Source organism: Gymnoscopelus microlampas (assembly GCF_963454915.1).
Source record: "Gymnoscopelus microlampas genome assembly, chromosome: 20".
Classification (NCBI taxonomy): domain Eukaryota; kingdom Metazoa; phylum Chordata; class Actinopteri; order Myctophiformes; family Myctophidae; genus Gymnoscopelus; species Gymnoscopelus microlampas.
In genome coordinates this window covers 2,597,849-2,649,180 of record NC_139957.1, presented here as the reverse complement: position 1 = coordinate 2,649,180, position 51,332 = coordinate 2,597,849, and the positions used below count along the sequence as shown (strand labels likewise).

At 40.7% G+C, this 51,332-nt stretch overlaps 1 protein-coding gene across 1 annotated transcript; it reads left to right on the top strand.

The window, feature by feature from the left end:
- The first annotated feature begins 2,841 nt into the window (after positions 1 to 2,841).
- Positions 2,842 to 51,044, top strand: LOC311036415 (NACHT, LRR and PYD domains-containing protein 3-like). Its single transcript, XM_084045103.1, has 12 exons — positions 2,842 to 2,930; positions 8,091 to 8,399; positions 11,077 to 11,364; positions 13,173 to 13,262; positions 15,109 to 15,198; positions 17,434 to 17,469; positions 19,454 to 19,501; positions 23,374 to 25,147; positions 26,234 to 26,401; positions 29,648 to 29,794; positions 29,951 to 29,997; positions 47,549 to 51,044. Exons 1-12 carry the CDS (start codon positions 2,852 to 2,854, stop codon positions 48,103 to 48,105), a joined length of 3,633 nt encoding a protein of 1,210 aa, XP_083901229.1. The 5' UTR covers positions 2,842 to 2,851; the 3' UTR covers positions 48,106 to 51,044.
- Positions 51,045 to 51,332: the final 288 nt, after the last annotated feature.

Sequence of the window (51,332 nt, the reverse complement as noted above, 5' to 3'; positions counted from 1 at the left end):
ATTTGTTTATTATAGCCAACATGACCAGAACATTTTAACTGATGCTCTTATCATTTTATCATTTATACTGCAGAAGAAATATACAGGGTGCCTAAAACGGCAATTGTAGCCTACAATAAGACTGGAACTAGGTGCCCCGGTAGCTGCCGTTGTCGGCAAGCGCAATCCAGAGCCGCGGCAGCTGCTGGTCTCGCCAAGGCAGGTGCCGGAGTGCACCGGAGCTGCCGCCATTGTCGGAAAGCGCCGACACCTGCCGGTCTTACCGGCAGCTGCCAGTTTCGCCACGGCAGCTGCCGGAGTGCATCGGAGCTGCCGACACCTGCCGGTCTTACCGGAGCGCACCGGAGCTGCCGCTATTATGTCGGCAAGCGCCGGCCGGAGCCGCCGCGGAGCCGGCCCGTGCGGCGGTCCCGCGGATTAGGAGACACTGCTGCGCCAGAGGAAACACTGCCACGGCTGTTGTCGGCAGTTACTAGCGACGCCACGGCTGCTGCCGCTGCCGGAGAATGCACTCGCTCTCCCTCAATCTCAAGCAAACCTTTACATGCACATTCCCTAGAGGCCAATTAAACATCTCTGCCCCAAATTGGGCTGTTATAGCGCCACCAGGAGGCCGATTTTTGCAAAACACATTTTCTGATATTACTTTTGATTTTAGTTTTGAGGAATGCCTTTATTTAGAGGTTGAAAAATGCTGGATAAAATAATGCATGACAACATATGTCTTTTTCTTTTTTTTCTTTACTTAAACTAGTTTCATATAACAAAATGATTTTTGGCCTTTTTAGCCGCATGCGCTAGCAGCGCGGCTCTATAAACAGCACTAGTCTTAGTCCAACACCCGAGTGAAAAGTGTCGACACCTGAGTGAAAAGTGTCGACACCTAAGTGTCATTGGCTGTCCTGGCTGTCCATCACACTTCCCCCCTTTTAAGCCCCCCTTTTAAGCCAATGGGGAGACGGAAATGTAATGGACACGTTAGTCAACGAATTAGACGAGACGAAAATGTTAGGGCGGGACGAATGGAGAAGAGATCCAATCAGAATTACTCTTTTTGAGGGACTAGTTGGGAAGGGATCCAATCAGAACGAGCCTCATTGTTAAGTTAGGTTGAACCACCCGGAAGCAGACCATATTAGGGGCCAGCATGGACGAACACAAATCACAACAAGGCAACGCACGGAGTTACACAGCAGAGAGAGAGAGAGAAAGGGAGACGGCTTCAGCCAGGAGGGTTAGCCTAAATGCTAGCGTGCTTCATTAGACCTAGTTTGGCTATTAAGTTATTATTTGCCCATGTTCACACTGACTTCAATCTTAGCTATTGTTGGGAAGACCCGTGTGGTGTCACAAAATGTTGCCACCACTTATATAAAAAACATTAGAGCGTTAATTTGCGACGCTAAATGTTGCCAGGTTTGGCGAGAGAAACAAGCAATCCAAAAAACAAGTAATCAGGTCTATGAAAAGATTGGGGCCAAAAAAGCCTGCCACATGCGGCTTTATTATGACTTTGGTCATACTTGTTTTTTTTTTACTGACCCTGACATTTCTTTGTACAAAATCTCTTTTTCGCCAGCTCACTTCTTGTTGTTAGGCCTAGTACTGCAGCAGTAGGCTATAACATGCATATAGGCTATAACATGCATATAACATAAGATTTGAGTTACAATTGTTTGCTTTAAAAATACATATATATATTCAAAGATTTGCACAAATTGTCAAGATTTTTCAAATTTAGCAGATCTACAAGCTTGCAGTGAGGCACTCGGTGCCGCGCTATGAGCTTGTATATATGCTATCTTCTTGAATGAAGACCTGAGAGTCGACACGCTTTCGTCATTTGTGATTGCCTTGCTGATCAAAGCGCCAAAATGAATTGGGGTTTTTTTCAGTTTTTTTTTTTTTACATCCAAAGATGAGGTGCCTTGGTGATTCTTTCCTTGATTGTCAGATGAGAACAATGTGATTTAGGTTGAAATTCCTCCAAGTTAGCCTTTCATATATAATTAAACTCAATGTTAAGACAAAGATATAAATAGGCCTATGTAAATACAAACATGGCCCACTTCCCAAAAGGTCTCTACTCTTATATTCTTTAAGGTAGTTGAGATGTGTGCATGGGGATTAAATTGTGTTTCTTAAGAGACTTCAGCGCTTCATAATAAGCATTGATCATTTATTTGAATCAGGAGGGAGAGTGTGGAGGGAGATTTTGTAGGGTAAGTAGGCAGACACTTACGGATTTCTGTCAGGTTGTGTTCCCACATTATTGTTGACTGACACGAATCCCTCGAATGAATTGAATGACTGACAACAGGAAGTGATGCCCGTAATTTACACACCCCCTTTTCCTCAGTAAGCTCCCTAGGAAACTTGTGAATAGGTCTGACTACAATACCATGTTTAGTGCTGTCCCTCTCGTTGAACTAGGCCTAACCGCTGAACAAAAGACTTGCTAAACTTGGCTGTTGTTCTTTTCCTTTGCAGAATCCTACCTTTGCCCCGCTGGACCATGTTGCGTAGAGGGTGAGTAGAGTCATGTTTAGTCTGTTAACTCTTCATCCTATTCAAAATCTCATTACCGACTGCTTTAACTGTTCATCTTGACTGAAATAATGTTCTCCACACAGCCCAACAAGATGTGACATACATACAACTGGAAGGAATCCTTGAATTGCTTCCAGATACTAACTCTGTTACTGAACCCATCACTGGCATCCTGTGGAAACATGGCCCCAATAAGGTAGCAGAATGGGATAAGGGCTTTGGTCCTGATGTGGATTACTTCGGGACATATAGAAACCGTTCAGAACTGAATAAAGACACTGGAAAGTTGGTCATCCACAATATGAACATAGAAGACAGTGGAGAATATTCTATGGATGTAAACAATCGACTGCAGAAGACTTACACGGTTAAAGTGATCAGTAAGTATGACTTTTTGTGAGGGATCATTTATGTTTTACCCCCTTTTTCTCCTGAATGTAGTCGTCATTCCAATTAATTCCTCCCCACACACATTTTTGTGTTGTCACTGCTGTTGTATCCTACTAACTCACCTGCCAGGGAGGAGCTCCCACCGGGAGGACGTAGAACCTTCGTCATACTCCTCCCGCCCAACACTCCCTGCTGACAGGGGATGAGGCGTATAGGAGGGTAATCCCTCCTGGACGCTATTGGTGGAACGTCTAGGCTGAAGTCTTGTTGTGATGCCAATTCCCAATTCCCCCATGTAGCCCCTCCCTGACCAATGCTGATTGGTCTTGGGTATTATATGAGTCATCTAGCTTGGTGTCTCCCCCAATGACCCCATGTGACCTAGGCAAACATTCAGCAGAATAGAAGATCCATACTGTAAGTTAATAATGCACTCCTTGGGGACCCTGTCAACTAAGTATATTGGGTTGAAGTGGTTACCCACTAAAACCATATATATTTTGTTGACTATAGTCCCCAGGACCAGGTCTATACTAGGCCCCCTCCTGTTTTCGCTGTACACTAAAAATATTAAAATAGGCGCTCACAAGCAACGCGCCACAACACAAGGCATTGTTCCCCTGCCTTTGCATTTGAACTACTTTTTGTATTAGTTTGGTTAGTGTTGTTTCTCTTAACTACTGCTGCTAGCTTTCCTGTGTCCAGTTCCATGTTAGGCAGTGTTTAGATCCAGAGTCAAATTTAACAAGTTAAACTCCTACATTATTACATTGTAAATGACATCTAAAGACCTGAAGAACTAGGCACCACAGTGCAGTAATAAAGGGGTATTAAACTCAATTCTCCATTCTGCCCACCTGAAGGCTTTCCATGTTGGGGAGGGAGGAGCTGTTATATCAGTTATAACTTAATATGTTTTAAAAAGGCAATGTAATTATGAACTGATAATTGCATGTAAGGATGTGAGGCATGGTACATTATTATTTACTATTTACATTATTGTTCTAATAATCTCCATGGCGTCTAGCTGTATGCATACAGAATAGAACCAGATGATGTGCTGTGGTGACCCTGATGGGAATTCCTTTTTCTGTAAATTAATGTCCTACTTCTTCATACTACAGTGTCACACTAAAGTACCAAAAATAGCCGATCTACAAGCTCACAAAGCGCTGGGATGCAAAGCGGGATGAGCTTGTAGAGTGTGTCTGTGGGTTTTATAAATATTTAACCAACAAAAGCTTGTGACTAAACCATAATTACATTGGATGGATACAGGATAGGTGGGCACTAGGGACATCTGGGCACCTCGTTGTAAAATTGGCTATTTTGTCCAAAATGTTAAAAAATTCAATATTTGAAAAAATGGTCTTAAGTAATGTAAAGTATACATGATGTGAACATGCATGGTACATCATTATCAGACTTGATTTTATCCTTCAACTTCTTGAAGGATAAAATCAAGACTGGATATACAGGTTTTGTAGAAAATTGTAGCAATATTAGACCTTAACCACCTCTGAGCAGGAGGAGGGGTAAACCCTCCATTCAGTGAGTGTGGTTGCAGACTAAAGCAACCATGTGCTAAAGGTGTAATCACAGAGCTATCCGCTTGATGTATGAAGAGTGAAGAGTGCATTCAGATATTATAATACAACTAAATCCATCAGCATCTCCAGTGAAGTTGTAGTAGCCTACAGGTGTAAACGTGCGTTTACAAGAAAACATAAGAAGTGGGTTTCAGGTGAGCTGATTCTGAACACAGCCAATACACACAGTTGTCAACAGTTTCAGTAAAATTGTTAATTTGTTAACTCATTAACTCATTAATAACATTTCATGTGGTGAGAGACACTCAGCATGAGTCAGCAGGGTATACAGCACTGCAGGGAGTTGCACCCTGGATCCAGCAGACGCTAGAAGTACTAACTACCAGTGCTTGTTTGCTTTGTGACACCACCATGTCTTACTTGCATGTGAATACAGAAAATATTTTAAAAAGGGCTGAATAGCCGGTGTAAAAACACATTACAAGCCAATCTACAAGCTTGTAGATCGGCTATTTAAAAAGAAATATAAAGTGAAAGTTTTGGAATATTTGCATAAATAACTATATAATATTTGTCTCAAATATGAACACACAGTATCCCCTATCACAGTGGTTCCCAAAACGTTTAATTTCAAGGACTCCCAGTTTGATATGCATTAGACCACTATTATTATAATTTAAAAATGGCAGATCTACAAGCTCACAATATGTCACTTATTATTAGATTATATTTATATTAATATTAAAAATTAAAAAAATAGCACCTACGAGCTGTAGATCTATATAATTACACATTTATACATCTTAGGTCATGATTGAATATGACACATGTCATATTCTTTTTTTCTTTTTTTTTTTTACATTTGGGGTCCTTACAAATGCCTTGTTGACAATAATTAATTGATGAGTCTCCTATCATGCTCTGTCAAATATTAAATAAATAAATCAGAATATATAAGCTGGCAGCTTCCCAGATCAACAGAAAACATTAAGAACTGAATATCAAACGTGTGGAGAGAGATGAAGCAGGGACCCCCACTACATATTGTATAAAATTGTGTTGCAGATTATACCTTTTCATAGATAGCTTCATGGACTTGACAGCACTATAATCAGTGTTGGATTCATGTTAATGTGTATTTTCAGACAGTTAACCACTTAAACCATCAATACTTAGAAAACTTGTACTTGATCTGCTATTTTTCCCTCTACACCAAACCTCTTTGCCAAAAATAGCTAATCTACAAGCTCACAATGTGAGCTTGTAGATTAGCTATTTTTGGCTAATGTTCCCCACAGAAAAGGAATTCTAGGATTCAAGTGGTTAATGTAAAAACAAAGGTTCCTAACACACAAACATTGGCGGCCCCCCTGTAGTAACTCTGAGGACCCCCTGTTGAAGACCCCTGACCTAGTGTAATACATTACAGGGGAAGCTAAGTTGCCAATGAAGGAGATGACATAAAATTTTACAACAAATGTAGCCATACAAGTCTTAATATAAATATAAAATATAGTCTTTCACAGGATCTAATGAGCATATATAGTGATCAGTGAATATGTTATTCATGCCCACTCAGCCTGTAGTAAACCTCTATGATGATATAACGCGCTAGCACGGTCCTTCCTTGTATTGCTACATAATACACAAGTTAAAGCTAGGGTAATTTATATATTTTTTGGTTAAACCAAAAAGTATTTTGTTAAAAGGTTTAAATATACTAGACCATACCCGGTCGACGCATCCGTGGGGGGATATGCGCACATGATCTGGCAACCCGGGAGGCAGTTCATCCCATAGCTGGGCAGCCCCGTAACCATGGCGACATTGTTTGACACATAAACGCTAATAAGAACCTGAGATTTGATGAAATTGAAAAACGGGCTTCACAGTTAAGTTCAGATGGTAATGGTCAATGGCTGTGTGCAAAATCAGAGCAATTGGTCCAGCCAGTGAGGAGAACCGGGTAGCTTCACCTCCACTACAAACGCACAGAGGTTACTAGAATAGTAATATAGAATTATAGTAGGATATAAAACACTATATTCTGATAGTAATCATTGCCAAAGAGTGTTTTTTTCAGTAACAGATGTCTCCCTGTCTCTCCAGCTCTTTAATAAACAGAAAATAAATTTTCCGGTAGGTGTCAAAATCTCAGCCAATCAGGAGAAAGTACCCATTTTTAAGTTTCATTTGTATAGTGTTCCAGTTCCAATTTTGTCTGCTCATTTCTTAGTGTCATCACTTCCAATTTCACTTGTTTAATCTGTATCCTGATTGAGTTCTCTGTCCTGGTTGGATAAAATTGGAAATTAAACAGAACATTGAAACGAAAATGCATTTTCTGTTTAATAAAGACACTCTATAGCAATGAGTACTATCAGAATATAGAGCTATTTAACACTTATTTTAACCAAAGAAAATCACTTACCCTACCTTTAAATATATTTAGAATAATATGAAATATAAAATCGGGTCTTATAGGGTCTGATTGGAGCATAAGAGTGATCAGTGATTAAGTTAATCATGCCTCACTCAGCCTGTAAACCTCTAAGATGATGCTAATGCGCTAGCATCGTTAGCATGGTTCTTCCTTGACTGCTACATAATAAATAAGCTAAATATATTTAGAATAATATGAAATATAAAATCGGGTCTGATTGGAGCATAAGAGTGATCAGTGATCATGTTATTCATGCCTCACTCAGCCTGTAAACTCTATGCTGTAAACCCCTGTTAATATGATGTTTACCTGTAGCTCTGCTGCAGTGTGTGCTGTCCTCTAGCTGCATCGATCCCACTGGGTCAGGCAATGAGTGACAGAGATGTCAAAAATCCAGGCCAAATGCCATCAGAACAGCACCAAGAGACCATTGCGGGGGTCTGTAATGAATTAAACGGTATTAACTGTCCCTCTCCGTCCGAATGGAAAGAAAGATGGCTGCCGTTCACAAAAAGAGAGCAGGGAGGGAGGGGGTGGAGATAGTCTGTGTGTGTATCTGCTCCCCCAATCGGGAGTAACTTCCCCCCCCCCCCCCCCCCCCCCTCCTCGTGTGTGTAAATGCTCCCCAATCGGGAGTAAAGTCCCCACCCCCCTCCCCCGGGCCGATTTGGCGAGGCGAGTGTATCGGCCGGGCTCTCCAAGCAATCCCGGCCGATCCTCGCCGGGGGCGTGCCCGCCACGGGCCAATCGGCTGCACCCCCAGTGTATCGTGTTACCCTCCCGTAGCACTGTCTTCTGCGAGCACGGGCCGACTGTGTTCGCATAGACGCTCGACAAAGCCGGATGCACCACGGTGCATTCGAACCCACAACCGCTGTGGTGGTGGGCAGGGACTGCGCCACCCGAGCGCGGATAATGTCATGGTTACATGTCGTACTTCTATCATAATTAGGATTGGGATCCTTTTGGATTTTAACGATTCCGGTTCCTTATCGATTCCCTCTTAATGGTTTGATTCATTAACGATTCCCATTAACGATTTCTATTTTAAAAATGATCCCATCCCTAATCATAATCTAAATTAGTGATTCATATATGCAAGAGAGAGAGATGGAGTAAACTTGACTCTAACTGGACTGAAATCATTTTCTCCACAGAACAACAGTACATACCATTCGAAGGAAGCCTTCCATTATCAATTGACATACAACACCAACCCATCACTAAACACCAACCCATCAATGTCACCCTATGCAAGTATAAATCATCGAAAGTAGAGAAGGTGGCAGAGTGGAATTTAGGCTCATCTGTTGAAAATGTCTACGGGACATTTAAAGGCCGCACACAACTGCATAAAGCAACGGGAGTCATCGCCATCAGTGATATGACCACAGAAGACAGCGGACATTACTTCATGGTGTTCGATGGCAAATTGAAGAGTGAGACATTAAAGATTGACGTTATCAGTAAGTATGAATTGTGTCCAGTAAAGGCTGTTTTTCATTTTCGTATTTATTTTCATGTAGATCTGTCATTTTAGTCATCAGAAGAGAAAGGTTACATTTTAATTGTTATGGTTATTGTTACTGCAAGGATCTGATTAGGTTTAGTCCCTCCCTAACCCTAACCAAAGTTTCAGCAATGGAGCCTTCATCTGGGTTTATTACCATGGCTAAACTGTCAACATGTTTCGACTGTCAGTCTTCATCAGGGCATATATGCCCTTATTATTGTATATATAGAACATATATTTTTTTTTGGAAGAACATCTATAGGGTAGTCCTTGATGTGTTGCTCTGAGAATTGGTCCCTTGGTGTCCCTAGTATGTCCTATATAAAAGACATCATCAGAAGGGCAAGTAGTTACCCTTTATGCCTGCTGGCATGTAGGGCAACAAATAGGTACACAATACAAAAGCTATACACTATTGTACTGTGTACCATAATGATAATAATAATAATAATAATAATAATAATAATAATAATAATAATAATAACAACAAGGGTAATAATAATAATAAGGATAATAACAATAAAGGTAATAATAATAATAATGATAACAAAAATTAGACCTAGTTAATCCCAGCTTGGCCCAGCTGAGTGCTTTTCAAGTGAGTGCAGGTAGGGGAGCAGTTAGGGATGTGTCTTGCTCAGGGACAGCTCGACACATTGTCAGGGCCGGGAATCAACCTGGTACCTTCTCTTTCCCAGACGGGCTCTCTACCCATTCAGCTATGGCCAGCCCAACACCAATCGGAACCACTGGTGAACATGTCTTAAACACTGTTACCAGTTTACTCCATAAGAACATCTACGTACAGTACATCTTTTCAGGTCAGGTCAGGAGCCTATCTCCTGTTTACAATATGTAGCCTGAGGCAGCTTGATGTACAAGTACACCCAATGGACAGTGCTAGTATGTCACATTACCCCCAATCCAACCCTTGAAGCTGAGTGCTAAGCAGGGCTAGCCTGGCTCCAGACCATAGACCCCGCCCACTCCACTGAGTGGACTGCTTCTAGCTTCAGTCTGATAATCAGGCTAAAGCAGGGCAGCATTGGGTACCATTTTTATAGTCTTTGGTATGACTCGGCCCAGATATTGAACTCCGACCTCCCACTATCAGGGCGGACACTCTAACCACAAGGCCACTGAGCTGGTTGGTACTGGAGGTCAGAGAGTTGGACAAAGTTATACGGGCTGACCCGTAGACACTGCACCAGGAGAAGACAGTTGTTCAAACATTCTACTTGAGTATACTAAATGGTGTCACAGTTTTGATCAAAATCCCTCTGTAGTCTGTGATTTGTTGTCTTAAAGAAGCAGTAGACATTTTGGTTTGCAGCATATTGTGACAAAGAGAATACGTCACTAGTCCATGCACAGGGATGCTCGTGCCCCAACTACAGTATGTGCAGAATTGCCCATAACAATAATTCCTCTGCCTACACATACGTCATGTCCTAGTATGAGCGAATAGGGGAAGGGGATCAACGTCACGTGATTCTCTTGTTTGACCCGGCAAAAACCTGGACGTGTGTCTCAAAGAATATGATTATTGGCAGAATCGCGGAAAGTTTCGAATATTTGGCGGTCCCGTTTAAATTATTCACAAGATTGATTGTTACAATGACCTGCACCACAATACTTCACCATATGTTGCACTATGACAAAATAAACCCACTAAATGTTGAATTGCATTGCGTTCCGTAATGCAATTCCAATGGTGAAAGCTGTGTTGTTTCACCCGATAAAAGCAAGGCGGATTCAGCCACGCCCCGAAATACCCGCATGTGTGTAGAAGCTTATATTTGGGGAAATGGACAAATCAGCTTCATCAGTCTAAATGGCCAATGCTTAATGGCCATTTGCAATGGGTGGTGGGGGGGATGCTAAGGGATAGACAGAGTTGTGTCAAGTTTAGTTGGATACAATATGTACTGTACCAGCAGGTATCTCATTACTCTCCTCTAGAAGATAACTGTGGACTAGTTGTACATAAAAGTGGGAGCAAAATATTTGGGATAATTTGAAATGTACAAACATGGTCTCTAAAGGGGGTCCCTGACACAAAATCTTTTCAGATGGAGGTCTGTAGCCTAATACATATACATTTGGGGGTCCTACTGTCCTTGACATGAACATGTTATGAGAACCACATTTTTTTTTGTTTTTTTGTTTTTAATTTGAACGAAAAGACAATTGAGACAATTTGCCCAAAATAGGGATGCCAGGGTTAATGGAGTTCAAATAAGGCCAACAGCCGAGTCTCATGACAGTCAAATATTAATAATTTTAATATTATGATTAATCACCAATCAAACAGTTGTACCAAGTAATACAATTATAAACACACTTTATTAGGATTTAAGATCCTTTCCCTCTAAACCTAAACAGAGACGAGCATAGTTTGACAAAAAGCAACAATCCATAGGGACCCTAATCTACAAGGCTATAGATTTTGTCCGTAATAGATTATGGTGAATAATCCAATCAGTCAAATGCAACAAAAACTCAGTTGAAGACATACAGTATATAGAATCTTCTCAGTCAGATAAGACGTTTTTCAAAGAGAACAGCGCTTCCTGGTGAAAGATGTTTGTATCAAGTTTCTGAGCTGTGTTCATTCTTTTTCCCAACAGAGAATGTCTCGAGGCCATCAGTGGTTGTCACGTCACGTTGTTCACCTCGTTCATCTCCATCTACCAACTGCTCACTGGTCTGTGAAGGAGACATTACAGATTCAGGTCCGGTCACCTATCGCTGGAAGAAAGATGAAGGGGAATGGATGGTGTCTGACTCTGGACAGCACTCTGCACAGTTGATTATCACCAACGATGAGGAAGGGAAGAAGGCTGAAACATTATTTTGTGAAATGAAGAACCCATTCAGTGCGAATCAGAGTGATCCCTGTGACAACCCGTTTAAAGGTATGTAGTTTACTTCACAATGTGTAGAAATGTAATTACTGCATTACAGTATCAAGGTGCCCACATCACAAAAACTGCTCATGTAGACACTATAGGTGAGAGTAGACCTCTGCTGTTCTGAGATAACATTACAACCACTTTCTATGCTGATGGTTCCTTTACTGCAGGCTGGGGTCTTCAACAGGGGGTACGGGACCCCTAGAATACGGCAGGGGGCCGCCAAATCTTTGTGTGATAGGAACTTTTTCTTACATTAGCCGAAAAAACGTTGAGAACCACTGAGTTAGAAAACTTAACTGACCAAATGCTCCATATTTATCACAAGGACCTGAGTTTGAGTCTGTTCCCATCTCTACCTTTTCACTGTCTGTCTACACTGTAATAAAACATTGGAAATATTAAAATGAAAAATAGGAAGACACTGATTCTATAGGGACAAAGCATTCCCTACATAGAAAAATCTAAATAAAGTTAAAAAAAACGAATTAAGAAACATTTTGATGACCTTTGCTGTGTCAATTTTTTTTGTGTATACTCATGACATACATTTTATATTTTGACAAAGATATTTAATCAGAATGTGTTAAAATGCAGGCTCAGTTCACAGAAAGTACATGTATTTACCCTGTCGTCAGTAAGCAGCCACAATTGTACAGTGCCAAGAAAGTGTTTAAAATAATTACAAAATACAAACATTTTAATTGATATAGACATTTATTGATTGACCAAAAAAGAAAAGAAGACAACATTCATATGCATAAACATACAGTATTTTTCAAAGGACAATAAATATTGAAATGAGAGCTTATTTCTTTTTTTTATATTTAAAATGTATTCCACTGTTTTGCAGTGATACATCGCATGACTATATATGAATATATAATACATAACATCTCATAAATACGTTTACCGTTTTTTTTTGTTTTTTTTTACCGTTTCCCAAATACCCCCTCCCTACCTTCCCACCCACCTACCCACCCCTTAAAACTAAAAAAGAAGAAGAGGGAAAAGGAAAAAGAAAACGTTAAGAAAAGAAGAAAAAAGAAAAGGAAGTGAAGGGAGAATAAAAAAAAAAAAAAAGAGAAACGAAAGAAAGAGAGAGTGGAAACAGCATGTTGACTCAGCCTTGAATGGTGCAGTTGTGATCCAGAATAACTCAAGATCCAGAACCCTCAAATTTCGGTTGGTTTATCTAATCAAGTGCGATGGTTTGTAGTGCATCAAAGTGAGAGATGAGAGGCAGTGTTTATAAAAGTTTTCAACACAGCCACAGACAGCAAATTTTGACTATAACTTTTCTTGTTTAAAAAATTACATTCTAAAAACGCCTTCTAAATCCTGACCTAGGTTTTCTGAAAAAAAAAAAAGTATTCATTCAAAAATTACAACAAATGTATGCTGCTATATACTGTACATAGCAACAAGAACCCCAAAAGGGGTTCCCGTCCTGAAAGGTATAGTTACAAATAGGGGTTCCCGCCCAATTTGGGTTAAATCCCGCAACCACGATGCGGAGAGCTTAGTTATTTCTATTCTGGTCCTTGCATATACAGAATAAAGTGACTGAAAGGAGAGCATCAATAACAACACTACTGTAGTTCATTGCTGTATTAAGTACAATTCTCCTAATCACACGGTTAAATGTCATGCACTCTATAGATATGTGTATGTAGTTACGATGGCTGGATGGCCGGACGGACAGACGGACGGACAGATATTAAAGTGGAAAATATTAGTTGCCCCCCAAATCCCCCCTACTCCTTGGCATCTATGGGTTAATATATTTTTTTTTCTTTCCCTCTTTTAAGGAAATACAGTCGAGAGGCGGATTACTGGAGGTATTATTGTTGTTTTCGTCCCTACACTCCTAACGGTGGTACTGGGTGTGATATTCCGTGGTACGTTTCTCTATTGATTTTAAGTTACACATAACATACAACATGCTTACAGAGTTACTGCTCAATAGTTACATACAGTACATGCAATTTCACCAGCAAACGTCACATTTAAGCTTTAGTTTATCACACATTGTACTGCCTTATTTTAGTGTGTGTGTGTGTGTGTGTGTGTGTGTGTGTGTGTGTGTGTGTGTGTGTGTGTGTGTGTGTGTGTGTGTGTGTGTGTGTGTGTGTGTGTGTGTGTGTTAGGGCTGGGTGATACGGCAAACATCATCACAATACATTCTTTCCATATTGATCGATAATCAATATTTATCTTGATATATATTTGTATGATGCTGCCAGCTTGAAGAGTATCCGGATAATTACTAAAGCCTGAAGACACCAGAGGGTTCATTAGTTAAACCACTGCTTCTCAAAATGAGGGGTCCTGGGACCCCAATATACATTGTAAAATCCAGTGTGTACAAATGGGACCAAATGGTCCATTTGGACCCAGTCTTAATTAAACTCACTTAGAGTTAAATGAAGACTGAGGATTTTACAGTGTAGCCTAGACTGGGTTATTTATGTTTTTTATTTGCACATTTAAAAACAATAACAACAAATTAAGCAACAACAGCATAATACTGGGTTGTGCAGGTGAGATTTAGAAACCATAGGGGCTTATAAAGATAACATAGAGATGGGAAAGTAATCAGAAAAAAAGCAAACATAAATTATTTGGCAACATAAATACAACATGGATACACGGTATGAACGAAAGAAGAGAAATGTCTAGAAAAGTGTGTATGTGCATTGTGCAAGTGTTTGTAGGTGTGAGTGGAATACTATATATTTGATTAATAATGGGTTCTAAGCCTGTATTTAAAATGATTAAGTGAAGTAGACTGTGATGAGATCTCTGTTCCATAGCCGAGTCCTCCTGTACCTAATGGAAAATAGACACAGACCAGTAAGGAACTTTGGGAGATGTAAATGATTTTCCTGTCTTGAATCATTATATCAAATGGGGGTCTGTGGCTTGAAACATATCAAACTGGGAGTTTTTTTTATTAAAAAGGTTGAGTGAATTAATCTATAGAATATAGACTTAATGCTATTAAATAGTAGAAAATACAATACATTATGTAAACTTAACTCTGCCGGTTTCCAAACTTAACTCTGCCGGTTATTCTTCATAGATAGCGCCGTTTGAGTTTGTACCTTAATCAGTTCCACATCATCTTCTGTTATAAACATTATGTCCTTTTCTATCACTTTCCGTAATATTATGCAGCAATAGACGCAAAAGACAACGTGACTGTTTGTTGTTTTGGTAAAACATCGCTGGCACATGTTGGACTAAGGGACTGTGCATTATTTATCCAGTAGGCCAAAATAAATAAAAATATGCCCCCCCCATTGCTCAAAACATTTTTTGATGACCCCCCCGTTTTTAACTATACCAACCTTTCATAAATAACGCACTGTCCCTAACGTTAGAACCACATTTATGTGTGGTCGGCGCTGGGTTGGGAACTTGGTAACCTTTCATTTTCATTCAGGATGGTCGTCAGTGCAGAAAACGTAGCTGTTTCCCGTCTTGGTTTGCACTGACCAGAAACCAAACCACTAGATATAATGGAAGTCGTATAACGTTTTGTCAACAATCTCCTAATAGTTCACTTAAATCAAGTATTAATGCCCAACGTTTATCATCCTATCAACGCTAATTTTATCACGATTTACTATCGAGATCGGGTTTTTTTGTGTGTGTGAGTGCGCCTGATCAAGCCAACAGTTGAAATCACATATCACTGTCATGTTATGTAATTTTGTTATCACTGTTTGCAATTCATCTCAGATTATATAAAGGAAAAGTTGCCCGAGTCTGTGAGGATGATGCTGGGTCTTGGTGTGTTGTCTCACCATGGGTCCGTGTTTGTTCTTGAAGGTGAGTGAGTTTGAGAGCTTTATTTGATCAGTTTGTGATGTGACTTCTGAAGTCAAACATCCAACAAATATATAATAATAATTCTAAAATAGTATAGTCATTATGAAAATAATAATAGTAATAATAGGGATGACTTGTGCCTGGCTCCTGTTGTCATGTCCATGAAGAGTAGGTCACAGCTGATTTCATACATGGACGTTCTTAACTTAACCAGTCAGCATAATCTTTCATTTTTTAAAGATATTTTTGGGGGCTTTTTCTGCCGTTATTGATAGGAAGTAGGCTGAGATGTAGAAATGGGGCGAGAGATGGGGGGGGGGTGACACACAGCAAAGGTCGTCAGGATTGGGAGTCGAACCCGCAACAAGCTGTCAAGCCTAATCTTTCCTGTGGTGTGATTTATCTTTAGCACATATCCTTATATGGCCATTTAGAATAGCATATCTGAGAGGTGTCCAAGATGACACCTCAAGGAGCTTCTGCCCACATGGGTTGTTGCCCTGGAGGGCTTGGGAGGGGGCCTGTCAGTCTAGTTTAGCAACCGAGGCTGGCTTGCTCTGATGCTGTATTTTGCATGATAATGGCAGAGAGTTGCTATAAAATGAGAATACTTGGTGGTGTTAGTAATCACAGTGTTACATATTTCAACAAAGCAGCGATGCCTCACAGCCTGTGAGCAGAGTGATCCTCTTTTTAATGGATACCTGCAGTGGTTGTTTAGGTTTGTGATTTCAACTTCCACATCAAATTATATACTTATAATCTGAATTATAATCTGAACTGGTTGGCAGCTGTATATTTGTATTTATTCATGTCTCAATGTCAGAACTGTTGGTTAAGGAAATGAATCACATCCAAGGCCTGTATTCATCAAGCATCTCAGAAACATTTGTAGGAATCACACTGAAAGTTTGACATGGACTAAACAAGATAGGGTCTAAATAACGCCATGGCTACAATTTAATGTGGCCAGAGTATGACATCAGTACTATGACATCAATCATCTCTATATTTGGGTAAAATTGCAGCACAATTCAACCCCCATTGCAGCGATTCAGGAGTCCTGAGTTGGTGTTGGCTAGTCCGCACGCTCACATAACTTAAGTTCTAAAAACAGGGAAAATGCGGAAGGTACTTCCTTGCCCTACTGGCAGCAGGCATAAGAAACATGACACGGATCAGTCCAGCAGTTTGTGAGATTAGCCCCGAACAGACCCCCTTTTAAACAACCTCCTATTTTCATCATTCCTGTCGTACATCATTCCCAACTTGTCTTTTAGGATACATAAAGTTGGCTGGTGGGGAAATGAATTAACTTGTATTGTGTATTATCAGACCCCAGGTATGTCACAGTGGCTTTGTAGAGGAAAAATAATACTTACCTAATAAGAAATAAGATCTATAATATTTTTGTGGAATTTTAAAAAGGTGATCTAAAGAATTTCCTTTCCCTCTTCATAGTAAGAGGATGTGCAGTTCTGCTGTAATAATATACTTTATTCACATTCTAGCCAGACTGATTGAATAGTGTGTGTGTTTACGTATGTGCATGCATTTATGTGCGTATGATCATTCCTGGTGCTGCATTGTCATAGCAGAGATGTGGGAAGCAGACATAACTGGCCTTCAGTTTAACAGTACTATGAATATTTACTATGAAATAGAATAGCATGGTTACTATTGTGTCAACAAGTTAGGTGACTACAAGAAACATGAATTATCCTGTCATCCTAGGTTAATCACAACACATATTCAATTTCTATCCAAACGATATATTTTAATAAGTTTGTGTTAATATAAGTTAATACGTTTTCCCATGCAACACATCTGTCCTTCCTCAGAATGTGCACACATCTGCTGGGAACTACTCCTAACAGGAGCTCTTGAGCTCTCCTACATTCTGGTGGAAACAGGAGCTCCATCCTAACAAATTAATATTGACAACATGCTCTTACTCCTGTTTCTTAAAGTGGGATAACCTTGTTGGGCACTTAGGACTGATTTTCCTACCATGAGAAGCTTGATAAATATGGTCCCAGAACTGACTTTACAGCAATAAAACATTGTTCTAAAATAGTGAAGTGACCTTTCAGTGGATGGTATATCTGACAACTGCCAACATCTGGGTAATCTCTTCACATGGCAAAAACAACAGGAAAATCGAACGTAAATGTGATGATTTCATAATTGACTGTAGCAATGTGAAGTGAAACTGATCTTTTCCTCTCTTCTCAGTGGCCAATGAACATGCATCTTATGAAGAAAATGAAGGTAAGTCCTGATGGTTTATATATATAATATAACAAGCAGAAGTGACTAAAGTCATCTTACAATGTTTTTCTACCAATTTCCTATTTTGCTGCAGCCACCTCAAGTGTGACAGCAAAAAACAACCTTAGCACTCAGAAAGAATTGTAGATTGCTTTCATAAAACATGGGTGCTTTTCGTGTATTTACCGTATTTGATAAAAAAAATGATGCATCACTGATGCAATGATTATGGCCAAAATAATATTCCTGATTATTTTGATCAATATTGAGATCTCGATTATTCATCACGATTCATAATAATAATAATAATTATTATTATTATTATTGTAATTATTATTATTATTGTTACCCCCCTTATTATTAGTATTATTATTATTACCCTTATTATTATTATTATTATTATTATTAAGATATAAAAGAAATGGGAAGGAAAAGGGATTGAGGATATTTGGGCAATTTATAGGTAATAAAGGAATTATACGATTTGAGTCACTTAAAAGAGACTACGATTTACCAAACTCTATTTTTTTTGCAAGTTAGAAGCTATATCGAGAAAAGCACCAGACAGAAGAAATGTATTACAGATTTTTATCCCATGACACAGTTCCTAGTTAAATATTATAAGTGTGCGAGTGTCAAGCACCAAATCTCGCATTATATGACATCTTGGACAGACAGAACAAACCAAAATAAAAGATGGCAAGAAGAACTAGATTTAGCCTTGTCTGAAATTGAATGGGAAAATATAAGCCTATCCGTACTCAAGACAACAGCTTCTCAGTTCTGGCGAGAATATGCATGGAAATGCCAAATGAGATATTTTATATCACCAGTCCAATTAGCAAACTTTAAAACTGTTATGTTTAAAACTGCTATGAATGTCTCTGTTTTGTTTCTGTTTTTTTCGTGTTGTCTCTGTAGTCAATATGACTACATCACTGTGGTGTCGACATAAGAAAATAAAGTATGAAAGAAATTGACAGTGACAAATTAGTGATAGTTTAGTGACAAACATATTGTTATTGCACTGTCACATAAACATAAGACTGCTTACACATTCATGTTGTGCTATTACTGTGCATTATTGCTAATGTACACATTTTTTAATCAAAATGAAATGGGTCCACCTTCACCTACTGTAAATTCTGTGCATCTTATAATTAATACCAAAACTTAACACCATATTATATCAGCAGAGCACTGCTTTTGCTTTCATATTGTGCCATGTTCCTGCTAATTAACACATCTTTGCAGACTTAAATAGGCATACTGTTTGTATTTACTTAAGTGCATCTTCAATAAGCAAAATATAAAGTCTTTCACTCCATTCATTGTACCTTCATGGTGGGGGTGAATAAAAGTGTTCACTAGATCTGTACATTTTTACTGATATACTTCGTTGTTGTATGACAGTGCAGCACGCCAAAAATAGAAGCTCTACAAGCTCACATTGCGTCGCAAGCTTGTAGATCTGCTCATTTTGGTGCTACACCGTCGTACAATGAAGTTTAAATATATGTAAACATTAGCCAGAGGAGGGGGAGAGAGAAGGAGAGACGGATGGAAAACAGTGCCGCTTCCAGCCAGTCCTTCCGCATTCACGTTAATGAATATGATTATCACATCGCTATGAATGTGTACGGGAGTCTTCCACATTGTAAGTCCTAAACGTGCAGGAATCAATTAAGTCATCCCCGCAATCGAATCCCCTCCTGCCTGAAGGCAGAAGCTCAGCTATAGTAGGACATGTGCTCAGACCTCCACATGGAGACTGGTCTGCTAAACAGACATTTCTCCATCTGTGTTTTCCTTTTTAAAATTCACTATATTTCTCTTGGATGCAGAGCTCCAATTTTACATCATAACCAGAGAACTGCTTCTCATTTGTTCATGGAAATAGCTGACGTGTGTGTGCGTGCGTGCGTGCGTGCGTGTGTGCGTGCGTGCGCGTGTTCGCATGTGTGCTTGCATGTTTGTATCATAGAAATTCCACGAATGACAGATGATCCAACATCAACATGGTCATCACATGGTATGTCTGTTTCTGTTACTACCGGTCTACTGTATGTTTTATTATGTAATTATTTTAACTGATATTTCTTATTTATTTTTATTTGCTTATCGTTGTCTCTTTATCATTTGCTTCACCCCTCACCTTCCCTCTCCAACCCCCCCACCTCCCCACAGATACAGTATGTTTGTATTTTGTTCTGTGGTGTTTTCTCTTGATCTCTCCCGAATTCTGTTGGCAACAGGAGCTCCGTCCGTGTGTGCGTGTGTCCGTCCTTCTGTCTGCGACAGTGTTGTGTTCTAGTTTTTTTCGGAAGGTATACGCTACGATACGATGCGTGTGGTCGTGGGTATACGCTCTCGCGTTTTCAATGGATGAAACAGTTTTTGAATGTATACGGTAGCGACGAAATAAAATCTCAAGGTATACGCCGTACACAGCATCTGACGGTAGAACACACCACTTAATCTCCGCCACCGTTGACCCGGTCGCTGTGAAACTGCGCACACACACTCCCTGGATGCCACAGCAGAACCTCTGCCCCAATTTTTTCAGATCAGCCTGTCATAGCACCACCATGAGACTTTTGCAAAACAATTTGTTTGCCATTACTCCTACAGATTTTGTCCAAAATACACGCAAATCGGTACACCGTATCTCTATAGCCATGTGATCAACATGGATCTGTCTGATTTTCCATATTCCATCCTGATTGGCTAAAATTGGCTTCCAAAGCTTGCAGGATTGGTTCATTTTGAACATGCGATTTCCGTGAAATTTTCCACGTAGATCCCCACTTGGCCCAGAAAGAAATGCCACTTGAAAACGTTCAAATCGGCCTCATGGTGGCGCAACAACAGGCCGATTCATGTTTTCAGCTATAACACCGCACCGTTCTGCGTGAAACTTTGCACGCACACTCCCTAGAGACATTTGCCCTGCATTTTTCACATATGCCTTTTAAAGCGCCACCAGGAGGATGAGTTTTGTAAAACATTTTTTTTGCCCTTACTCCATATTCTGTCCAAAATTCAGGCAAATTACTGTAATTGTTCGATTCACAGTCTGTCCTGTTCACTGCTTCTCCATCAGTGTCTGAGTTTAATCTGAGTTTAATCATGTTATGACACACACACATACACACACACACACACACACACACACACACACACACACACACACACACACACACACACACACACACACGCACACAATAGCAGACATATTAACATTACCTAATATATCACAATGTGCCTAAGTAATCACAATAGTTTTCACATCAATATGGCTAATATTATGACGCTGACTTGACTACTAATAAGATGTTGAGCTGTCTTAGAAGGCTGTAATAACGGTATTACGGTATATAAAATACAGAAAAGGGAAAACAAAAAAGAATACAAGAAAAAAGTATTGAATTCCAGGTACCGCTACCGGTATTGGTTCAAATGTGAAAGCTGCTCATCCCTAGTTGGGGAATACCAACAAATTGTAATTCAGATCAGGTCTTGTCACGATGCAACACGTTAGCTTGTAGATCTGTTCTTTTTGGAAAGTGACACTGTCATAGTGTGGAGAATAAATACGCTTCTCTCTTGTTTTTGCACATGACCCTTTTGCATGCTGCTTTTTATAGTATGAAACAGGGTGTTGCACTAGGCAAATGATTCACACATGCACAAGCATCTAATTTACGAGTGAGTGGCATTCATCATTTGCACTTTGCACTTTGCAAGTTTTTATTTTGATCATTTTCACTATGCAAAGAAACAATATGCTCCATTCGCATAAAACAATAATAATAAATAAATATAACATAGTTATGACCAAAAAAGGTATAAGCTGAAGCTAAAATAGCTTATTTTGCTTACCCTTTCAACACTTACATACATGACAATTTCGGAAAACAATTTCAGCCTCAAAAAAGTAAAAAGAAAAGAAAAAACAGAAGAAACAAACAGAAATACAGAAACAAAGGATTTTGCCTCATAATACATAATAACAATATTACAATACAATGCATGATCACATGTATTGTTATACATGTAATACATGATTTTTAAATTATAACATTATTATTTTTTTTGTTTTGTTTTATTTTTGTTCTAGTTTAATTTTATTATAATACATGATCATATAACCTCTCTATACATGTTAATAGTCTTGTTTTTAAACATATAGATTGAACTGCATAACCTTAATTCAACTTCACAGCAGCTCCACAAACCTACCCCTTTCACAGATACACAATGTGTTTTAGTGTTGGTTCTTGCCCAGGTTGTTTCAAACATGCCTGTGTTTCTAAGTTCATACTGGGTCTTTTTTTTTAAATCTCAAACAGCTTCTGAAGACAATAAGGAAGTTGTTTATTGTAAGCTTTGTACATAATCATCAACGTTTGTAGCTTAACTATATCCCAGAATTTTAGTGTGTATAGGTTTATGAATAATGCGTTGGTAGGCTCACGGTACTCAGCTCTCTTAATTATTCTTATAACTCTTTTCTGTAAAATAAAGATTGGGTTGACATTTGTTTTGTACGTGTTTCCCCATACCTCCACACAGTATGTCATATATGGAACTATAAGGGAACAATACAATAAGTATAATAAGTTTTCGACATTTTTCTTTTGACGTGATTTATGTGCGATTTCCAACTTAATTTATGATCAATTAATACTCCAAGAAATGTATATTCAAATACTCTTTCAATAGCGATATCATTTATCCTTAATGTGACTTCTTTATCAATTTTTTGGTTTCCAAATATCATAAGTTTTGTTTTACTTAAATTCAAAGATAGCTTATTTATATCAAACCAGGTTTTTAGTATGTTTAGTTCCCTTTCCATTGTCTTCAGAAGCTCTTCTAGATTTTCCCCGTGGCAGAATAAGTTTGTGTCATCAGCAAACAAAACATAATTTAGAAGGTTTGACACATTACAGATATCATTTATGTATAAAATAAAGAGTTTTGGACCCAAATCAGATCCTTGTGGAACTCCATTACTTGATACACTTGGTGTACAAAAATCGCTTATCCTGAATCTTCCTTTTTTAATCGGGTGCCAAACACGGTCTGAACCGTGTGTTTACATAGTGGCGGTTCCGAAGCTTCGGTGCCGAACACGGTCTGAACCGTGATTTCAGTCTTTTTGTTTTTTTCGTTTTTCTCCGCGCGGGCGGGGCTAGAGCAGCTCTGGGAGCACCCATTGTAATCCTGCGAAGGAAGTGCCAGATCGCTCACCGGAAACACTTTTTTCCCCCCCATCCGCTTCCTATCTATTTCCTACTTTGAAACGCCCATATCTCCAAATCTGTTTCCTGTGGGGAAAAACGGTCATGCGCGATCCCCCCCCCCCCCGTTGTAACCCGCGAGTGGAATGTTATGGTTCCAGCCTGTAGCCAGGCTCATGGCAGAACATGAATCGATGCTTTTTTTTGCGTGGATTTGCTTGTAACGCACGTGGAAACTTTAAACAGCAAAGCGCAGTCAATGGGGAGAATGCTGGCACCCACGGTAAGTTGTTATGAAAAAATGCTGGCACCCGATGTGTTAAATAAGAATAAATCATTATTTATTTTAAGTGGATTAAAATACAGAAGCACTTAATTATGTTATGTGATTATGTGATATGTGGATTATTGTAATTCAATGTGATTAATTGTGAATATTAGTGATCTAATCACAAAGCATAGGAACAACCCTGTTCTTAAATTGATGTTCGGTCAATGATTTTGACAATCTGACATCAAATGGAAGACTTGCGTAGCTCGGCAACTACAGCAAGCAGACACAATCCCCTTTTAACTTTAGCATTACCAAGATCTCATTTGAAGACCACATTTACGGTAGCATGCACTTATTGATGTCCTCTGTTCTTTTGTCATTTAGAAACTCTTGCTGCTGTGTGCCAGCGACAACTCAAGTCTAAACTGAAGAAGAAGTTTGAGCATTTGTTGGAGTGGATCACAAAAGGACAAAAAAAACACCTGAATCAGATCTTCACAGAGGTCTACATCACAGAGGGAGAGAGTGGAGCGGTCAATAAGGAACATGAGGTCATACAGATTGAAACAGCATCCAAGAAACCAACAGAAACACCAATCAAGTTAATAGACATGTTTAAGGCTGTACCTGGACAAGATCATATCAGAACAGTGATCACAAAGGGAGTGGCTGGCATTGGTAAAACAGTCTTAACTCAGAAGTACACTTTGGACTGGACAGAAGACAAAGCCTGCCAGGATATCGACTTCATATTTCCATTCACTTTCCGAGAGCTAAATTTGGTGAAGGACAATAGTTACAGCTTGGTGGAACTTATTCATCACTTTCTTGGTATAAACAAGGAAGCAGGAATCTCGATCTTACAAAAGTCCCAAGTTGTGTTCATCTTTGATGGCCTGGATGAGTGGAGGTTTCCTCTATTTGAGAAAGAGGAAATATGTACTGATATCACAAAGCCAACCTCAGTGGATTTACTGCTGACCAATCTCATCAATGGAAATCTGCTTCCATCTGCTCGCATCTGGATAACCACACGACCTGCAGCAGCCACTATGATCCATAAAGGGTGTGTTCACAGGGTGACAGAGGTGAGAGGGTTCAATGACCCCCAGAAGGAGGATTACTTCATGAAGAGCTTCAGCGATGATAGGAAAAAGGCCAGAACAGTCATCTCACACATCCAGGCATCACGAAGCCTCCACATCATGTGTCACATCCCAGTCTTCTGTTCGATCACCGCTACAGTTCTGGAGGACATGTTGAAAACAAAGAATAAAGCAGCGCTGCCAACAACCTTGACTAATATGTACAGCCACTTCATAGTTGTTCAGTCCAAACATAAGAACGTGAAGTATCCTGTTTGTCAGACAGACAATCGTAAGGCCATTCTGTCTTTGGGGAAACTGGCTTTTGAACAACTGGATAAAGGCAACCTGATCTTCTATGAATCCGACCTGAAAGAGTGTGGCATAGACGTCAAAGATGCAGCAGTGTACTCAGGAGTGTTCACACAGATGTTTCAAGAGACGAAAGATGGATGGAGTAAGGAAAGGGTGTTCTGCTTTGTCCATCTGAGCATTCAAGAATTTCTGGCTGCTATTTATGTCTTTCAACATTTCATCAACACAGGTGTCAATCTACTGTCAAAACCAGAAACAACATCTATGTGTTCCAAGCTATTTAGAGGCAAACCCACGCTAAACCACCTCTACCGGAGTGCTGTAGACAAGGCCATACAGAGTCAAAATGGACACTGGGACTTGTTCCTTCGTTTCCTGCTGGGCCTCTCAGTGAAAACCAATCAGATTCTCTTAAAAATGCTGTTGGGACATACAGTACGTAAGTCACAGACCTATCGGAAAACAGTCGAGTACATCAAGGAGAAGATCAGAGAGAATCCCTCTCCAGAGAGGAGCATCAATCTGTTCCACTGTCTGAATGAGATGAATGATCATTCTCTAGAGGAAGAGATCCAATACTACCTGAATTCAGGAACACTCTCCGAAGAAAGCCTCTCTCCTGCTCAGTGGTCAGCTCTGGCCTTCATGTTGCTGTCACCAGGAAAGGAGCTGGATGTGTTTGATCTGAAGAAATACGGTCCTTCAGAGAAGGCTCTTCTGGGGCTGCTGCCAGTGATCAAAGCCTCCAATAGAGCCCTGTAGGTGAACTGATAACTGGATACATTGAATGTGTCATGGTTCTGTTATAGGAACGAAAATACAATAATTTAACCACTTAAGTCCTATAGCAAATAACGAAAAGCAAAAATAGCAGATCTACAACCTGTTGCTTCATGATTTGTTGTGGACTTGTAAATCGGCTATTTTTGAAAAATAATTAGGAATGGAAGGGTTAAATTGGTTAATTGATTTGAACGCAAATGTTTCTTCATTCTGATTGGCTGTACATCTCAGAGAGCTGAGGGGAAAAGCCATTTAAATCAGTGCAACTCTTAAACTAATTCAGCTTATCCAAGACAATTAGGAACCTATTTCTATTTACCACCATGAACAGCAGCTTAAGTTTTTGGTCTTCTTTATGTCTGTCTGTCTGTCTTTTAATCTCTGTTCCTTTCAGTGTTGTTGTTTTTAACATGGTATGCCACGCAGACCTGGTACACACAACACTGCACTGACTCGGGACTGACCACTTCCCACTTATAATAATAACAAGGAAAACAAAAACAATGTTACAAAGTGCTTATTTATTTATTGCGCGTGCATGCGTTTGGAAAGCTCAATCATACCAGCTACACCAGACGCACAGACAGGTCGAGCCTCATGTGCTTATGTTCTGTATTGACACATAATTGTGGTGGCTAGCTGCGGTGACAATGACACACCATAATTCAGACATATCTATAATCTATAATGTGCACATTTGCCAGCAGTAGCCAGGCTATTTAACCCAACTTTAATCATCTTGTCATGGCAGCCTACTGAATGTTCCCACTAGGTTCCATAAAATCCTGGCCAACTGTTCTTGACTTATTTTTCTAACAGATAGACAGACATACAAACAAATTAACAGAATCGGATATAAGCATAACCCGCTTTCAACTGATTTTATTATCCTCAGAAGTACTGATACAATAATACAAATACTAACTAACTGAAGTCGCTTGTATGACGTTTTCTTTTTTCCCCCACTATAATAACTCGATATGTGTATAATGTATAATGTGATGTTTCTTTAACAGAAACATAACATACAAGCAATGATGTAATCACTACTATTTCTTCAGGTTGAGCGGCTGTAACCTGTCAGAGAGATGCTGTGAGGAGTTATCATCAGTTCTCAGCTCCTCTGGTTTGAAAGAAATGGATCTAAGTGATAATGATCTGCACGATTCAGGCGTAAATCAGCTCTGCGTTGGACTGGGGAGTCCACACTGTACACTGGAGACCCTCAGGTCAGTATTCATTAACCTGTTCAACAGATGACAATTCTGGAGTAATTACACATGGAGCTTATCCTAATTAATTTTCTTTTTTGGTCTGTGTGTGTGTTTGGGGGGGGGGGGGGGGGGCGGCCAGGTATTGTGCGCACACAGTCACAGTTACTAACAGCGCTTAAATCGTGTTAATTTTCAGCATTATTTTATTGAAGAAAAAGAAAGAAAGAGGGTGTTGTGTTGAGTGTTATTTAATAATGAAATCAAATGATTTCCATTAAAAATAAATGAGTCCAATATGTGAAAAGTATTGTGCTCAGTAACCTTGCCTACATGATATTTAATGGCAAATACACATTTGGGACAACTTGTTTGGATCACGTGCAGTATGTGCTTTGCAAGCTGTCATTACATCAGATATATTGCCTTCTCAACTAATTATGCCTTATAATTGGCATTCATTGTCTTGATCAGGCCACTTCTGATGTAATAAACACAAGGCTCACCTAACGTTGTTGTCATGCCTTGTCGGTGTATCACATTTATTTGCATCAATTCATTCATTAACAGGGTTAACAGACTCATCTGTAATGCATTATTGTGCACGCATCCTTTCGCAATAGCTGATACAGTTCAAGGTTTGTTATCACTGCTTGCCTATCAAATTAAGTATTGCCAGGGGCCACAATGTAGGGAAGGTAACATCATTCGATATATAACCAAATGCGGTGCAACAGGCCGCCTACTGTTCAAAACGTGGGCAAAAAAGAAAATTAAACTGTACAACGTGTAAGTACATTAACTGTGCGGAAAGCAGCTATCCCAATAGCCAGACCACTGAGCAATGTGTGTGCAAAGTGTGGACCCAGTTGGATCAGTGGTGTGCTGTGAGACCCTCCACAACGCTGACTTGGCACTGCATGGGTGTCAATGTGGGTTCTAATAGAACGGTATTGTCTCCAGTAGCTCCATATTAAAATTAGAGCCCGACCGATACATCGGTGAGCCCGATGTATCGGTCATTTTTGACCCCAAAGTCAATATCGGACATCGGTCATTATTTCCCCCGATGTTCCGATTTTTTTGTCATTAATATTTTCACTGATTGTGAAATTGCTGCGCAGCTGCGGTAAAGGTGTTTATATTTATTTATGAGAAATCCACAAAGATTGCTTGTTTTTCTCAACAATGTGTCAATAATACTGAGTGAGATTAAAGTTATCTACCACTACAATGCCTTCCAGAGAGACCTACAGTATAAGCTCAATGAATTAATAAATGATATGAATGACTCCATGCGAGCCTCATTGTTAATGTATGGATCATGATGCAACGGTTAGGTAGCCTATATATTTTTATGGGCAATTGGGCATAGGCTACTACAATCTTCTAAGCTACTTGTATATCGCTAAATAAATATATATTAACGTCTGTCTGAGACGTTAATTTAACATCTCCAGGCTGTTTCTGAGCGGAGGAGTGCTGCTTGGCAGTCGCACCCGACTCGCACGGAGAATACCAAAACTCTCACCCCAAAACACAGTCGCCCTAAAACACAGTTGCCCCGGAGCAAATCCGGCGGTATTCACAAACGTAACTTCAGTAAACTATGCCTAAACCTACCTAACCTTATTTCTAAACGTAACCCCATTAAAACTATGTTCCAACCTTATCATCAAACAAATGCAAGAACCGTGGGTCCGCGAAAAAGAATGGGGGTGAGCGTGATTTGGGGCGAGTTTCATTAACTTTCACTTTTCATCAGACGCGGACAAGATAGTCAGTCAGATGAAGGGATTCCTCTTACAACTTTGTAAAGCATTACCCTTACCTTGGGCCGTTCATTTTGCTCTCAGCAAGACTTTGTTCATAACTAAAATACAAGGACACAGTTTTGTTGTGCTCAAAGCCTCAAGTCTGAGGGACTCGACGCTCAAGTTTTAGAATCCCATAGTTTAGAATAGATCCTATTGTCCGAAGGGACAGTTGTGGGTTTTATTGGTTGTTCTTGGTTGTCAGGGCGATTTCACAACCAATCGATGGACGGGCTCTGCATGAGCACGTCTGTTGCAGGATGCGGTGACAGCGTCGTGTCAATGTAATATGAAAACAAACTAAATCAATTGATTGACCAAAACCTAAATTTAGAAGTGCACTACAGCCCTTATCATTATGTATGAAAATGTTTTGAACATAGCAGATCTACAAGCTCACAACGCACTGCATAGCAACATGTTGTGAGCTTGTAGATCTGCTATTTTCAAATAGCCAGTGGTGGAAAAAGTACTAAAATGTTTTACTTAAGTAAAAGTATCAATACTGCAAAAAATCGAAATACTCTGTTACGAGTAAAAGTCTGGAATTCAAAATGTACTTGAGTAAAAGTACAAAATTATTGGCATCAAATTTTAATCAATTTCAAGTTCTCAAATGTATGAAAATATTTTGAAAATAGCAGATCTACAAGCTTGTAGATCAGCGATTTTCAAATGGCCCTATACAGGGCTGAAGTGATTAATGTATGTTTTGTAATAATAATCAAAATATTCAAAGTAACTAGTAACTAATGTTTTCAAATAATTGTAGTGGAGTAAAAGTATAATATTTGCCTCTGAGATGTAGTGGAGTAGAAGTAAAAGTATTGGAAATACTCAAGTGAAGTACAAATACCTAGTACAAAATTGTATTAAGTACAGTAATTTAGTAAATGTACTATAGTTACTTTCCACCACTGCAAATAGCCAAAGTTTAAAAAGGGCTGAAGACTTGTGGTTAATGTATGTTTAGTACAATATTAATAATTCAAATCTACAAAGTGCCTAGTAACTAAAGTTTTCAAATAAAATAATTGTATTCATGTTTATTTGTAATAATGTGATTGCATTTTATTTAAATGTTCTCAATCTTGTATTCTTAACTTTAATGAAAAAACTAAGTTTATACGTTTTAGAAAATTATTTTTTATTATTTTATTTAATTACAAAATATCGGTCAAAAACATCGGCAATCGGTGGTCCAGGATTCTCAAAATCGGCATCGGCATCGGACCCAAAAATCTGGCATCGGTCGGGCTCTAATTAAAATATCCCTTTTTTGTAGATAGAAAATCAGGGACCTTGGTCAGAGTTATATTAATTGTGTGTGTGTGTGTGTGTGTGTGTGTGTGTGTGTGTGTGTGTGTGTGTGTGTGTGTGTGTGTGTGTGTGTGTGTGTGTGTGTGTGTGTGTGTGTGTGTGTGTGCGTGTGCATGTGTGTACATTGTAGGTTGCAAGGCTGTCTGGTCACAAAGGAAGGTTGTTCTTATCTGGTCTCAGCTCTGAGATCCAACTCCCATCTGAAAGTGTTGGACTTAAACTACAATCACCTAGGAAACACTGAGCAACTCTCAGCTCTACCACTGGAGGCTCTCAGGTATGGAGAGACCTGCTGCCACTTAATGTGTTCTAGAGGAGAAATCATACTGTGATGCTGTATTATTATCAATCATTGTTATTATTATTTGTATTATTATTATTATTTACTGTAGTAGAATACACAGGCCTGACTTTGTCTCTCCTTCACCCTCAGTGTCGAACATGGTGGAGAGAAGAGGCTGAAACCAGGCTTGAAGAAGTGTAAGTGTGTATTCTGTTTTATTCATGAAATTAGATGAACGGCTCATATACTGTATACAGCAGCATGTGACATTAATTAATTCACATCCTACTGTGAATTAAGACGACAATAAGCACGATAATAAGCACAAATATAGCTGCAAGCAGCAATAATACGGGGCCAGTGGGGGGGAGAGGGAGAGAGAGTGACGGAATAGATTGAAGAGAGAGAGAAAGCGAGAGAGACATGGAGACGGAATAGATTGAAGAGAGACATGGAAACAGAATGGATTGATTGGACATCTCAACCTATTGCCATTAACAGGAATCGAACTCTCAACCTTCGGACTCACAGGCTGCAACACTACCTATAGTGCTATAGCTTTGTCCAGGCTTATGTTGTCTGTTGAAGATCATAAACTCTTGCCTTCTGTCATGAACCAAGCCCATGTTTCACTAACACTAAGATCACTCGTTCACAGACCATTTACCAATAGAGAAATTGTATGTCTCCTCGGAACCGAAACCAGTTAAAGCAGCCGATCTACAAGCTCACAAAGCGTTGCTATCTGAAAAGTTGTGAGATTGTAGATCGGCTATTTTCACAATGAAGTATGTCATACATTGAAAAAACATAGTCTCAAATAAGCATTTCAGGTTATCTTTAACAATTGCATATGCATTCATTAATGCAGTCGTGTTTCGTGCAATGCAATTGAAAAGTAGCCTGCCTAAGGTGAGGTTTGAACCGGTGACCTTGTGGTTGCGAGGCAGATCCTGTAGAGAGAAGCCATTGGACTAACAGACAGGAACATGTGAAAAAGGAGCTCACACAGATGAGACAGTTTCACGCAAATTGATCAGAAATCCTGGGTTTAAGTGTTTTTCAAACTGCTCAAAAATCTAAGGGCGGAGCTTACTGGTCAAAGTGATAGATGTGTTCCTCATGAGTCAAGGCACATGTGTAAGCAAGTTTCACGGCCAAACAAGGCATTTCTTTTGCCTGTTTAAAGTTTGCATTTTCAAAAAATTACTATAGCGCCATTACTGCAAAGTTTCAAAGAAATGTGAGTCTGCATGTATGTGTTAGGGGCAGATGAATAATTGTCATAAAACCGCAATATTCATTGGCTCTTAAAAACTTCTCTTCAAGTGGGGTTTTAGATATTAGTCCAAAGTTCATGTGTAAAACGTTTCGTGCAGATTGCTCAAAAATCTCAGGAGATAGATTTTAACTGCTTTTCATATAATTCAAAATGGTGGGTGATCTAAAGGTCAGAGGTCAAAAGTCAGAGTGTGAAAGTTGTTCATCATGAGTAGACGCATGTGTGTATCAAAGTTTCATGGCTGTAGGTCAAACAGGGCATGAGTTGTACCTGTTCAAAGTTGGCATTTTCAATTGAGTGCTATAGCGCCACCTTTTGACGAATGAGTGTGAGGATTTATTTCTTGATAGTTTTTCATGACCTTCTAGACAGGAGGGATTTCAGAAAAAAGGCCTTCTATAAGGAGGTTAGAGGCATTTGGGGGTAAAAGTTGGGAACAAGGCCATTTTACATAATTCAAGGGTGCTGAATCAGAAAAACACTGTTCCCAAGCAAAATTCTTAGTGCTTAACCTCCTAATTTGCATATCAAAATGGCTGCCGATTTTGAAGTATTTCTTAAATAACTCTATAACAAAGCAATCAAATCTGACAAATAAAGTGTATATATTTATATTCTGAGGGTCAGACAATGTGTGGAAGGTATTTATAATGTAATAAATGTAAATAATGTAAATAAATATGCAAATTAGAGGCTACTATTACAGAAAACGGTTTCGTACTTAAATTGATCCATCCGCATCCCCCTTATTTTATTTTATTTCTACTTATCTGTATTTTTACCATCCTTAAGATATCTAAAATACATATTTAGATCATGGAAAAATCCTGGTACATTTGGCCCCTGATGACCAAAAAATAAATTGCCCCCATGTATAACTCACCCCCTGAATGAGTTAGAGCCACAGAACTGGTACTGATAACTGAACACAAACTACTTTCAACACAACTATATAGAGTGGGATGGGGATGGCTATAGGTACACTTAGACGGCCAACAGGGACTAGCTGAAATGTATTAAGCCCCGCCCCTCTGTGTTCCTATTGGCTGGGCTTTAAACAGCCATAACTCCAATTCCCAGCATCGAAAACCTATGAAACCTCCTAGATGCGCTTAGACGGCCAACAGGGAAAGGCTGAAATTGTTTAAGCTATGTAGCCTAACTTTTCAGTTGATTGCCATACAGGCTTGTGTCCCCCCCCCACCCCCGATGAGCCCTGCCTAGTACAGCCTAGTCCAGCCTATTACTGCCTAGTCCTAGGACTAGGCTAGACCTGGGTGTACTAGGCTTTACTGTACTAGACTCTGCTGGGCTCTAATAGTCTGTTTTCAGCTCTAGCAGGCTTTGCTAGGCTGTACTTGGCTTTATTAGGCTATAGAAGGCAGTACTTTACTTTGGCCTACAAATGTTCATGCAAAACTATTGGTGGTGCACACACAAACTATTGCCCGTGTACACAGTGGTTAATCCCAATGGTCTGAGTATCTACAGGGCTGACAAGGGACTAGCACAGCCTAGTACAACCTAATAGAGCCTAGTACAACCTAGTCTTAACTAGTCCAGTCTGTTCCATGCTAGTATAGCCTACAGTATATCGCCGTCCCCTAGTCTGTTCCATCAAAAGGCTGGACTAGGCTAGACCTGGGTGTACTAGGCTTTGATGTTGTAGTCTCTACTGGTCTCTAATAGACTGTTTTAAATTCCAGTAGGCTGTGCTGGTCTGTACAATGCTATATTAGGCTGTACAAGGCAGATCTGTACTATGGTCTACAAAGGTTCATGCAAAACTATTGCTTGTGCACACACAAGCTATTGCCCGTGTTCACAGTGGTTAGTCCCAATGGTCTGAGTATCTACAGGGCTGGCAAGAGCCTAGGACAGCCTAATAGAGCCTAGTATAGTCTAGTACAGCCTAGTACAGCCTAATCTATCCTAGTCCAGCCTTATCAGTCCTAGCATAGCCTTGTACCCCCTCCCCTATTCTGTTCTCCCAAAAGGCTGGACTAGTCATGGGTGTACTAGGTTGTACTATACTAGACTCTACTGGTCTATAATAGGCTGTTTTAAGCTCTAGTAGGCTGTGCTAGGCTGTACTAGGCTCTATTAGGCTGTGCAAGGCAGATCTGTACTATGGTCTACAAAGGTTCATGCAAAACTATTGCTCGTGCACACACAAGCTATTGCCCGTGTACACAGTGGTTAGTCCCTATGGGTTGAGGATCTACAGGGCTGACAAGAGCATAGTACAGCCTAATATAGCCTATTAGAGTCTAGTACAGCCTAGTACAGCCTCATCTATCCTAGTCCAGCCTTATCAGTCCTAGCATAGCCTGGTACCCCCTCCCCTATTATGTTCTCCCACCAGGCTGGACTAGGCTAGACCTGGGTGTACTAGGTTTTACTGTACTAGTCTCTGCTGGGCTCTAATGGTCTGCTTTCAGCTCTAGCAGCCTTTGCTAGGCTTTACTGGGCTCTATTAGGCTATAGAAGGCAGTACTTTACTTTGGCCTACAAATGTTCATGCAAAACTATTTCTCGTGCAAACACAAGCTATTGCCCGTGTACACAGTGGTTAGTCCCTATGGGTTGAGGATCTACAGGGCGGACAAGAGCCTAGTACAGCCTAATAGAGCCTATTAGAGTCTAGTACAGCCTATTACAACCTAGTCTAGCCTAGTCAGGCCTGTTCCATGCTAGTATAGCCTATACCACCCTCCCCTAGTCTGTTCTCCCAAAAGGCTGGACTAGTCTTGGATGTACTAGGCTGTACAGTACTAGACTCTACTGGTCTCTAATAGGCTTTTTAGCGGCTCTAGCCGCTCTATACCTGACTTTGTCCGTGTGCGTCAACGTTCTGATTGGTCAGGTGCGTCAACAAAGTGATTGGTCAAGCTTCACGCGACACATGGCTATAAACACATTATAAACACATATCGATGACAAAATGTATCAAAGGCGCCGCTACCTTCACACAGGGTGTGATTTTTTAATCTCTAGTAGAATTTTGCTAGGCTGTACTAGGCTATATTAGGCTGTACAAGGCAGATCTGTACTATGGTCTACAAAGGTTCATGCAAAACTATTGCTCGTGCACACACAAGCTATGGCCTGTGTACACAGTGGTTAGTGCCTATGGTCTGAGTATCTACAGGGCTGACAAGGGACTAGTAAAGCCTACTAGAGAGTATTAGAGTCTAGTACAACCTAGTACAACCTACTCTAGCCTAGTCCAACCTGTTCCATGCTAGTATAGCCTATAGAAATGATTTCATGTGCATGCCATAAGCAATGCACAACACGTCGTTGCAAATGCCGGAAATCTGGGTTACGATGCACAGCCATGTGTGCATGTCAGCAACGGAGTGATGATCAACCTCCTTGTATGAATGTGGTCTACTGTCTAGACTTTCGTTCAACAATGGCCAATACAGTATCTTTAGAGTACTAAACCGTTATCTGTTATGGGGGCCGCTATTTTGCATATTTCGGAGTAGGCTGATTATTATATTATATTATATTATCATATTACTTACAAATTCTTTACTCACATTGTAGAAACTGTAGACACTTCATTTGTCAATTTTGCTTGCCTGGCCACAGAGTTATTGAAGATAAAGGTGCGAATTTGCCAATTTGGCAGCCATTCAGATATGCAGATTAGAAGGTCAAAAACTAAACATTTAGCATGGGGAAAAAGTATGTATTTTAGATGTCCTAAGGATGGCAAAAATACAGATAATTAGGAACAAAATAAGGGGGATGCACCTTTTGCACCGTTTGAGTACTACGGTACATCATTTTATGTAATGGTGGCCTCTAATTTGCATATTTATTTACATTTATTTACATTTATTACATTACAAATATCTTCCACACATTGTATGACCCTCAGAACATAAATATATACACTTTATTTGTCAGATTTGCTTGCTTTGTTATAGAGTTGTTTAAGAAATACTTCAAAATCGGCAGCCATTTTGATATGCAAATTAGGAGGTTAAGCACTAAGAATTTTGCTTGGGAACAGTGTTTTTCTGATTCAGCACCCTTGAATTATGTAAAATGGCCTTGTTCCCGACTTTTACCCCCAAATGCCTCTAACAATCACATATTTCAGAAATCCCACCGGTCTATTCTATCATATGGCCGAGTTTCGTAAAAAGTGTGGCAGAAGGAGAAGACGAATAATGCCAATATCAAAACGGAGCCATGCTGGCAGCCTGGCACCGTAACTACTAGAGAATTCGCAATTTTGGGAAATTGCATGTGCGGTTGTACCGATGCAAATCGCGGGTTGTGGCCGCCAGGACACGAGGAATACGCTGGGAGGAATATTGTAGGAGGCATGCGACGTGCGATTCGAATTTGCTGCTGATCGGCTCCTGCGTTCGTGATACATGGCGTGATACATTTGACTTGAAGAAATAGGCCCCTCCCACTAATTGTGCAAGCTGATTACTTTGTCAAGTGTCATCAGAGATCTCGCCCTCATTTATCAACGTGGTATAGACCAAATAATTGGGCATACGGTGAGATCACCGCAGTTTTTATGAATCTATCGTGACTTTGACTTCAGCGTATGGCCCGCTCAGATCTCATGTCAGGCCGTGTAGACTTTGGCTACACCCGTTTGCACCTGCGGAGCAACATTGTCTGACCGTCTGACAGGCATATGTACACATGTATCTAACACACTAATAATTAATCCCTGTGAAAATATAACATTTTATAAACAAATTTAAACAAACTGCTTTAAAGGGGAATTATGATATCTTAGGATGAATGGTACAGTAGAAAAAAATCATAACTCCATCCCGGGTCCGCCACAGCTTAAAACGTGCGCCAATAGGCCTGAAATCTCGAGATTTTGATCTCGTCTAGCGAGGCTTCTGTTTTTTTGTTTTTTTTTGGTTGCTTAGTGTTCTGTCACTATGAACATGATCGCAGATTTGGCTGCATTGTCTATTTGAAAATAGCAGATCTACAAGCTCAAAATATACGAGCGCTTATGAGAGAGCATTTTCGGGAGTTTGGACTTGCGCAGCGGCGCCGCTGTAAATCTTTTCATGGACAATGAGGTCTCCAAATTTACAGTAGCGTGTCCTATGGAGTTACAATACTGATGATACGTCCCAGGTGCATCCATGTGATGTTTTTTTCAAAAGTATTCAAAAGTACATATTTCTAAGTACATTTTCTTTTTATTATAGCATCAGCATTGTAATGTAGACATTTTCCTTAAAAAAAACAACGATTTTTTTAAACTTGTAGATCGGCTATTTTTACTGTTTTTGAAATAGGGTTATAGATGTGGTGAAATAAAAAATATGTTTTTCTCTCTTTTAGTATTTTCTCTCTTTTAGTATTAAAATTTAACAATACAAATAAATTGTTGTAGGCTTCATCAATAAACAAGCGTTGTGACTTGTAGGCCTAATCTACGCGTTTCAACAAGTGCGCTACTGCCTATAAAACAAAAGAAAATAGGAGCAACCTACCTACAGTAGCCTATAAGGGCACACTGGCCGTTTACTTAGGCTAACCATTTTTATTTAGGAGGATTAACATGTCGACATGTTCTGGTGTCAATCGAGTGCGCCGTCTGTTGACTTGCTGTGGAGAAAACCCTCTCCGACGGAACCCGAGGTCCCTGGTACACAGAGATAGCGCCTGGCTAAGGTAGCCAGTCTAGGGAAACGGAGGCTGTGTACTTTCCATCAGTCCAATGGATCTAATTCCAAGGGAGCAGAACTCTCTCAAGTAGCTCTCAATTATGTCCAAGGAGCAGTCGCATTGCGATGCTGTTTGCGTTCTCGTCTGTGCGTAATGGCCCATCTCTGTCTCTAACAACTCGCACATTATCTTCATCTCCAGTCGTAGCAGCGGCCTCAGCCCCACACCTTTCAGTTGTTGCAGTTTCACTCTATGTCATTTCCACACCTTTTGCCATTTCATGCAACTTTGCTGTAACTTGAGCTCTTTCTGCTGGCGAAAGAATCCTCTTCAGGAAAGAGGTGTTTCTGGAGGAGACTGAAGGTAATTGGGTAGGAGTTTGAGACATTTAAGTTTTGATAACACTGTTATGATCTCCTCAATTAGTTTCCAGTGCTCGCTGTAGAGATCAAGCACCCTGGCGTCCGCCAGTTTAGTGATTGTGCGACAGCACGGCTGTTACTGCAGCACGGCTGTTACTGCCCACCTCTGCTCTATTTCCTCTTTGTGCAGGATTGGATCAGCTTTTTTTGGGTCATGCCCATGTTGTCCTGCTCAGCCCCCACCCCCCCCCCCCCCCCCCCCCCTGTTGCAGGAGTGCTGTGATTGAAATGCTTAACCAAACGACCAGCAGAAACAATGACTCGATTTACATGGAAGGCAAACCCACCGTTAACACATCAGATTGAAGCTTCCATTCTTGGTCGATATAATGGCACGTTATTGTTGTGTAACTCTCTGTGGTCAATGCTGTCCAGCAGTCTGTTGTGAGAGCAACATGATCGGCTGTGAATTTGGTATTCTGGTTCGAGGTAGTTCATTAATTGACGGAAGCCTGTTCCATCAACAGTGCTGACAGGCAGTATGTCCACCTCAATCATTTTGCAGACTTTTTGTGTGATTTCATCCGACCGACGAGCATCCCATCTTCTTGCTGATCTTCTTCACTTTCCCTCTTCTGTCCCCTGTAAGATGGTCTTTGACAGGGAGGTATGTCTTGGGACATGACCATACCAGGCCAGTTTACAACGTTTTACTGTTGAGAGTAGAGGCTCCTGTTCTCCAACATGGGTGGTAACTAGCTGTCTAACGTAATCATTTGTCCGGTGTTCTGTATATGATATATGTAGCATCCTTCTGTAGCACTTGTTTTCGAAGTCCTGTATCCTGCACTCAGTTGTGAGTGTCCAGCTCTCACAGCCATATAGTAGGGTGGAGAGTGCAAGTAAAAATGCTCTCGCTACCTCTTCCAGTCTGGTGGTGAGTTCCTGGAGTTCGGCTTCACATTTTCCTATAAGGTTGATTGAGACATTTAGATCGTGTCGAGGGTCATGTCTCACCTAGACACAGGATCTGAGACAAATTTTTTAATGTCAAGATTCAATTTATCCCCTGAGCAAGCAGTCAGGCTCTTTTAGCTTAATGGTACTTGTGCAGGATACCGGCTCCAAATCCGGGATAGAAGAGAAAAGTTACATAGTGCAGCTTTAAGTGAAGTACAGATACTCAAAACATTTACTTAAGTACAGTACTCAAGTAAATGCACTTCATTACTGTCCACCACTGTACTGTTGTATTGACAGTGACCTGATGTAGTGTTTCTCAACATGCGGCGCAGGCCCTTGGGGGACTCTTCTTGGAGGTATTTCAACATTTTAAACATGAAGAACACACTAATAAGTTAGTTTCATCCACTGTCTGTATGTTGTCAATGTGATGTCAGTACAACTTGTCATAAACTTTCTATTATCCTGTAACTTTAACAAATATAAATAATAATAATAATAATAATAAAACTTTATTTGTATAGCACTTATTTAAACAAAGTTACAAAGTGCTTGAACAATCAAAACAGCAATCAACAACAACAATGCAATAATGAAATAACAGTGATATATTACATTTACAATAGAACAGAGCAATAATAAACAACATTTATCTCAAGGTAGTTAAGAAGGCAATTCTGTAGAAATGGGTTTTTAAACTCGTTAATGATCTGGTTAACCTTAGTTGCTCTGGTAGGCTGTTCCTGGGGCCTTTATAGAAAAGGCCCGACCTCCATTGGTCACCAAATTAGCCTGTTACGCCCCGGCCTAGGGGAACCGAGACATAACATATGGTGTGGAAGACCGCCCTTCCCAACTCCCAAGAACCGCCGTCCAAACAGTTTGCTTTTTCGATCTTTTCTTTTTATTCTCCAAAAGGGTTTACAAACTCTATTCAGGGGCGGAGGAATGTACAACAAAACAAAACTAGAACACAAACTTCTTACCTACCCACGACAGAAAGCAAAATACAAAAATACTAACCTCCCTATCAGAAAACAAAGAGCAAACGAAATCATAATAATAATCCCCCCCCCCCTTCGTAGCTGAGAACACTAGATCACAAGATGATGACAGTAATCGGCCAAGGCCGAGTTAGGATCGAGTTGTAAGCATCAAGATCTATGGTGTAGATCAAGTGTTTGCAGAGATCAAGGATTACATATCTGTTCGGCTTCACAATGCACAAAATGGCTACTACAGAACACAGAAGGACGGACGGGTTGGAAGTTGAGAAGGAACGGGTTCGCTGTCGCCGGCCCGCTGACAGCCTTTTAAAGTTGAATCCGCCCCCTGGCCACCAATCAGGAACGGATGCGTCTGCTGCTGGCACGCCCTTCTCCTACAATCATCCAATCACACCCGACACTCTCCCCACACACACACACACACCGACACAGGAGAGAAACCTAACCTACACTCAGCCTCCTAATACCCTTCATAATCATAACACCCCCCTTCCCAAAAATCAAACATTTTCCCCCAAAAAAATGTTTGATCTCAGGATAGCCTCCTAATGAGCCCTAGACAGAGCATCGGCCATAATATTTTCACTTCCTTTCTTGTGTTGAATATCTATATAGAAATCTTGTAACAACAAGGACCACCGCATAAGGCGTTGGTTGTTGTTGCGCATCTGAGATAAAAATGTTAACGGGTTGTGATCTGTATACACTGCAATAGGTAGTGGGCTAGAACCTACGTAAACCTCAAAATGTTGTAACGCAAGCAGCATTGCGAGGGCCTCTTTCTCAATAGTGCTATAATTCACTTGATGACGCAGGAATTTTTTTGAAAAATAACAGACTGGATGATCAATACCATTATCGTCTTCTTGCACCAGCACTGCCCCTGCTCCCCGGTCACTCGCATCAACCTCAAGTTTGAATGATCGTGAAAAATCTGGTGCTGCAAGGACAGGCGCGCTGCACAGAAGAGCCTTAGCACCCTCAAATGCTATCTGACAAGAAGGTGACCAGTTAAACGGAACCTTAGGACTAACCATGCTTGTCAACGGCGTTACCACCTCCGCAAAATTCCTGCAGAATCCGCGGTAATACCCGGCCATTCCCAAATACCGGCGAAGTTCGCGTTTACTTTTGGGTACTGGAAAATCCAGAATCGCCTGCACTTTTGATGCAATCGTGCGCACATGCCCCTGACCCACCTCCTTGCCCAAATAGGTAACGGTAGCCTTTCCAAACTCACATTTTGCCAAATTAACTGTCAAATTAGCTTCACGCAGTCGGCCGAAAATTTCATACAGGGTTTGGATATGTTCCTCCCAAGTGGACGAGTATGCCACCACGTCATCCAAATAAGCATCGCAGTTTTTAATACCAGCTAATGTTTTGTTCATTAGCCTTTGAAACGTTGCTGGAGCGTTTCTTAATCCAAACGGCATAACGGTATATTGCAAAAAATTATCGGGAGTGACAAAAGCGGAGATCTCTGACGCACGGGGTGTTAACGGTACTTGCCAGTAACCCTTCAAAAGGTCAAGTTTCGTAACATATTGTGCAGATCCTACTCGATCAACGCAATCCTCCATACGAGGCAGTGGAAAAGAATCTGGTTTTGTTACGGCATTTACTTTTCTGTAATCAGTGCAAAAGCGAGTGGTCTGATCAGGTTTGGGCACCAACAAACAGGGCGAACTCCACGAACTAGCACTAGGGACCGCATAACCATGTTCCAAAAGATATTCCACCTCCTGTTGCATTAAGGCCCTTTTTGTCGGATTAACTCTGTAGGCATGTTGTTTTATTGGGTTCCGCTCCCCCACGTCAACATCGTGTTGGAGTACATTAGTTTGAGTGGGGTGATCCCCGAATAGTTCCAAATGACTATAAATTAGCGCACTAATATCATTACGAGCCACCTCTGGTAAAGTAGACAACTGAGCATCTACATTTTTCAAAATCTCAGAATTCTTTAGTCTGGCGCATGGCACCGGCGCACTGCCTGTATGCAGTCCGTCCTCTTCAGGACTATATGGAACAGGCACCACATTAACACTCATCACCGGCATCACCACAGGTGGGCACGGGACATTACCCCCATCCCGATCTATGTACCTTTTTAACATGTTAATGTGACACAAACGAGATTTCTTTCTTCTATCGGGAGTGCTAACCACATAGTTGGTATCACTCACTTTACGTTGCACTAAATAAGGTCCGCAGAATTTTGCTTGCATACAGGAGCCCGGCATAGGCAACAACACGAGCACCTGCTCGCCTGTTTGGAAGGTTCTGGTTATTGCATTACTGTCATATTTTACTTTCATTTTTTCTTGAGCCCCTTCAAGGTTCTCACGAGCCTTTTCACAGGCATCATGCAACCGCTCTTTAAATGCACTAACATAGTCCAGAATGTTATGACTGGGACTAGGTTTGTCAGTACACCATTTCTCTTGCAACAGTCGCAAGGGACCCCGCACTGTGTGGCCAAAAACCAACTCGGCTGGGCTAAATCCCAAGGACTCCTGAGTAGTCTCCCTCACTGCAAACAATAATAAAGGTAATCCCTCATCCCATTCTCGTTTGTGTTCCAAACAATATTTACGCATCATTGATTTTAGGGTCTGGTGGAACCGTTCCAGCGCACCCTGTGACTCTGGATGATAAGCACTGGATACATTATGTGTGACAGACAACTCTACCATCACTTGAGCAAACACCTTAGACATGAAATTAGACCCACGGTCACTTTGGATGCGCTTGGGTAGGCCAAACGTGGAAAAAAACTTTACCAACGCTTTTATTATGGCTCGTGCATTGATTTTACGCATTGGGATAGCTTCAGGGAAACGAGTTGCGGCACACATAATGGTAAAAATAAATTCATGACCAGATTTCGTTTTTGGTAATGGCCCAACACAATCTATAATTACATGTTCAAACGGTTCTCCAATCACTGGAATGGGTTGTAGTGGAGCCGGGGGAATAATCTGATTGGGCTTGCCTACAACCTGACATGTGTGACATGACCGACAAAACTGAACTACGTCGGTTTTTAACCCAGGCCAAAAAAAATAACGGAGAATTCGATTATGGGTTTTTCTGATTCCTAAATGTCCAGAGAAAACATGATCATGAGCTAAACTCAGAACCTGACTACGGAATGGCTTAGGCACAACTATTTGATACACAGAATCAAAATCGGTTTTTGACCATCTACGAACAAGTACACCATCATCTAACAAGTATATTGCAGAGTGTGGGATTTCTTTTGATGCCCCAACACTAGATAAACATGTACTCAAGGTATCATCAGACTGTTGCGCTTGAATGAATTGTGGTTTATCCACTGACAAACTTAACTCAGCATCACTAGGCAACAAATTGACAATTGCGCCTGAGTGCTGAGTGGGTGATACATCATCTACCAAACCCATAAATGTGTTGGTGAGATCCACCGCCTCACCATTTCTTCGAGACTGCGCGCGCGTAATTGCGCACACAGGGAACACCGTTGACGAATCACACACCATTGGGGTAGGAGTGCATGGAACCTTCAAAAGGGTTCCAACGACCTCGAGGGGCGGAAAAACTTTTTCACCAGCCAAATCATTTCCTAAAATTAGTGTTACTCCAGGCACGGGTAATTCGGCTCGCACCCCCACTTTAACGGGACCGGAAAAAAGAGCGCAATTTAGGTACATATGGTGCATGGGGATACGAAAAACACTCATTTCTATCCCCCAGACCAACGCGTCAAAACCACTGTAAGACTCATCAGAAAAAGGCAAAACACTGCCCAAAACGACAGATTGTTTCGCCCCCGTGTCGCGCAAAATACTGATAGGAATTTCATCATCCTTCCTGCCAGAGAGAGAGACAAACCCAGTGGACACAAAAGGTTCAAAATCTTTATCCACTACCGGCTCACCCTCAGGTAAAGCTATAGGTTGGGTATGGATTAAAGTAATCGTGGCTGGCACTCTGTTATCCTGTCTTGTCTCTCTCCTTCTAGGACACATGGCAATGAGGTGACCAAATTCATGACAGTAATAACACTCACGCGTCTCTCCCGGAGACTGATTAGTGTTAGCGCGCCACGGGTTGTTTGGTGGCCGTGTTCTATTTTCCGATGGCTGTCTGAAAGAATTATTTCCGCGGGGTGCAGATGAAAAAAACACCCCTTTGTGTGTTAAGACAAATTCATCAGCCAAAACCGCCGCGTCCGATACCGAACTGACTTTTTGTTCATTTAAATACACAACAATATTATCGGGTGTACGGTTTTTGAACTCTTCCAACAAAAATAATTGTCGCAAATCCTCCTGATTTTTCACTTTACTCGCCTGACACCACTTGTCAAACAATACCTCCTTCTCACGCGCAAACTCGACGTATGTCTGACTGGCAGTTTTCTCCCTATTCCTAAATTTTTGTCTATATGCTTCTGGAACCAATTCGTAGGCCCGTAACACAGTAGCTTTCACCACTTCATATTTTAAACCCTCTTCCATTGGTAAACTAGCATATACCTCCTGCGCCCTCCCCACCAATTTGCATTGTAATAATAATGCCCACATCTCTTTTGGCCAGTTTAAAGCAGTCGCTATGCGTTCAAACGCATTAAAATAAGAGTCTACCTCACTCTCTCTAAATGGTGGTACTAGTACAATGTGCTTGTTAATCTCGAATTTAGGCTTACTAGTAGAAGTGGATTGCTGGGATTGTGCATCACTGGTAACAACGGGTGGTGACCGTTCCACTTCCAACGCTTTCAACCGTAATTTCATCACCTCTATCTCTAGTTCTCTGCTGCGATTCTCTGTCTCTTTGATGCGCAACGTCAACAAGAGATCATCCCGTGATGTTTCAGGTGTTACCTGTATCATTTCACTGGGTGCATTTTGGTGCTCCGGTGACGCAATGTTGGGTGAAACAGAGGCAGGCGGTATGATATTACGCGGCGCCTCCGCTCCAGCGTATATCTCCCTATCCGTCTCTTTGGCCCCCCCAGTCCCAGTAAATACACCTCCCTCCTCCAACTTCTCACTTAGTAGTTGTTTCAGTTCATCTTTGTTAGCATTAATAGGCACCTCCACACCAAAGAATTTTACCAACAACAACAAATTGTCCTTTGTGCACCTTTCTAATTTCTCTCGTGAGGGACCCTTCTTAAACTCCTTTATAACTTCTTCGTCCATTCTAACCTTATCACAACTGCCAATCAGAAATACGAAAGTACAAAAAAGAAAAAACGCACTTACCCAACAAAAGAAAATAGACGAGCCCCCATATATGTTACGCCCCGGCCTAGGGGAACCGAGACATAACATATGGTGTGGAAGACCGCCCTTCCCAACTCCCAAGAACCGCCGTCCAAACAGTTTGCTTTTTCGATCTTTTCTTTTTATTCTCCAAAAGGGTTTACAAACTCTATTCAGGGGCGGAGGAATGTACAACAAAACAAAACTAGAACACAAACTTCTTACCTACCCACGACAGAAAGCAAAATACAAAAATACTAACCTCCCTATCAGAAAACAAAGAGCAAACGAAATCATAATAATAATCGATAATATTGATCGAGTTGTAAGCATCAAGATCTATGGTGTAGATCAAGTGTTTGCAGAGATCAAGGATTACATATCTGTTCGGCTTCACAATGCACAAAATGGCTACTACAGAACACAGAAGGACGGACGGGTTGGAAGTTGAGAAGGAACGGGTTCGCTGTCGCCGGCCCGCTGACAGCCTTTTAAAGTTGAATCCGCCCCCTGGCCACCAATCAGGAACGGATGCGTCTGCTGCTGGCACGCCCTTCTCCTACAATCATCCAATCACACCCGACACTCTCCCCACACACACACACACACCGACACAGGAGAGAAACCTAACCTACACTCAGCCTCCTAATACCCTTCATAATCATAACAGATCACAACCCGTTAACATTTTTATCTCAGATGCGCAACAACAACCAACGCCTTATGCGGTGGTCCTTGTTGTTACAAGATTTCTATATAGATATTCAACACATGTTGTATAAATCTCCAGTAGACCCTGGCCAGATGATCTAAGGGTGTGCCCTGGCACGTAAGGTTCAACCAGATTACATAAATAGCTAGGAGCTAGACCATTAAGAGCTTTAAAAGTTAGTAGTAAAATCTTAAAATCAATCCTGAAAGAGACTGGCAGCCAGTGAAGTGCAGCTAAAACAGGGGTTATGTGATCAAATCTCCTGGTACCAGTGATGAGCTGCATTTTGAACCAGTTGCAGACGATGTATAAGGAGACCAGAGTATAGGGCATTACAGTAATCAAGGAGAGAATATATTAGAACATTTACAACAGTTTTAAGATTGGCTGTGGAAAGAAATGATTTGATTTTATAAATGTTCCTTAAGTGCATGAAGCAGGTTTGTACCACCTTTTTTATTTGGCTTTCAAACCGGAGTTCGGAGTCGAATTGGACACCCAGGTTCCTTGCAACGGGAGTCACATTCATTGCCAAGAGGCCAAGATTGTCTAAAATGGTGAATTGTGAACTGAGGGGACCTAAAAGAATAATGTCAGTTTTGTCGGAGTTTAACTGGAGAAAGTTCTGAGACATCCAGGAGTGGATATCGGCCAGGCATGCTTTGAGGGAGGATAGGCAACTACGGTCAGAGGTTTTGAGTGGAAGGTAGAGCTGGGTATCATCTGCATAGCAATGGAAATGGATGTTATGTGTACGAATGATATGACCGAGGGGGAGCATATAAACTGAAAATAAAAGGAGGCCAAGTATGGACCCTTGTGGGACCCCGCACGTAAGCTGGGCAGAGGTGGAGGAGACATTACCAAGAACAACGGAGAGGGTTCTGTTTGAGAGGTAGGAGCGGAGCAGTTGGAGGGCAGTGCCACCAAGACCCACCCATGACTCCAGGTGATTTATCAGAATCTTGTGATCCACTGTGTCGAAGGCCGCACTTAAATCCAGAAGGACCAGGATCGAGGAATCACCATCATCTAGAGTCATGAGTAGGTCATTGGTTACTTTCACTAATGCTGTCTCAGTGCTATGGAGGGCTCTGAGATTGGAAGGTCTCAAACAAATTGTTGTGCTGTAAGTAGTCAATGAGCTGTGTGGAGATGTTTTTTTCCAGAAGTTTGGACAGAAAGGATAGTTTTGAAATGGGTCGATAACTACTAGGAAGGTGAGGATCAAGACCAGTTTTTTTAAGAAGGGGTTGAACTAGGGCATGTTTAAATGAGGAGGGAAAGAAACCAGAGACTAAGGAGTTATTTATTATAGAGAGAATAGTGGGAGCTAGTGAACCAGAAATCTCCTTAAGGAAAGATGTGGGAATTATGTCGAGTTGGGAGGATGAGGATTTCATCTGTGAAATAGTGTTGGTGATAAGTGGAATAGTAGTGGGTTCGAATTGATTAAGTGGAAATGTATTGGGTGGGATTGAATTACCAGGAGTGGAAGAAGGTATTTGTAGCCGAATGGTCTCAATCTTGTTTATGAAGAATTTTAGAAAATCTTCCGGGGATGGATCAATATGTGTAATGTGAAGTGACAGAGTTGATTATTTTGAATAGGGTCCTGGGGTTATTGCTGTTATTGGAGATGATGTTTGAGTAGTAATGAGATTTGGCTTGTTTTATAGCCCGCTGATATTTCACCATCAGCTCCTTAAGGCCAGTGAGAGATGAATGCAGTTGGTTTGCCCTCCAACTGCGTTCTGCCCTTCTGCACTCTCTCCTAAGGGATCGGGTATGGTCATTGAGCCAGGGTTGTTTATTTAGTTTAGGTGTGCGTATTATAAATGGAGCAATTGAGTCTAAGATGGAGGTGCAGTTACTGTTAAAATTTGCGATCAAGCCATCAATATCAAGATGCTCATTAATCAGCTGATGGGGGATTGGGGGACTGGCAGACTTGGAGTTAAAAATACGGGCTCTCACAGGAGCAGAGCATTTAGGAATCACACATCATCAGTCTGGTGGAACCTATATTGTCCTAAACTGTTACTTTTCAGGAAATGGAAAAAACAAGAACCTTTTTTCAAAATAGTGGGTGTTGGGGAGGCACTCCGTAGGTCAGTGTTTCCCAAACGTTTTACACACACAGACACACACACACACACACACACACACACACACACACACACACACACACACACACACACACACACACACACAGTAAACATACAAATTCACACACAAAATAGCAGATCTGCAACGCGTTGTGAGCTTGTAGATCTGTAGCTACATCTGTGCATCATGTTAGACGATGAAGTGGGACATTCATTTAAAAACAGAGTTGAAATATGGAGATAAAAGGTTTATTCCAGACAGTAAAAATATAGACTACATCTAGATACCTATATTTCATAATTATTCATTATATTTCTATATTATGATGAAGTTATATTTGATTGTAAACTGATGCTGTATTGTATCATGTTTTCCTAATCAGATATGTGTGAACTCACACTGGATCCAAACACAGCAAACAGAAAACTCTCTCTGTCTGAGAACAACAAGAAGGTGACATATGTGGAGGAGGATCAACAATATCCTGACCATCCAGACAGATTTGACTTCATGCCACAGGTTCTGTGTACAGAAAGTCTGAATGGACGCTGTTACTGGGAGGTAGAGTGGAGTGGACTGGTTGAGATATCAGTGACATACAGAGGAATCAACAGGATAGGATGCGGTGATGACTGTAGGATAGGACTCAATGACAAGTCCTGGTGTCTGGAATGTGTTGAGTGTCATGATAGCAACACATATGCTGTCACATACAATAAGAAGAGGACTGTCCTCCCTGTCCGTCCCTCTGACTCCAACAGAGTAGCAGTGTATGTAGACTGTCCTGCTGGCACTTTGTCCTTCTACGAAATGTTCCCCAGCACACTGACACACATTTACACCTTCCAGTCCACATTCACTGAACCACTCTATGCTGGGTTCTGGTGCTGGAGGTTTGAAGGTAGGCCTGGTTCCTCAGTGTCTCTGTGTCAGGTGTAGGAGGTACAGTAAAATCCTGTGTCCTGTAGTTCTCAGCTCTGAACTCGATACGATCCACATCTGGCTCGCTGTTAACAAACTATCATTGCACCCTGGAAAAATGTAATCCATTCTCTTTGGATCTAGTTTTAACCTCGGCAAGGCCGACAGCTTCACAATCAAAGTGGGTGATAATGTTATCACAAGAAAAGAGGAAATTACTACCTAGGTTCCATTTTAGAGGCAAACCTTTCCAGTGATAAAATGGCAACAAGAGTCATCAAAAAAGTCAACCAAAAAACATGTTTTTTTGTATAGGATTTCCTCTCTAGTCAGTAAGAATACTTTGAGGATTCTAACAGGGGCCCTCATCCAAGGTCACTTCGACTATGCATGCACCTCATGGTACCACAACACTAGCCTGGTAAACCATCCCCCCTTCCGGAATTCTCATTTGCATTTGATTTCAGGAATTGGGTCTGGCCTGAGAGCTTATCTGGGCGTTTCTGCGTCGTCCACAAAATGGACTAGCCTATCAGCATCCTCGCTCATTGTTCTGTGATTGACAGCACACGTTGGCCAATCAGGTGGAAGCCGAGTGAAACCGAATGGACCCGAGTGCAGCCGAGCGAAAACGAACGGCGGCCATTAAACCTTTGTCCGCTGTTTTGTCCTCTCTCAAACTTCTTTTTTGTGGCACGTAATTTACCTTTAAGATATTTTTCGGATAGCATTTAGTTTAGTTTAACTTCATATATGTGGTCAATTAATCATGACAGAGCCTATTTTTAAAAAAAAATTCAGAGAACCGGCAGGGGTGGGCAGTGACACTCATGTATCCAAATAAAGCAACCTAATTTCGGCATGGCCCTTTCAAATGTCCCCTTGCGTCACATTGCTCTGTGGTGGTGGTGGAATGAACTGCTGATTGGCTGAAGGGGTTGTCAGTCAACTGTACTACTCCCGCCCAGCTACCGCCCACAGCCAAATAGCCCAATAGGAGTTCATGCCAGACTCACTGCTGAAATCAAATGCAAATGAGATTTCCGGAGGGAGTGGGGGGGGGTTACCAGGTTACCAAACAAAACCCTACTCTCCTTCAAAACTGCCCTAAAAGAGTACCTTAATAAGGATAATAAGGATAATTCCTTTTAACAGGTCGTTCATGAAAGTCCTTGCGGTCTTATTTCCAATGAGAACCTGTGAGCAATTAGGGGTTAAGAGTCTTGCTCAGGGACAAATTTCATTTCATCGACACATATGCTGGCCTGGCCTGGAATCGAACCTGGGGCAACCAGGGCCTCTGGCTCCCTAGGCGGGCTCACTAACCACTTAGCTATGGCCGCCCCTAAAGTTGGCTGTGATTCTTCAGGTGGCTGTGATTCGAAACTGGTCCCTGTAAAAGTCATAACTCAGCCCCCCCCCTCAAACTTTTTACTATACATATTTCTTATTTTTCTTATTTTTAATTTCTAAACTGTTTATATGATGTTTTGCATAGTAGTGTTTATCTGTCTGTCATTTAATGTCACTATGAATTGAGTACAAATCAATCACACACTGATGCTGATATGATACTACACTATGTACACACACATAATAAAACACACTCATGTGCACACATACACATGCATGTAAATGCACACGCCCACACATAAATACAAACACACACAATCATACTCACACATACAGTAAACACACGCTCACACAAATACACACACATACAGTAAGCACGCACAAGCGCGCACATAAACACATAAAGTACTGAAATTATAGTTACACACACATATATGTATATGCACAGTTTGCACAAACATAGCCTACAGTAAACACACAAACAATCAAACACATGCACACACAAATACACACACATGCAATAAACACACACATACTGTATCGTTGCTGTGGGGTGGAAACCGCCTTTTTTAGGGTTGCATCGCAACGCGTTGTGAGCTTGTAGATCTGCTATTTTCACTACTTTTGTGCGACACTCTTGTATGATGAAGCTGGCCGCTCATTTACGAATAAACATAAAAAGTTAAAAAGTTTACATCAGGTAACTAACCCTGACTCCTACACCTGACCGCTAAATGTCTAATCCTAACCCTGACCCCAACCTGAAACTTTTCCTAATTGTACACCTTTAAAGAAATATATGTTAAATCATAAATCAACCATTTTTACTGTGTCTATTTCTCAAATTCTACTATATCCCATTTTGGGCGGGAACCCCTATTTGTAACTATACCTTTGAGGACGGGAACCCCTTTTAGGGTTCTTGTTGCTATGTTCAGTATATAGCAACATACATTTGTTGTAATATTTGAATAAATGTTTGAAGTTTTTCAGAAAACTTAGGTCAGGATTTAGAAGGCGTTTTTAGATTTGTTTTAGAAACACAAACCAGGGTGTAAATTCAATGTACAGTAGAATCATTGACCATAGTTTTGACTCTTATACAATGTGGACCTTTTATGAGGAAATGTAAATCAAGTGATTATTGTCTGCCACAAATGTTCATCTTACTCACAAAGACACCAGGATGTGATGTTTGTTGTTTTTATAATCTCACTTCAGTTGTATGTATATGAGTCTCCACTCCACTGACTCTTAACTAGTGGAATAATGATACAACATGGACAGCATAGTACACTATGTCTTATCTGAGCCTTTTTACCTTTTATAAAGTGGAAAATGTCTTTAAAATCTTTTCATTACATTCCACTGATAATTTGCCAAATTGTGAGCATGTGTGAACCTGTTAATATTTAGACTTTGTAAATATGGTTCATATGGGCTTCAGAGTGTGAAAATTAACCCATGTTTTTTATTTGTTTAATATTTTCTCATACTGTAATAACCAACCAGTAATGCATTGAGTTAATAGTACATTTATTATGTGATTGTTGTTATGTTCTGTTGCTTTTTAAACTTTTTTAAATAAAGATGATCAGATTCTATATTGATTTTCTTAATTTATGTATTAGTCTTGGTTTTTGGACGTTTTGGAAGTCTCAAGGACAGTAGAAAGATTTTCTTTGCCAGGGCTATTTTCACACAAGACACATTGGTTATGTTCAGACTGGCAGCCCAAATATGATGGGGGGGTGGGGGGGGGCAGTTGGCCAATCAACACTGAGTCCCACACACAGGCTATCAATTATCAATAGATATAAAATAAGTAAATAAAAAAAGAATCAGTAAAAGTATAGTCTTCTTGCTATTAGTAGTGACACAGAGAGACACAC

What these genes read in the sequence shown, in the direction of transcription:
- LOC311036415 (XM_084045103.1), top strand. Translation starts at nt 2,852, where the DNA reads ATGAACATAGAAGACAGTGGAGAATATTCTATGGATGTAAACAATCGA. An exon ending in ATCTTATGAAGAAAATGAAG is followed by an intron (nt 17,470 to 19,453) that starts GTAAGTCCTGAT and finishes TTTGTATCATAG; the next exon opens with AAATTCCACGAATGACAGAT. An exon ending in AAAGCCTCCAATAGAGCCCT is followed by an intron (nt 25,148 to 26,233) that starts GTAGGTGAACTG and finishes CTATTTCTTCAG; the next exon opens with GTTGAGCGGCTGTAACCTGT.